At 36.4% G+C, this 69,793-nt stretch overlaps 7 protein-coding genes and 1 long non-coding RNA gene across 21 annotated transcripts; 5 read left to right on the top strand and 3 right to left on the bottom strand.

Annotated features, from left to right (window-relative positions):
* The first annotated feature begins 23,928 nt into the window (after nt 1–23,928).
* On the top strand, nt 23,929–28,421 carry LOC112292829 (BTB/POZ and TAZ domain-containing protein 4). Of its 7 annotated transcripts, XM_090256536.1 has the most exons (9): nt 23,960–24,545; nt 24,791–24,992; nt 25,117–25,192; nt 25,286–26,072; nt 26,175–26,305; nt 26,524–26,676; nt 26,870–27,023; nt 27,141–27,454; nt 27,605–28,421. In XM_090256536.1, the coding sequence occupies exons 4-9, from the start codon at nt 25,314–25,316 to the stop codon at nt 27,753–27,755; spliced, it is 1,662 nt and encodes a 553-aa protein (XP_090112662.1). In that variant the 5' UTR covers nt 23,960–24,545; nt 24,791–24,992; nt 25,117–25,192; nt 25,286–25,313; the 3' UTR covers nt 27,756–28,421. The 7 variants fall into 7 exon arrangements, with proteins under 7 accessions (XP_024397453.1, XP_090112662.1, XP_090112661.1 ...); XM_090256538.1 differs by lacking the exon at nt 25,117–25,192 and having other exon boundaries at nt 24,080–24,545; XM_073539397.2 differs by having other exon boundaries at nt 24,102–24,632; nt 24,791–25,192.
* A 2,053-nt stretch (nt 28,422–30,474) lies between these two features.
* On the bottom strand, nt 30,475–33,059 carry LOC112292024 (uncharacterized). 2 transcript variants are annotated; one of them, XM_024540103.3, is made up of 2 exons: nt 32,831–33,059; nt 30,475–32,576 (listed from the first exon to the last, which is right to left on the bottom strand). In XM_024540103.3, the coding sequence occupies exon 2, from the start codon at nt 32,464–32,466 to the stop codon at nt 30,694–30,696; it is 1,773 nt and encodes a 590-aa protein (XP_024395871.1). In that variant the 5' UTR covers nt 32,467–32,576; nt 32,831–33,059; the 3' UTR covers nt 30,475–30,693. The 2 variants fall into 2 exon arrangements, with proteins under 2 accessions (XP_024395871.1, XP_024395872.1); XM_024540104.3 differs by having other exon boundaries at nt 30,475–32,565; nt 32,831–33,049.
* Nucleotides 33,060–34,043: 984 nt separating this feature from the next.
* LOC112292193 (EKC/KEOPS complex subunit PCC1) lies at nt 34,044–35,679 on the top strand. Its single transcript, XM_024540446.3, has 5 exons — nt 34,044–34,258; nt 34,578–34,709; nt 34,947–35,019; nt 35,232–35,287; nt 35,474–35,679. The coding sequence occupies exons 2-5, from the start codon at nt 34,612–34,614 to the stop codon at nt 35,604–35,606; spliced, it is 360 nt and encodes a 119-aa protein (XP_024396214.1). The 5' UTR covers nt 34,044–34,258; nt 34,578–34,611; the 3' UTR covers nt 35,607–35,679.
* Nucleotides 35,680–37,741: 2,062 nt separating this feature from the next.
* On the top strand, nt 37,742–46,943 carry LOC112292453 (importin beta-like SAD2). Of its 3 annotated transcripts, none has more exons than XM_090256532.1 (22): nt 37,742–38,056; nt 38,902–39,070; nt 39,863–39,998; nt 40,112–40,199; nt 40,431–40,589; nt 40,871–41,033; nt 41,301–41,485; nt 41,587–41,760; nt 42,024–42,169; nt 42,307–42,430; nt 42,795–42,975; nt 43,240–43,399; nt 43,626–43,667; nt 43,829–43,947; nt 44,211–44,409; nt 44,656–44,787; nt 44,964–45,067; nt 45,187–45,506; nt 45,644–45,792; nt 45,944–46,095; nt 46,219–46,342; nt 46,461–46,943. In XM_090256532.1, the coding sequence occupies exons 2-22, from the start codon at nt 38,981–38,983 to the stop codon at nt 46,631–46,633; spliced, it is 3,120 nt and encodes a 1,039-aa protein (XP_090112658.1). In that variant the 5' UTR covers nt 37,742–38,056; nt 38,902–38,980; the 3' UTR covers nt 46,634–46,943. The 3 variants fall into 3 exon arrangements, with proteins under 3 accessions (XP_090112658.1, XP_090112657.1, XP_024396720.1); XM_090256531.1 differs by having other exon boundaries at nt 37,815–38,275; XM_024540952.3 differs by lacking the exon at nt 37,742–38,056 and adding an exon at nt 38,069–38,302.
* Nucleotides 46,944–47,268: 325 nt separating this feature from the next.
* On the top strand, nt 47,269–49,651 carry LOC112292454 (uncharacterized). Of its 2 annotated transcripts, none has more exons than XM_024540954.3 (6): nt 47,269–47,535; nt 47,995–48,117; nt 48,319–48,385; nt 48,595–48,649; nt 48,830–48,972; nt 49,106–49,651. In XM_024540954.3, exons 1-6 carry the CDS (start codon nt 47,375–47,377, stop codon nt 49,199–49,201), a joined length of 645 nt encoding a protein of 214 aa, XP_024396722.1. In that variant the 5' UTR covers nt 47,269–47,374; the 3' UTR covers nt 49,202–49,651. The 2 variants fall into 2 exon arrangements, with proteins under 2 accessions (XP_024396722.1, XP_073395452.1); XM_073539351.2 differs by lacking the exon at nt 47,269–47,535 and adding an exon at nt 47,721–47,829.
* Nucleotides 49,652–49,772: 121 nt separating this feature from the next.
* LOC141046303 (uncharacterized) lies at nt 49,773–50,811 on the bottom strand. Its single transcript, XR_012219139.1, has 4 exons — nt 50,677–50,811; nt 50,427–50,456; nt 50,117–50,182; nt 49,773–49,902 (listed from the first exon to the last, which is right to left on the bottom strand). It is a non-coding gene; the product is annotated as an uncharacterized LOC141046303 (long non-coding RNA).
* A 209-nt stretch (nt 50,812–51,020) lies between these two features.
* LOC112292091 (THO complex subunit 7A) lies at nt 51,021–52,779 on the top strand. Its single transcript, XM_024540245.3, has 3 exons — nt 51,021–51,531; nt 51,871–52,107; nt 52,228–52,779. Exons 1-3 carry the CDS (start codon nt 51,217–51,219, stop codon nt 52,348–52,350), a joined length of 675 nt encoding a protein of 224 aa, XP_024396013.1. The 5' UTR covers nt 51,021–51,216; the 3' UTR covers nt 52,351–52,779.
* A 4,271-nt stretch (nt 52,780–57,050) lies between these two features.
* On the bottom strand, nt 57,051–68,755 carry LOC112292330 (uncharacterized). 4 transcript variants are annotated; one of them, XM_024540670.3, is made up of 17 exons: nt 68,254–68,755; nt 67,298–67,560; nt 66,615–67,055; nt 65,098–65,395; nt 64,604–64,728; nt 64,068–64,247; nt 63,477–63,734; nt 62,702–62,954; nt 62,489–62,593; nt 62,186–62,258; nt 61,568–61,808; nt 61,109–61,384; nt 60,620–60,909; nt 60,093–60,204; nt 59,323–59,376; nt 58,397–58,591; nt 57,051–58,258 (listed from the first exon to the last, which is right to left on the bottom strand). In XM_024540670.3, exons 1-17 carry the CDS (start codon nt 68,300–68,302, stop codon nt 57,974–57,976), a joined length of 3,498 nt encoding a protein of 1,165 aa, XP_024396438.1. In that variant the 5' UTR covers nt 68,303–68,755; the 3' UTR covers nt 57,051–57,973. The 4 variants fall into 4 exon arrangements, with proteins under 4 accessions (XP_024396438.1, XP_024396439.1, XP_024396440.1 ...); XM_024540671.3 differs by having other exon boundaries at nt 65,098–65,392; XM_024540672.3 differs by lacking the exon at nt 59,323–59,376.
* Nucleotides 68,756–69,793: the final 1,038 nt, after the last annotated feature.

Raw genomic sequence — 69,793 nt, 5'->3', positions numbered from 1 at the left:
TCGTTTTCCTGAACAAATACTCCCCTAGTCTTGACTATGCCTCGATTTTGCTTTTTGGGGCAATTTTCGACTTTGTGGCCTTCTCCACCGCAATACAAGCATAAATTTTCCTCCATATGTCACTTTTTTTCTTCTATAGTAAGAAATTTGATACGTTCCCCATCAATTTGCATGTCTTCCACCTTTGAATGGGAATTCACACCGCTTGCCGACATAGTTGGAGCATGGCAAATTGTATGTTGTCTTAAGCATTGATCTTGGCGACGTTGGAATAGGTGATTATCGCACTTCACAGCTTGGCTAATGGCTTCATTGAGCGTTCGTGGATCAGGAAGAGTTAACAGCAAATCCTTTACAGCATCTCTTAAACCCCAATAGAATTGACTCATCAACGCTTCTTCATCCCAATTGATGTCGCATACTAATTGCCTGAAATCCGAAGCATAGACTGATGTAGAACGCATCCCTTGTCGTAGCGACCGGATCTTTGTTGTAGCCCATCGAACCTTATCGTGTTCACCAAATGCTTCCGCAAATGCTTCCAAAAAGGTTTCGAAGTTGTTTAATATGGATGATCGTTTCTCAAACAAAGGAGCAAACCATGATAGAGCTTGTCCCGTAAGTAAGGTTCCAACAAGCCCAACACGTGACTCCTCCGTTGAATATCGTTCGGGCTGTAAAACTGTTATCAACCTGATTTGATTGACTAATCATCGAAACTTGGAACGTGTTCCATCAAACTTATCTAGAAGGCTAACTCGACGCTCCTTATGTTGTAGAACTAGTGGTTCTTGTCGAACTTGAGATAAAGTTGTTTCTCCAAGGGTCGAAGTTTGAGGCTGGTGTAGTTTAGATTGTACTATCCCAGATACTCCATCATTATGAAGCCTTGCCACTACTCCTTTAATCTCTGCAGTTCTTTGTGATAACGTAGCGAGGGCATTCATAATAGCATCTAACTTAGACTCCGAACTTTCTGTCATACTAATGTCTTGACCTCCGACCATTCTAAAAGAAGGACAAAAATGACCCTATAAGAAGCAATATTGGTTTATAGGAGGATAATCCACAACCTATAAAATGCCTTAAGAATTTCAAGAAGAGGGGTAATCCACTCTCTCCAAGAAGAATAAGTCTCCAATATTATAACACAAGAAGTATCAGTTTAGAGGAGGATAATCCGCAACCTCTAAAAATGCTAGTATACCTTCAAGAAGAGGGGTAATCCACACTCTACTAAGAAAGAACTAGCTCTGATATCTCAAGTTAGTGCAATCTCGACAAACTGTCACGGACACAAAATACAGACTTGAAAACTAACAAGAAATTCAAGAAGAAGTGGCAGAACTAGATTAAACAGATGAGTACAAGAACAACACCAGAAAGGTGAGCTAGAACTCCAAGAGATGTGTTGTCGAGACTGAAGAACTCTTCAGCCTCGATCCCTATATATACTCCTACTTAGGAAGCTTCTCGAGCTACTTCTATTAACTAGGAAGCTTCTAGAAAGTTCCAGAGGCTTTCTTTCTAGAAGCTTTTAGAAACTTCTCTTGTAGAAGGTTCTAGAGACTTCCTTTCTAGAAGCTTCTAGAAACTTCTCTCTAAAAGGTTCCAGAGGCTTCTCTTCTAGAAGGTTCCAGAGGCTTGTTTTCTAGAAGGTTCTAGAAACTTCTCTCTAGAAAGTTCTAAGGAATATGTCCCTAACAGAAACTAGATTGGAAGCAAGAAAGAAGTTGACAAGAGTGAAAAAGGCTTCACTCTTGTTTATATATATACTATCTAACTAGGGGCTACGAGGCGACATTCTATAAGAGCTCCAATATGTGTTGACTTTGTAAGACACATGCCTTGACTTACAAGTCAAGTTTTTCTACGTGATGGCCATATAATTAGCTTGATCTTCAAGCTAACAACATGTGTGGCACATGGCTAACTTATTGACAATGTTTCTAATCCAAAAAGTCAATTAAAGACACCTATGAAGTCAAAGCAACATCTATGAAGCTTCTAGGAAGCTACTATATTAAATTCTATAGAATTAACTTACTTTTACTTACTTTTACTTACTTCCACCTATTTGTATATGTAATTATTAGCTTATATGAATATGTCCATGACATTATCTCCCCTTCTAGGGATGAGTTTTATGACGAGTGGTCATCATATGTTGAGAAAATCTATGATGTGACGAATTGTATTTGCCACATACTCTGATCTTTGTTCTCTTCGAAGATGATTGATAGGCCCTCTCAACTATCAGTAGTGTCCCATATCATGGCAGGAAGACCACCCAATTATTTGATCATTGTTGAAGCCTTCATAATTTCCTTCAAATAGAACATTTGGAACACCATCAAGAGTTGTTCCTACCTCTAGTAAAATCACCAAACATCGGGAGTCCCTTCCCAAATCATGATACCAAACGCGTTGTATCTCGCCATCTATTCGAAGAAGAACATGTCATTTTTAAAGATCTTCATCTCGATTGCATCATCTTGAAGGTTGTGACAATCGTAATGTCTGGTCTGGCAGGTCAACAAATAAAGGCTCTTGAGTCGAATCCGCTGGTTGTTGGTTCTCCATGTCTTGAACGTCACAACTACAAAGAAGCTATGAACAAGGATTGAAAGTAGAATGTTATCTTGCCTAGATGTTGTTTCTTTTATAAAGAAGGTTTTCATCTTGATTTTGATGGATGTTGTCGTTGAAAAGCCTCCATCATGTTTGCTGCATTTGCAAGATTCTTTATTGGCTCCTATGGGCATTCACTAATATCATATCCGCACCAATGGACAAATTATTCTAATTTATTTAGGCATCACCTTGAATCTAAGACTTCTTCTACTTCAAACTCTTCATTATTGTCCACTTCTATAGGATGAGGTGGAGCTTGTCTTTTTCTTGGTATGTCCACTATCTTGTATGGTTCAAGAAGAGACAAGTGGAATACTAGATGGATTTTCATTGACTCCAATAGATGTAAATCATATGTAACTGGATTGATTTGTGTAAAAATAGAAAATGGTCCAAGTCTTCGATAGTCCAACTTGTCACAAGGACGAGTGGTCTTGATATTGTGACAAAGTAGCCATACCTTATCACCCAAGAGGAATAGTGGTTTTTTCTTTCGATAGACATCCACATTGACCTTTTATTATTCTTGAGCCTCTTTTAACTGCACCTTCATCGTTGTATGAACCTTTAATAAATGAATCACCAAATCTTTCACAATAGGATTATCAACTTTTGAAAAGTCAAAAGTATCAAGTCGTGGATGATAACCATAATTAGTAAAAAAAGGTGTTTATTTTGTAGAAGAGTGTACTGTGTTATTGTAAGAAAACTCTGCCAATGGCAAAAGAGTTGTCCAATCATCTTATTGGTAGTTAATGGTACATCTTAAATATTGCTCCAAAACATGATTAACACGCTCTGTTTGTCCATCAATTTGAGGATGGAATGCCGAAGATAGTTTTATATCCACTTGACAAATCTTGTTGTTTTCTTGGCTGATAAGTGATGACGAACTCGAATTTTGATAAAGACATGCTCCAACAAGCTTGATGACGATTTAATATGCGTGTTGACATAAAATACTCGAGGTTCTTATGATCCATATACACAGTGACTGGACTGGAAGCGCCTTCTAGATAATGATGCCATTCTTGAAAAGAATCCACAATTGTAAAAAGTTCTTTGTTGTGGATCTCATAATTGATTTCTGCTGCTGAGAATTTTCTTGAATGAAAGGCTACTGGATGAATTTTATCATCTATTCCCATTTGTGATAAAATTGCACCTAGAGCAAAGTCTGATGCATCTGCTTCTATAAAGAATCCTTTGGAAAAATCAACACAATACAAGATTGGTGTAGAAACAAACGCTGTCTTTAAAGATTCAAAATCAACTTTTGCTTCTTGATTTCATTGGAGTTTGTCTTTACAAGTCAAACGTGTAAGTGGAGCTACAACTCGAGAGAAGTCTTTGATGAAGATCCGATAGTAGTTGGTAAATCTCAAAAAACATTGGACATCTCTTACTGTTTTTGGGATCTTCCAATCTATAATAGTTTGAACTTTCTTAGGATCCATCATAAGTCCATCATTTGAAATGATGTAACCTAAGAAATTGACTTGAGTAGTGTAGAATACACACTTTTCTATCTTGGCATGGAGTGCTCCATCTCTTAATTTTTGTAACACATGACGAACATGAAGTTCATCTTCTTTTGGATTCTTAGAATAGATCAAGATGTCGTCTATATAACAGACCACAAAATCGTCCAAAAACTCTCGAAAAATATCATTCATTAGATGTCGAAAAGCTGCTGGTGCATTTGTAAGTCCAAAAGGCATGATGTTGTATTCAAAATGTCCATACCTAGTTCGAAACGTAGTCTTCTATTCATCTCCTTTTTTCATGCATACTAGATTGAATGCTCTCCGAAGATCTATTTTTGTATAGATTTTAGCTTGATTCACCTGATCAAGAAATCTAGATATTAAAGATAGTGGATACCTGTTCTTGATGGTAATCTTGTTGAGTCCTTGATAATCAATACACATCTGCAATGATTCATCTTTTTTCTTCACAAATAGAATTGGAGCTCGTGCCGGAGATTTAGAATGGCATATAAAATTCTTGGCTAGATTTTCTTCAATATACTCCTTGAGTTCAATCAACTCATTTTGTAATAAACTATAGATTGATCTGAATGGCGGTTGTGCTCCTTCTTGAAGGTCAATTGCGCAATCGTAGGGACAATGTTTTGGGAGTGTATCCGCATTCTTTTTTTCGAATATATCTTGAAATTCTTCATATTCGCTTAGAATACCACTTGAAGTCTTTCCACCAGTAAAAAAAAGTATGGCATAAATAATATATGGTGATTATTTCCTAGAAGCATGCAAGAAAGCTTTTACACCTATAAATACGGGTTTAATTGAACTGCACTTATGACTCTCTACTTGATTAACTACACTGTTAGTTATACTTTTAGAGAAAGTAAGAGTTTAGAAAATCCAATCTATTTGAGGGTTATATTTTTGTAACCACGATAAAACTAAAATGACTAGATTAGAGGGAGATCTAATGATATTAAATACTACAAAGCTATTATGACTATTAATTATTACTTCTATAGGAAGGATTTTGTGAGTAATATCTCCAGAAGACAATGGACAACCATCTATGACTTCTATATGAACAGATTTAGTTTTCTTTACTAAAGATATGCTATGTCTTTTAGTAAATTCTTCATCTAAGAAACATGCCGAGGCTCTTGAATCTAACAAGATAGAAGCTTTGTAATATTTAGGTCCTAAAATAATATTTAATGTAAAACAAGTAGAGGGCTCTGAGGAGAGAATAGGACCTTTATTAGATGTTGTGCAAGGTTCCAGCCGCAAGGTCCCTATTGTAGCTAGACAAACTTATTTTCCGACATATTGTCTTCTTTCACAGCCATACTCCTCATTTTGTAATTACGTCGTTTCTTTGAATAATGTTGAGCAATGTGTTTTGGTTCTCCACAATATAAACATAATCCTTCTTGACGACGACGAGTCTTTTCTTGCTCAGTAAGAGGTTTGAAATGTACTACATCGATTTACATATCCTCTACTTCCGAATGTATGTGTTAAAGAGGTATTGGTGTTGCCATTGAATTATAGTAACGTTGAGGTCCACTTTTACGGTTCTCAGATCGAAATTCAAAAAGGTGATTGTTGCACTTCAAAGCAAAGTCAATTGCTTGATTCAATGTTTGAGGATCAAGTAAGTTGAGCATTAATTTTTTTACCTCATATTGTAATCCGTAGAAAAAATGGTTAATAAGTGCAGCATCATCCCACTTGATATCAGTTGCAAGTTGTCAAAATTGTGAAGCATACAATGTTACTGATTGATTGCCTTGTCGTAAAATACGGATTTTATTGGTTGCAACACAAATTACATCATGTTCTCCATACATGGATCAAAACTCCACCAGAAAAGCCTCTAGATTATCCAATATTAGATCTCATCGTTCAAGAAAAGATGAAAACCACGATAGTGCTAAACCTGAAAGAAGCGTACTAATGAATCTAACTTGCGATCGTGGAGTTGGATAGCTTTGGGGTTGAAGTTCAATCACAAGTTGTACTTGATTGATAAATCCTCGAAACTTGGATCTAGTGCCATCAAACTTCTCGGATAAGGCAATTCTTGGTTCTCTAATACTAAAAAGGCGTTCTACCATAGGAGAAAGGACATGGTTTGGTGTAGATGTTGAAGCAGCTCCAACCATTTCTATATCTTCTCTTTCCACCAATCTTGTTGCTCCTTGTGGTGGTAAATTAAGTTGATGCATCGCAAGCATTAACTCTCTCAATTGTTCTTCCATTTGTGCCATTGCACTCTTCATTTCAACAAGTTCTGCCATGATAATACTCAGAAAAGAGAAGATGTCTAATATCGCTCAAGACAAATAGAAGAGAGGACTTGAGAACAAAGAAAATACTAAAGACAATATCAGTTTAGAAGAGGGTAATCCGTAACTTCTAATATGCTTATATCTTATCAAGAAAAAAGGGTAATCCACTCTTAATCAAGATTAGACAAAGCTCTGATATTGTAGGTGTACTTTTGTCAATCTGTCAAGGACAAGAATTCGATGAAAAAGTAATTCACACAAGTAAGCCTTCACTCATAGAAAGGTAAGAAAATATAAATAAACAAGTATGTATATTGAAAGAGAAACTAGAATGGCTATTGCCAAAAGGCAAGAAAACTAGAGACCCTTGAAACTAGATTGGAAGCAAGAAAGGAGTTGACAAGAGTGAAAAAGGCTTCACTCTTGTCTCTATATATACTATCTTACTAGGGGCTACGTGGCGACATTCTATAAGACCTTCAATATGTGTTGTCTTTGTAGGACACATGCCTTAACTTATAAGGAAGTTTTTCTATATGTGGACCACATAATTAGTTTGATCTTCAAGCTAACAACCTGTGTGGCACATGGCTAACTTGTTGACCACGTTTCTAATCCAAAAAATCAATTAAAGACATCTATGAAGTCAAAGCAGCATCTATGAAGCTTCTAGGAAGTTTCTATATTAAATACTATAAAATTAACTTACTTTTACCTACTTTTACTTACTTCCACCTATTTATATATGTAATTACTAACTTACATGAGTATGTCCGTGATACTAATTGGAATGGAATATGAAAGATATGACTCAATAAAAGAAAATAGAATCAAACAAAATCAAATAGAATAGAAGAAAAAAACCAAACTTTATTGAGATAAAGAGTCTGAAGCCATGTCTGGCTAAATGCTTCAAATAGTCTTAATCAATCTTATTTATATTTTATTCAATTATCTTGAAACTTTCTAGAATGTCCCTAATGGTCAATCCTACGAAAATAATTATTTTTTTAAAAGATTTTAGAATTGGGTTCTATTATGATAATCACTTTAAGTCTTTTTAGAAGATTTTATGGTGGGTCTCATATGAACCACTATCTTAACATCAATTCTAAAAGCTTCTCAAAAATGACTCCAACTACATATCTTCATAAGCAAATAATACAACTATCTTATCCATTTAATGTTATAGAAGCTTTCTTCACTCTTATCAACTCCTTTCTTGCTTCTAGTCTAGTTTCAAGAATCTTTAGTTTCTTTGTCTTTTGACAATAGCCATTCCATTTTTTTTTTAATATACATACTTCTCTATGTTTATTTTTTCATATTTCTTTAAGAGAGTTTTATTTGTTTATTTACTTTCATCAAGTTCTTATCCTTGAAAAATTGATAAGAATATACCTATAATATAAGAGCTCTATCTTTTCTTAATTAAGAGTGGATTATCTCTTTTTTTTAATAAAACTTAAGCATATTAGGACTTTTGGATTATCCTCTTCTAAATTGATATTGTCTTTAGTATTTTTTCTTTATTTTTAAATCTTTTCTTCTATTTTTTTGAGCAATATTAAATATCCTCTTTTTTTAAGTATTATCATGGGAGAACTTTTTGAAATGAAGAGTGCAATGGCACAAATGCAAGAACAATTAAGGAAATAAATGCCTATGATGCATCAATTCAATTTACTGCCACAAAGAGTAATAAGAATAGCAAGAAGCAAAGACATAGAGATGATTGGAGTTGTTTTAACATCTGCACCAAATCATATTTTTTTTTCTATAATAGAATATTCTTTCAATATTAACAAACCAAAGAGTGCATTACTTGAAAAGTTTGATGGCACAAGATCTAAATTTTGAAGATTTATCAATCAATTATAACTTTTCATTGAAATTCAATCTCAAAAGCTATTCAACTCCAAGATTGCAAGTTGGATTCATTAGTGCATTCCTTTCGGATTTAATATTATCATGATTTTTAACTTTTTTAAAATGAAAAGATTCAATATTGAATAATTTAGAGGTTTTTTGAGAGAATTTTGATTTATGTATGGAGAATACAATGTAATTTGTATTGCAACTAGTAAGATCCATATTTTGGGACAAGGAAATTAATTGGTAATATTATATGTTTCATAATTTTGTCAACTTACAACTAATATTAAGTGGATTAATACTACACTTTTTAGCCAATTTTTCTATGGATTATAATATGAGGTAAAAAAATTGATGTTCAAGTTATCCAATCTTCAAATATTAAATCAAGTAATTAATTTCATTGTGAGGTGTGACAATCGACTTTTTGAATTTCGATCTGAGAGTTGTACAAGTGCACCTCAATATTATTATAATTCAATGACAATGCTAATGTCTTTTCAATATATACATCCAAAAGTAGAAGATATGCAAATTGATGTAATATATTTTAAACTTCTTATTGAGCAAGAAAAGTCTCATTGTTATTAGGAAGGATTGCACTTGTATTGTCAAAAATCTAAGCATACCACTCAATATTGTTCAAAGAAGTATTGCAACTACAAAATAATAAATATAGCCATTGTCGTATTATAATTGTTTATAATATGTAAAAATTAAATAAAATAGATAATATATTTATAAATATTGATGTATTTTAAAGTAATTAATAGGTTAATTTAAAGAAAGTTGATATAAAAAAATTTATTTTAAACTTTATTTATAATAATTATAGTATTTAAAATATATTGGATTTAAATATTTAATATAAAATTTTAAAAAATGATTAGAAGTCAAAGATGAAGATTCAAATCTCTAAGAAGTTTATTTGGAGGGATGAAAGAAATGTATGGATAGATGAAGGCTAAAAGTAAAGATCTTTATTCCTATTAATTAAAGGCCATAGCCAATATGCATTCAGCAAGTTGTTTGCAATTTAACAAGGGTTTTGGCGACTTTAGAAGAAGTATTTGAGAATAAAAAATAAAGATTGTAAGATTTAGGATTTGAACTAAAATTTGTGTACAAATTTTAGAAAAATTTGGAGTTAAGATGATGAAGTTATAGTCATTTGAATTTAAGGTGTCTTTTCAAGATATATATTTACTATTTTGAAGATACAAGGAGTTTTATGACAGATTTTGAAAATTACAAGGAACAAATGCAAGAATGATTTTAAGATCTATATTTTTTGTGAAAGAAATTTTACATTTGGAGTTTATATGAAGAAGTTATAGAGCATTGAAGACAATACATGTATTTCAAAGGCAATAAGTGAATCATTTTGTTGATAGTAATGGTTGGAGCCATATCTTAAGTTTTTGGGTGAGTTTTGGATCAAAACTTTTAGAAGTATGAGTTATTAGATTAAAAAGCTATATATCAAAAATTTATGGTATTTAAATATTTATTTTGTGAGATAAAAAGAAATTTGCACACATGTATATATAAGCAAGGGTTTGAAGCTACTATTAGAATTTTGGCAATATCTCAAGATTTGTAATGAATTTATAATTGAAATTTGTTGTGATAGTTGTTAAAAGTACATCAATAATTCATGTAAAATTTGAATTTGTTTGGATAGTCCAATCGTGAGATATGAGCTATTAAAGTTTGGAAAAAATACACCTTAAGGATATACAAGGTTTTATAATATTTTTATCACACTTTTGGTGATCTTTGGTACTTAGAACTTATGTATTGATGTAACTGTTCCTACAGGGACAATTTTATGTATAAACTTGGTATTTTTTATCTTAAGGCTTGATTGAGTAATTAGGGACAACCAAAATCCTAGCACTTTCTTAAAGCAAATTCTCTCTACCCTCATACAGTCAAAGAAAATAATATATTAAAGATGAGTTTGTCCAACTATAATAAGAATTGTAGGGCTAGAATCTTGCATAACAACTAGTGAAGGTCCTATTTGTTTTCAAAATCCTCTCTTTGTTTTACAATAAATGTTATTTTAGAATCTAATCATCACAAAGTCTTTACTTTGTTACATTTAGGAGCCTCAACGTGTTCTTTAGATGAAGAATTTGTTAACAGACATAACATATCTTTAATGAAAAAAACTAAACATGTTCACGTAGAAGTCATAGATGGTCATCCATTATTTTTAAGAAATGTTACATGTAAAATCTTTCCTATAAAAATAACAACTAATAATCATAGTAGATTTGTAATATTTAATATCATTAGATCTTTCTTTAATCTAATTATTTTAGATTTATCATACCTAAAAAAATATAATTCAAAAATAGATTGGCTATCTTGTAGTCTTGACATTTTTGAAAGTATAAATAAGAATATAGTTGATCAAATAGAAAGTCATGAGTCTAATATAATTAAACTTGTATTTATAATTGCAAGATCTTTATTGCATGCTACAAAAAATGATTACCTTGAGTAATTTATGTTGTACTTTTTTTAATAATAAAAAGACTTCAAATGGCATTTCAAGCCAACACTAAGATTTTTAAGATATATTTGAAAGAAAAATATGGATACTCTACTAAAATATCGTTCCTATGATTGTTCAATTAACCTTTAAGAAAGAGTTTAATTGAATTTGGACCAATTTGTAATTTATCACAAAATAAGTTAGTTGAACTGAAGGAATATATTGAAGAAAACTTAGCCAAGAATTTCTTATGCTATTCCAAATCTCCAATAAGAGCTTTAATTTTTATTTGTAAAGAAAAATAATGGATCATTGCAAATTTATATAAATAATTGAAGACTTAACAAAATTACCATCAAGAATAGGTATCCACTATCTTTGATATCTGGACTTTTTAATCACTTAAATTAAGCTAATATCTATACAAAAATAAATTTATAAAGAGCATACAATATGGTATACATCAAAAAAAAGAGGTGAATGGAAGATTGTGTTTTAAACAAGTTATGGACATTACGAATACAATGTCATGTCTTTTGAACTTGCAAATGCACCAGCAACTTTCTAACATCTAATAAATGATATTTTTTGAGATTTTTTAAATGACTTTGTTGTCTAAAATTTAGACAACATTTTAATCTATTCCAAGAATAGAAAAAAAAAAACATGAACTTTATATTTGTTATATATTACAAAAACTAAGAGATACAAGACTCTATGCTAAGATAGAAAAGTATGTATTCTATACTAATCAAATTGACTTCTTAGGATACATCATTTCAAATGATGAACTTATGATAGATCTTAAAAAAATTCAAATTATTATAGATTGCAAGATCTCAAAAACAATAAAAGATGCCTAATATTTTTTAAGATTTCTTAACTACTACTGGATCTTCATCATGAGCTTCTTTTAAATTGCAGCTTCACATGCAAATTTGACTTGTAAAGAAAAACTTTAATGGAATAAAGAAAAAAAAGAAAAAATTAAATCTTTGTGATAGTCTTTATTTCTGCATCAATTTTATAGTGACAAATACATCAAATTTTGCTTTAGATACTATTTTTTCACAAATAAGAATAGATGATAAACTTCATCCAATAGCTTTTTATTCAAGAAAATTTTCAATATCCAAGATTAATTATGAGATTCACGACAAAGAACTTCTTACAATTATAGATTTGTTTTAAGAATGGCACTATTATCTAAAAGGCACTTCTAATCATATTATTATTTATATTGGCTATACGAATCTTCAATACTTTATATCAATATTTGTTTTGAATTATTTCTAAGCTTGTTAGAATATGTCTTTATTTAGATTTGATTTTAAGATTACTTATCGCCCCAAAAAATAACAAGATGTATTAAACGCTATTGTAACACATGAAGTCTTGCTTGAGAATGCTCCGAGCACTTAGCTGTGGAAGGTAGAATAAAAATTACAACAAGAAAATTCAAACTCTAATAGAATACTAACTAAACTCTAATTAGACCATAACAATGCTAAGCAAGCTATAATAAAATTCTAAGAAAATTCAAAGTAATTACAAAGAAAATATTAAAAAATATTAAAGAAATAATAAAATGATCACAAATACATCTCAATTCAATATTAATTTAATCCTAGTTAAAATCTTATTGGACTTCATTCAAAATTTAGGCCAAAAATTAACTAAATCTTAAATCTTAAATAAATCCTAATAAAATCCTAAATCCTAAATCAAATCCTAACTTAACTTTGAATCAAATCCTAATCAAGCCTGAAATCCTAAATCAAACCCTAATTAAATCTTAAAATGTATATTCTAAATCAAACCCTAACCAAATCCTAACCCTAAATCAAATCCTTATCAAATCCTAATCCTAATCAAATCCTAACCAAATCCTAAATCCTAAATCAAATCCTAATCAAATCCTAATCCTAAATCAAACCCTAACCAAATCCTAACCCTAAATCAAATCCCAACCAAATCCTAAACCTTAAACCAAATCCTAACCAAACCTTAGTAATTTCTACAAAAGATTTAAACCCCAATAACTAGTGAATGAACTATTGATCTTAAGTCAAATTTTGCAGACTTCTTAAAAACTAAGTTAAAAACAAGCACAAAAAATTTAAAAATGATCAAAATTATCAAATAGATGATAACTTCAAAAATGTACACGAGTATTGGCTAGCCTCTTTCTCCAACCTTGATGCCAATCTCCCAGAGCCAATATCTCTCCTTTTCACCTTTTGATTGATTTCAAAATTCTCATATACATAGAAAAATAAGTCTCATATCTTTTCACACAAATTTCACTCCAATCCAACCAGTATATTGTAAAAAATCTTAAAAACACTCACTAGACCTAAAATTCCACTTTTCAGTTTGCTATCAAATTCCACTCTCCAATCTACAAAAGAATCCTAGAATCGTCATCGAGACTCGGTTTTGTGCCTCAAGGTCTAATTTTGACCTTGGTTTACAACCAACCATCTTTGGATATCAATATCTAGTTTTTTTAAGTAAATTTTGCTAGAATTTATTCTTAACTTCCTTCTAAAGATGCCTATATCATTTATTTTTCCAATCTACTTTATTTCGCCTTATTTATGGTCCTAAAAAGTAAGTAGAAGTCACCTTTCTAAAAAGGCAGCATCCGTACCTTTTAGTTTTACTACCCTTTTGACTATTAACTATATTTCTAAGATAATTTGCTCTAATACTTTGAACTAAGGTCTTCTACATTATAATAATTTCCACACTCTTTCACCTATTAGTCACGTTACATCACAACAATGCTCTTTTTAGATATTTTTATTTTGTACCAAAAGAAAGAGATATATCTTTTGATCAACAAAGAATGATTTTTTAAAGCTAGAGCATTTTTATCTTTGAGCAATAAAATCAACATGAATTGTTGATTCAATCCTTATCAAACAAATTTAATAAAATATATTCTTTGATCTTCTTCTTCATGATATCAAGAACCTTTCTTCTAAGTCTCATGATGCTTCATATTTAAGTTCAAAAACAACCTACTCTATTTAGAAGGATGCTTATATATTCTAAAAAAAGAAACATATTTACATATTCTTCAAGCATGTCATGATTTTTCAATGGTCAGACATTTTGGAGACAACAAGACTTTAAAATTTATATCTAAAACTTTTGGTGGCTACAAATATGGAAAACAATGAAAGACTTTGTTTAATTATATAACATTTATTTAAGGTCAAAAACTCCTTATCATTAGTTATATAGACTTCTCCAACCATTAGTTATTTTAAAACAATCATAGTCTTCTATTTCTATGGATTTTATTACAAATCATTTAATTTTAGGTTTTTATGACTCTATATTTGTAATAGTAGATTATTTTACCATGTGCAAAATCTATCACAAATAAAAACAAAATAGCCAAGTTTTTTTTGATAATATCTATTTTTATCATAGATTACTTTAAGATATTATATCAGATAAGAAAACTTAGTTTGCATCAAAATTTTAAAGAATACTTTTTAATATTCTAAAAGTAAATATAAAACTATTTTTGACTTTCCATCTTCAAACTAATTGACAAATAGAGTATATAAATCATGTTTTAAAGTAGTATTTGAGGTGTACCATCAACTACCAATAAGATAATTAGACAACTCTTATGCCATTGGCAGAGTTTGTCTTTAATAATACAATACATTCTTCTATGCAACAAATAATTTTTTTTACTAATTATGGTTATCATTCACAACTTGATGCTTTTGACTTTTGAAAAGTTCATAATCTTGCAGTAGAAAATTTGGCAAAATCATTTATTTGAGTTATGTACAATAATGAAGGTACAACTAAAAGAGGCTCAAGAATAACAAAAAAAAAAAAAGGCGGATACTTATTGCAAGGAACAACCTCATTTTTACATTAAGAATAAGATATGGTTACTTCATCATAATATTAAAACTATTCACCTCGTGATAAACGTGATAAATTGGATTATTGTAAACTTAGACCTTTTTCTATTTGTGAACAAATTAATTTAATTGCTTATCAATTACATCTACCAAAGTCTATGAAAATCCATCTTGTATTTCACATGTCTCTTTAAAAGCCATATAAGACAATGAATATATTGAAAAGAAGATAAATACCACCACCTTCTATAGAAGTGGATAATAATCAAAAATTCAAGGTAGAGGAAGTCTCAAATTTAAGGCAACATTGACATAGGTTGAAATGTCTTATTCATTAATATGGATATAATATTAGCAAATGCAAATGGGAGCCAGCAAAAAATCTTACAAATACAGTAAAGATGGTTAAAACTTTTTATTAATAACATGCATCAAAATCAAGATGACGAATAGCAAACCTTTGTTAAAAAAGAAATATAATTTATAAAAGATTGCATTCTACTTTCTATCCTTGTTTGTAGTTTTGACATAATTATAGCATTAAAGAGATGGAAAATCAACATCCAGTGGATTCAAATCAAAAGACTCATTTGTTGACTTATTAGACAAGTCAATACAATTATCACAACCATTAAGATGACGTAAGAGAAATGAAGACCTTCAAGAATAACATGTTCCTCAAATAAATGGCGAGATACAACACATTTGGTATCATGACTTAGGAAGAGACTCTTAATATTTGGTGATTTTATTAGAAGTAGAAACAATTCATGATAGTATTACAAATGTTTTGTTTGAAAGAAGTTACAAAGATTTCAACAATTAATCAAATAATAGGGTGATTTTTCTCCCATAGAGTAGGATATTATTGATGGATGAGAGGACTTATCAACTATCTTCAAAGAGACCAAAGATCAAAGTATGTGGCAAATATAATTTGTCGCATCTTAGATTTCTTCAACATGCAATCACCGCTTGTCATAGAACTCATTCAAAGAAGAAAAGATAATGTCATATATATATATATATATATATATATATTTATATATTTATTTATATTTATATTTATATTTATATATTTATATTTATATATCTATTTATATTTATATATCTATTATAATTATTACTTAAATAATATGAATAGGTAGAAATAAGTAAAAATAGATTAATTTCATAATATCTTCTAGAGAAGCTTTTTAGACGTTGTTTTGACTTTACTTATATTTGTAGTTGATTAGTAGGTTAGAAATTTGATCAAGAAGCTAACCACAAGTCATATGTATTGATAGCTTGTAGAATAAGCTACCTATGAGGCGCCTATGTAAAAAACTTGCCTTGTAAGTTAAAATACATATCATGCAAATTCAACATGTTTTTGGAGGTCTTATAGAATGTCGCTATATAGATCTTAAATAAATAGTATATATAGAAGTAGAATGCCTTTTTCACTTTTGTCAATTTCTTTCTTTCTTTTAGTCTAATTTTTTTGTCTTTTAGCAGTAGTCATTTAAATATATATATATATATATATATATATCTATTTTTTTGTATTTCTTTGAGAAAGTCTCACTTATTTATTTATTATTATTGAATTTTTGTCCTTAACACTAACTTATCTTAAGAACTAATCTCTTACCATATTGCAAGGATTATCTTCTATCTCTTAAAACATATCTACTCCTATGCTTTAAGAGCTTCTAGTAGTATGCAATGGTAAAACAAGCTGAAAAGCCTTGTTAATTCACCATTTGTTTGATGTTCTTAGTGTAGTCACTATCTAAGTAGTTTGATAAAAGATATCTATAATATTAACTCCTAATATATACCATAAAAGTGAATTACTTGAATACTTGTAACTATTTAATGGCTAAAAGGGCAACTTATACTTGCAAATACCACTAAGCTTTGCAGTTCATTGGTCATCACCTCCAGATCACTACAAGTCTAACATATCTACAAACTAAAGGATTTTACTGGCCAATAACTCAACTTCATCACTGCAATATATCTATCAATATAAATTATTATAAATACAAAATAGAATAACCATGAAAAAACTCTTGGAACAATATCTACATGTAGAAAAGATCCAAAAAAAATTATTCAAATCTACAATAGATCTTTGTTTCTAACAATAAAAAAAGTAGAATTCAAAAATAAATTAGAGCAATTAGAACCAATCTATGGTTAATGGTCACAAATTGTAGAACTTATTGGCAATAAAAAATAATTATAATAAAATAAAATTTAGAAAAGTGAAAAACATTAAAAACTCACTTAAAAACAATTGGCATTTAAAATATACAAATTCTGTACTCTAAAAGATCTATACTTCAAAATCAAGAATGTTAATGAATTCTTTAAGTCTCTTCTACATTAAATTGACTAAAAAATGATCAAATTTGGACTCAATATGCATTTAGAGTGAACTTCCAAATTTGATACTTAAGAATTTTATTTTTATTTTTATTTTTATTTTTTGTAATAACCTTATAATTATACAATAAGTCTATGACTACTTGGGTCTTATGACTATGTAGCCCTTTCATTGCAAGCCTCTAAACTATAGATATCTATGTTTGTGTAAGAGTATGTGATAATATATGTTTATCACAATAGGATTTTTTGACCATATAGCCTTGTCACCATGTCATACAAACTGCCTTTGCTTACTGGCAGAAGTTATAGATTACAGAGTTATATATATATATATATATATATATATATATATTTATGTTTATAACTTGTGTATGATACTAAATATAGCACAACATAAAAGATTATACTTCGTCAATCAAATCCTTGTGCTAAAATTAATGAACTCAATATACTACTATTATGTAGTAATACAACTATATAGTAAAAAATAAAAACATGGATGTTGTTTTAGAAGAGCCTAGTAGGAAGATGTAGTAAAAAAATAAAGACAAATAATGGAAAGATAATTAAAAGTTTAGTCTTAATGCTACCTTTTAAAGAAAGAACTTCTATTTGTTTTGTAGGGGCATAAATGCTTCAAATCAAAATAAATGAGATAAATAATTGATATAGATATATTTAGAAGAAAGTTATCAATAGATTTAAGCAAAAATTACCTCAAATTATGAAATATTGATACTTGGAGAAGACCAGTTGTCAACTTGAGTCGAAATCAAACCCCGAGGCACAAAACCACATATCTATGGCAAATTTGGGATTGTTTGATAGATCAATTAGAGGGATTTGAGAGCAAACTAGCAAAGAGATTTTTGAGCATTAGTTTTATGTCAATCAAATTAATATCTAATTTTATAAAGTTTTTCAAAATTAGTGATATTCTTTGTTGGATTAGATTTTAAAAAATAAAATGATATTTATAAAATTGAAGATTTCTTGAATCAAATGATGTATATACAAATACATTTCAGACAATGTGTTGGTATTTTAGTTGTTAATGTGTGTGCAAATTTTGAATTCAATTGAATGGTTAGATCAAAGTGCGTGAAAGTTTTTGTAGGTTGAGGTCTCAAAAATTAAAATTTGAGGGTTAGTGAGTATTTTTAAGATCTTTAGTAATTTATTGATTGGATTAAAATAAATCTTTTCTTTAAATAAAAAATAGTAATGATTTTCTACAATTTAAGTATATTTTGGAGGCAATTCAACAATTCAAGAAGGAGATATTGGTACTAGAAGTTTAACATTTAGATTGAAGTAGGAGGTTGGCCAACACTTGAGTAGAATTTAGGATTGATTTTCTATTTGATAAGTTCAATCTTCTTCAAATTTTGTGTACTTGTTGCCAACTTAGTTGTTGAAAGGTGTATAAAATCTTAAGCAAGATTGATAGTATAATTGATAGATATTGAGGTTCTAAACTATCCCAAGATTAGATTAATTTGATTAGAGTTTGCTTAAGGATTTAAAAATAATGTTTATTTAGGATTTAGTTATGATTCGACTTAAGATTTAAGTAAAAACTATTAGGATTTTAATCAAGATTAAAATAAGATTTGATTGAAATTCATTTAAGATATATTTTAGATTTTATTTTAATACTTCTTTTGAATTTCTTTAGGCTTTCTTCATGCTTCTTTCATAATTTCTTTGAGATTTCTTTGAATTGATTAAAGCTTGATTAGCATTTTTAAGATTTAATTAAAATTAATTAGGATTCTATTAAAATTAGAATCTTATTGTTGCAATACTTCTTCTACTTTTTATAACCAAGTGCTCGGTACATTCTTAAAGAAGCCTTTACATAATACAACACTACATCCAACGACCTTAATATGCTATAGTGGATTATTGCATTGCACCATCTAATGAACAATGCAACAAAAAATGATAACAACAAATAACAAATTGTAACTTCACATAGTGAAATTTCAAGCACTAAAACCTTAATATTACACCTAGACCATGCATTAGAACTTTGTAATACTTGATAGTATCACAACCTTATGCTCTCCTGCCTAATGCTACACTGCTATATGCTCACATATACTCCTTTGGTAATGCAGACTATTGTTTGCATTGCAACCAAGTCTTGCATAGTATTATTTAGTATCCTACTTCCATACCATAAAATATTTAGGCATAATAACTCTGGCAATATCCAATACTATAGTTGTATTCTAATACTTATTGCAAAATAGCAATATTTGGCCTAGCTGGGATTTGGTGCCCAACATAGTAGCAAAAATAAATCAAAATTATATAATTATTTTATATTACTTTATTATATATATATATATATATATATATTAATCTACTTCATTTTAACTTGCTATGCTATAAATTGAATAAAAAAAAAGATTTTTGTTGAGTGAAAGATTAAAAATCCATACCAAACTAAGTCAAGCTATTTTTCATACCATAGAAGGAGAATCCAACAATACAAGTGTGGAAATAGAAAAAATCCTAAGCTTTACTAAAATGGCTAAATCACCATATCTAAGCAAAACCTTACAACAAGTTCTTTTTTTTCAAAAATCACTCACAAGATTTAATTTGACAAGAATATAAAATCAATGATTTTTCTCCACCTAAGTATCCAAATCCTAGTTTTTAACAAAAAACTATTAATGGATGAAAAACTACTAACCAAACTAAACTACATATATTTGACAAGATTTGGCATCTGATATCATATTACATGACATATTTCTTTTTTTCCACATTCTCACATTCTTATGTTCCATTATTTTTATATTCTCTTGTTTCCGTATTCTATAAGTTTTACATGTTTCTTTTTTACAACCAATTAAAAGACTTCTTGGTTTCTTTGTATTATATCTAAGTTGTTTTATATAATTTCATGGTAAATATTTTATAATAATTATTAATTTTTAAATTAAATTATTTTAATAAAATAATCACTTATTGTTATTATTATTATTTATTTATGTTTTTCTATTTTTTCAAAATATTGATGAAAGATTGCCAATAATAAATAAGTTGAACTTGTGAAGGCAAATAGAACTATACAAAAATAACTAATATTTAAATAGAATCAAAGTTCATCACTGCAAGCAAACCAAGTTCTTTGTTGAGTTTTTGCTTATACATAGGAATATATAAACAAGTTATATAGTCATATCTTACATAATAGCATACAAATTCTATGTATTTCATTAATAAATGATATACTTATGTTTTTTTTAGATTGGTAATGGATTCTTTTCATATTTCTGAAAAAAAAAAAAAAAAAAAAAAAAAAGATTTAGTGATACCTTATTTATTTATTTAGTAAAAACTAACCTACAACAAATATTTGTTTCAGATCTTTATCAAAAATCTATTAAAAATATATGTGAATATTTTAAGACAAATTGATCATATAAAGTAAAAACAATACTTGTAGTATACATAAAATTTTTGAATAGACAAAATAATTTAAATGTATATATAAATATAACATAAAATAAGTTTAATAAACACACTCAAAAATATTCTTGTTGAAAATTTAAGACATTCTTTCACTGATAATTGATGTTCTGTATTCAATCTGCAAGAACACCAATGTACAATAAAGCAATGTTTATAAAAATTTATATAAAAGTTAATAATGTAAATGTTTTGTGCTGGATTGATAAAAACTAAGGTAATCATGAAGGGAAATACATCACTACTATTTTGTTTTTTAAAGACTTTTTTTCAAAACTAGTTAACATCACCATTGTTTTTCATTTCAGTAGTATTCATCATTGCCGTGATTTTTATAAAGAATAACTTATTTATGTTAAAAGAAAGTAATTATCATAAAATGAAATACAAACTGTGTGAATCTTTTCAATGGATCTCTGTACTAAACTATCGGTAATTTTGACCACTTTGAACGTATAAAATTATTAATGTTGTAAGATTTGGATTGCTTACTCTCTAAATGACCACATTATCTCTAATCTCTATTATACAGCCCACACTTCCAAATGCAGTAATTTTTGTCATTTTAGAAACAAGGAAGTGCAAAAAAAAAAAAAAAACAAAACAAAACAAAAAAAACTTTCCATTCATTATCACCCAAGTCCGCTAAATTTTCATCCTTGCTTCCAGAATCCATATCCTGCTTTTGAATTTGAGGCAATTTTTCTAGAGAGGGTGTGAAATAGAACAATCCTTGTCATTAGTGGGCATAAATAGGATGTACAAATCAAAGCAAAAAGGGTGAAGTATTTCAATTCTACTACAACTAATTTGAAATGTGATTTATCCAAATGTAGTTCAGGTTTTTGTGATTTATGCATCTAGTAATTAGATGCAGAAAATATTTTATTTTATTTTTTAAATACGAAGCAAGTTCAGAATACCAGTTGATAATTTACACTTAAAATTACACTTGATTTGTGTAGCCTTATATAAAAAGAATTAAGTTTGACATAAAAAAATTGATTTCATATGTATTTGTTTGAATATGATAATGAAATATTCGTCCAAGGATCCAAGACATTAGTCTTTACAAAAATATGATGTATTAAAATCTAAAGGAATTAAAACAGTAAATTTGTTAGAAAAATAAATCAATACTTTGATGAATAGTTTTGCCAAACATTTCTATTTAAGAGAATTTTTTGGACAAGTATTTGTAAAAGAGGAATACTTTAATACAAAAAATTTAATGTTTATTTATAGATATAAATTTCTAAAATATATATGAGGTCATTTATTATTTTTAGATAACACTACTATGTTCAACTTAAGTTTCATGTTTGTACATCAAAGAGCATTTATTGAATATGTTGTAATAAAAATATTTGCTTGAAGATGGTTGATTGTTTATTTATTTAATTTGGTTTGTTATTCAACATTTTCAACAATATTTTATGAAGTATGTATATATACAATGTATTGCTAATACCACCACAAGCTTCTACCTACTTGATATACTTCCTTACTTTTGTTTTTATATTTTTTATATTTTTTTAATATTCTAATAAAAAAAATTGTTCCATCAAATGGTTTAGAATAAAGATAGTATGAAGTGGACAGAGGGTTGTAATGGTAGTAGCAAAAAATTTAGTGACTATATATATATATATATATATATATATACACATATATATAAGCTGTTTGAAATATCATTATGAATTTGGAATTTTTTATAAACAATGAATTATTTGTTTATTTATTGATATATTTCAAGGAGTCACAACTACTATACATGGAATTAAAAATAAAAATTTGGAATTTTATCATTTTTCTAAAGCCAATTTATAACTATTTATTATATTATTTTAATTAAACTAACACTATTCTATTATGATAGATATTTTATCAATAATTTTTTTGGATATTTAATTATTAAGTTATAATAGTTGTGAAATGATATTATATATTAAAGATAAAAAGTTTAAAGTATGTTTCTATTCAAACCACTCTTGTATGTATATATATTTATTATATTTTTCTTTTAAATGACACAAAACCTCTATTTTAAATTTTGTAGCACTTTACAATTAAACTAAATTAGTTTAATATATTTAAAGGGAATATTAAATATATACATATTTTTACTAAATTGATCCACCTTTGATGAAGAATATGGTAATTATGATGAATGTGGTTGGTTTTCATTGGTTGTAGATCTAATAGTAAAGAAATTAATCTAATGTTTTTCTTTTTTTCTTTTTTTTCCATAATGGGTGGATTAATTTAATAAAACTTGTGTCTATTTAACATTTCCTTATATATATATATATATATATATAGAAAGAGAGGGAGAGAATGTTGCTAATGCCATTATAGTTTTTTATACTCTCACCACAACTTGCCATCCATCACATGCAACCATTGTTTTTGTTAATGCCACCTCAATTTGCTCTAAACTTAGATTTCTTACCACAATGTATTTTATGGAAAACTAACTATTTATTTATAAAAAATAAGCATTATACCCATTGTGGTGTAGATTAATAATGTTACGTAAAGTGACTCATGATGTGCAATGCAAGTTTAGGAGAGCTTGTGGAGGCATTAACAAAAACTATGATAACATATGATAGATGACATGAACAAAAATTGTGATGACATGTGGTGGCTATAGCAAAAGTTGTGGTGGCTATAGCAAAAGTTGTGGTGGCATTAGCAACACCTTGTAAATACTTGTATACTTATATAAATGTATATATATATATATATATATAGATAGATAGATATAAATACTCTCACTTAAAATTTGTTTTTTTTAATAGAAATGAATGAATGTTTCAAAGAAAAACCAAAGCATCGAATCCAGTACATGTATCGTGGACTTTGGATGTGATTCGAGCACACGATGAAGTGGCACACGAATGCTGCCGAGGTGGCGGGATGTTACACGTGGACAATGCGCCGTCCGGTTCGCGCGCTCGCAACGGTGAGGAACGCGAAGCAGGAGCCGCATCGCAAACCCGCTCGTGCTACCGCCGCCGCACAGTTTCGGTGACGAGATCGCTGCCCGCGCATGGTGACAATTCTCTCCCCGACTCCTTTTCCCCTCTCCATTGATTGCCATGGCTAGCGACCACCCAATGTAATTCGCCCACGCCTGGCATCGTCATGATTCCAGATATGGAGTTCAGTGTATTTTTCCCTCAATGCCATTCCCTGCAATTGAATCATGGCGTCTTTTCACAGTCGCCTTTCTATCCAGGAGGGTAAGAAAAGAGCGAAAATAGATTCCATCTGGCGGTTTGTGTCTAATTATAGATTCTCCCTTGGCAGCATCGGTGGGTTTAATACTTGCCGAAGGTGTGACGCTGCTGATTGATTTGTGCGATTCATGGGTGTGCCTTTTTTGATTCATGTGTCTGCTGCTACTGGGCGCTAAGTCGCAACCTCGCAATGTGCCACCGTGGTGAGGACTGTTCACGGTGCAGACTTGGAGCAGGAAGTCTAGAATCAGGGTTGGAGGAGGTCCAATTCGGATGCCTGTCATTCGCCATTCAGCAGCTCAAGGGTGCTTGTGCTTAGGGATCCTTGTTATGGACTGAGAGGGATGGTCGCTCGTCTCGACAGCTGCAGAAGAGGCCGGCGGCGTCGGGGTCTAGTGGAGTTTGATGAGGAGAGGCATGCCATTTTGTGGAGTTGCGGCAGCTGGGTTTGCATGAGTTGATCAGGAGGTGTAGAGCGGCTGAGGAGATTGTGGGATGAGAGGACGAAGAGAGGGAATCTTACGTTGCACAGGAAGGGGATTTTTCGTGTGTACGTTGTTACTTTCCATTTAACACGCCAAAGCGCTGCTTCTTGTTCTCGGGATTTTGTACTCAGTTTATCTGCGAGCTGCACTGTCGAAAATGGTTGGAGAACAAACGCAGGAGTGTTTTACTCACAATTAAACAGTCGATGTAGAGACAAGCTCACCATTGATAACTGAGCAGGGAGTTTTCGTTCAAAGGTTTGTCACTACATTTGTCCGTACCCGAGTTTAGCTTGCAGGATGTCCATCAATTCTACTGGTGACTTCGTTCCGGTTTCATGCAAGGTAATAGTCACTGAGATTGGCACCGAGCATGACTCAGCTTCTGAAGTAGCAGGCATTTGCTTCCTCATCACATACCCACCCCCATTGTGTTGATTTGTTTAGTACCTATAGCTCACGGCCTAATTTGTTGCTTTGGTGTTTCGAATACAATTGTTCAGTGTTTTAACTATGGACGCTTGTGATCGGAACCCAATAGTCCTCAATGGTTTTCTGAAGAGCACTGGACTGTTTGACACAAGCGTCGAAAGAGATTGAACTCGTCGTGGCCAATTTCGCAAACTCTGCGCATTAGCCACGGCAATGCCACTTATTCTCAGGAGGCACGCTATGAATGCCTTCTAAGGAGAGCTAAGTAACGCTGTGGGTGAAATCTTAGTATCTTATTTTCTTTCTTCCTTCGTGTTCTTCTTCCTTCTGCTTCAAGTTTAATTTGAGGCCTTTGTAGCGATGATAGTTGTTTACCATCACATGTCGTTTCAAACAGTATGGGAGGTAGCGTCTATGCGTTCTCAGTGGTCGTTGCTACGAGGCATGCAACAGCCAAGTTCTGTCATCCTGTGGTATTTATCCTTACACTTTTCAATTGCTCAATAATTTCTCTACTTGAGCTGAGTAGATATCCTATTTGGGTTTAATTGTTCTCTCGTTCTCAGGTCAAAGTGAGAATCGGTTGTGGCAACGATGATCCTCACCGCCAGAGAGAAGCAAGTGCGATTCTGGGTGCACCTTGATAACCCTTACCCCTCGGGGTCGGAGGCTATGGCTTCCCCTGGCCCGCCGGCGCTGAAGAATGTTTCCGTTTCTGAACGACCGCCTCTTCCACTACAACCCCATTCACAATCACAAGCTCACGCTGCTCTGCTCAGAGCTGCATCGTTGTTTCAGAGCAAACCTCCACCTGTGTCCCGTAGCTTGTCAGCTGATCGGACCCAAGTCTACCAATTGACTCAACCCCCATCCATATACCGTAGCTTGTCAGCTGATAGGACAAGAAACTACAATTCAATTCAATCTCCACCAAAGGAAATCACTCCTCAGGAGACTTCTGTAGGCAGAATTCAGTATCCTAGTTTAACTTCGTCGTCAAGTGAGAGAAGACTATTGAAGCAATCCAGTCTTTCATCCTTATCTTCGCAGCAGCGATCGTCTGTTTCGTCATCGAGCCGGTTGTCATCGTCTGCGGCTGCTAAGAGCACAAAACTTGGAAACATACCTGCTCCCCCGCCTTCACCTTCCTTGAAACCCAGGTTTCGTCGACAGCTCGTGAAACTGTCCTCTGTTTTGAAGAAGCTCCCACAAGAGTATAACAGAAGTGGTCCCATATCGATTCCCAAGTCAATTATTGACACTTGGGACAGAATGTTTTTTGAAGAAATCAATACTGATGTTTCTGTCTACACGAGTGGTGGACACCGACTTGGCGCTCATTCAATAGTCTTGGTAAGCTTTGTCTAACTGTGATCTAACGTGGTTGTGAATTCAGGCTCCTTCGTGCAACTGGAGACTTGACTATCTCTTCACTGTGGTTTTTTCTTTGCGTAGATGAGCAGGTCTCCTGTGCTTAAATTTCAACTGCAGGAGCAATTCAAAACGTCAAGGCTTGCCGAAATCAGTATCCTTGGTGTTCCCTTCCAAGCGGTTCGATGTTTCCTTCGCTTCTTGTACTCTTCTCGGTATGTAAGCCTCGCGATTTCTAGATATGCCTCGAGCTATTGATGCTTTTAAGCTGTCTGTGCTGCTTGGATTATCTTTGTTCCTCTCTAAAGATCACCGCATCCTCGAGAATGATGGTAAACATCCATTTATTTTGGCATCAACAATGAGGTGTGGACAAGAGTTTGTAATGTGTGTAAGGAGGGTCTTGACTGATTTTGTGATAAATGTGGAATAGGTGTGAGCAGGAGGACATGGAAGAGTTTTCCCTCCACTTGCTAGTACTTGCACACTCTTACAGGCTTCCAGCCCTTAAGCGCGTGTGCACTGACAGTTACGACCAGGGGCTGCTTAACACTGAGAATGTGGTAGATGTCTTGCAAGTGGCCAGGTATCATCTCACCTCACAATTTTTGAAGTTTTGAGAGATATCACATAGCTCTCTGCATATTTCTTATGCTCTGAAATCCTTGGTCTGCTGCAGGTAGTAGAAATTTTGCGAGATGTCTGAAAGAAATTTGTTTTAGATTTTTCGTAACCTCTGATAGGTGCTTTCATAGTGATTTGACATGCGGCGCTTTCAGGTTATGCGACGAGCCTCGGCTCTATCTGCTGTGTTTGCGACGAATATTATCCGACTTCAAGGATATTGCGCGATCAGATGGCTGGAGAACCATGAAAGAATCTGATCCAGCTCTGGAGCAAGAGATTGTGGAAGCAGTGATTGATTCCGACATTGTAAGTTCCAGGTCTAAAAATTGCATTATAAGTTGAAGCAAATTCGTTTCAGAAACATGGTCTCCACTGCAGGATTGAATGTAGCATGTACTCAAGAACCCCTGTCTGAGTGTGCAGAAAAAGCGAGAACGGTCGCGGTGCTTCGATGAAGACAGAGTGTATTCGCAACTGAACGATACAATGGATGCACTGATTCACATATGCCGCGACGGGTGCAAGTCCATTGGGCCCCACGACAAGGCCTGGGACGGGCGAAAGGGAGATTGCTCCTTCCCAGCTTGCAAAGGCCTGGAGTCCTTGGTGCGCCACTTCGCTGCTTGCAAGCTCAAGGTCTCCGGTGGATGCGTGCACTGCAAACGAATGTGGCAACTTCTAGAGCTCCACTCCCGAATGTGCACCCTGCAAGAGTCGTGCAAAGTGCCTCTATGCCGGTAATTGATGTCAATCCTCTTTCTCCTACCAGCTCCAGTGCACCCCACAAACTTATAATCCTCTGAGACTCGTACACTTGCACCCAGTTTCAGACGCAACCAATTTTTGCTGTCTTTTGTGGTTTGAGCTGTGGGTCCTTGTATGTGCAGGCATTTTAAGGTACGGGTGGGCCAGGAGCCGAACCGAAAGGAGGAGATGCGTTGGAAGATGCTTGTATGCAAAGTGCAGTCTGCGAAAGCCGCATCGAGAGCATTCTCTTTGGCTGCTGTGACTACCAAACTTGCCAAGCAAGTACGTTAGCCCTGACTAGAACGATTTTTGGAGCCATGGGCCAGCTCATTCATTTCAGAGAGTGCATTAGGTTGCCAGCCTCACCAATCACGGACGAATCCGTCACCTCATCAACTATACTCACCCTTCGGAGGGGTATGCTGAAACGGCGTCCAATGACAACAATGGGCATTGGAAGCTTCTTTCTACTCTTCTTCGTCATCGCTGAATTAGAGCATTCGAACACTATTAATTAAATCTAGAGAAGGATTAGGTCGAGCAGAGCCACTTCATGGTAGTGGTGCGTCGGAACGACTAACAGCGACGTCGAGTAATGTTACTGTGGTTTGTCTCACAGTCGACAACTAGAAGCATTACTACGTCCACCCTAGACACAATTTGTTGACAACAAATGCTTGCGAAGCTAAAAACAGAACTGAACCCAAATTGTAGTGCAAGTTCATCCCCAAGGTGGCGTTTTTCGATGGTATTCGACTGAAACCCACTCGACCTTCACGTTGAGAAGTCCCAGCCTCTTGACTACGATCAAGGCAACTACACTTCCGCCATTGCTTCCTGCTGGGTCACTTTTACTTCTAGAACCGAGCTTCACCTTTTTTGTTTTTAAACATTCTAGCATCCAACACTTGGATGTTGTATTTATTCACTTTTGAAACATTTTGAGTTTTATTTCTCCTCGTTTGTTGTGTTGCATTTTCGATTGTATCATTCCGCGTTGTCAAATTTTATTATCGTACAAGGTTCTGAAATGCGATTGTCAGATATGATATTGTACTGTTAATTGTTTCACATTCTCGAATAGTGCTAAAACAGGTTAAGAAGAATCAAAAATGTTTTTATCAGGCTAGAATAATGTTACTCAACAACTCAATCTAGTACTTGGGTTCTTATCGCTTTATTATGAGTCAATTAACTAATATTAAAGTTAAAGTATTAGCATTTAAAGCATTAAGATCAACAGTATTTTAGTAAACTTTTTTCACATACAAACAGATATGTAAAAAGAAATCTAGACTCTACACATGGCAAGTCTTGCAATTAAATGGATTTACTCTCCCACTGACATTGACAACCTACAATTTGACTATTATAATCTCTTATACCAAACTAAAAGAGTTTTTGTAGTATATAAGTGTACATACGGAGAGTCGAAATTTATCATCTCATGTACCTCAGTGAATTAGTATTTTAACGGTCACCAGTCGCAAGCCAACACCTACAAGCGTGAAAACTAGAAGACCGTGAAGACCTATGACCGTTTCAACGCCCCCAATCGTAAATTCTTCACATTTTGGGGATCCTAAACCTATTTAACATTAAAAAAAATTAGATCCAAACTGTTTGGTATATTCGGTTTTAAATCACCCTATTAGCTCAAATTTCTAACCTAAGATCTAGGCTACTTTGTATAGATTTCAAAGTGTTGAATCTCCGAATCCTGCCTTCTTAACAGTTCAAACCCTAAGCATTTAAATACGGCTGCTGAACACTTCCTTGAATCAGTCCGATCTGTGGCCCCATACCCTAACTTGGGTTTTCTCAGGCAGTGGAGTTAGTGAGCGCGGTGTTTTAAGGTTTTTTGATGTCAGGCGGCAATGTCGTTATATATTCTATCGCTGCGTTAGAGCAAATTTTGTGTCAGTATGTTGGTGTGCGACGTGACCAGAGAAAGCTCCTGCTCTTCCTCGGTCTTGAACTGTGTGTGGCGAGATTTGTAATTTTAGCATTTCTATTTTGTCCGTCGTAAGTGAAAGCTCTATCAGGTTCCTTGACCAGTGTTGTGTGTTTACTGAGCTTCTGGTACCGACGAAGGTGATGGCACTTATTCACACAAGTTGCAGTCACAGTTTATCGTAGTTAGACGTTGCCTCATTTGGAAGAGCGGAGGCTTCGAAGATTTGTGTGGATTTTGATCCAGCAGGATTGAGTCAGTCGTCTATCTTAAAGCACATTTCGAAGGCTTACTGGTACGTATTACCTTTTGAGTTCAAATTTTTGTGCAAAAGGAACTACTGTCAGAGTAGGCATCGCTGCCACTTTTTCGCTTGTGGCAGCTGAAATGCTTGTCTTCGACAACATTCTCTGTTTCCTGATTATGAGTCCTATGTCATACAGTCCAATACATGCACATTTCGAAGGCTTCTTGGTATATGTGACCACTGAGTTCAAATAGTTGTGCGATAGTTTCTGGTCAGTGATGGCCCTACTGTCATTCAGCAGTCATTGATCGCTTGAATGCTTGCTCTTGACTGATTATTTCTCGTTTCTGTTCACACTCCGACCTAGTATTAAAGCAATTGTGCTGTGTCTACTTATAAATGCCGCCCATAAAATACCCTGTACTTCGTTTGATGTAGCCGTATGTGCCGGCCACCGTTTGTCAACAATTGATGTACATGCATGCCGAATTTCGTGCAGTTCGTCCCATCAGCTCCATGAACTAACCACAGATTGCATTGGGTAAGTGTACCTCCCTGACAACCCTCAAAGTCACTGTTGGAATGAATGCTGGTACTCTTTCTCTAGATATATCCTTCTCCCTCCAGAATGAACATTGTGCCAATATTGATGATTATACTGTCAAACCCTTCACATTCAAGCTTGTGTAAACTTCCAGCACTATGCTACATATCCTGGCACGACAATTCTTTTAAATCATTAAACCAAAAAATGTGACCACTTCTAAACCTAAATAACTTAAGCATTCACAGCTCATTAACTCCTAACAAGAAGTGAAATACATAAATATCCCTTTTGTCACTGTGTCGTACATCATAAAGCATTGTCCGCTGTTGGATATGAACTTCCAAAATGAAGCACACTGAAAGCACCAACTAACTTTCGCGTAATCTCCACTTGAGAAAGTGAATAACCATGTTCTTAAATAATGTACAAATTCTCTTAATATCTCCCACATTTTTAAAATACCTTCTGTTACCTCCTACCTCTACAATAGTACCCTAACGGATTTGAAGTCGTCGTCGATTGCCCCACTAACTGCTCCCCCTGCAGCAATTACAGCCTGTATGTAATCCACTGCTTCTTTTGTAATTACTTCCCCTGGCGTCAAAACGGCAATTCCCGGGGGGTAAGGGCAAAGCAGATCCGCGCTCACTCGACCAAGAGCACATTCCACCATGATTTCCTCTGACTTGGAGTAAAATGCCTCCCTGGGGCTGAGATACATCAACTGATTCTCCCATACTATGGCTTGATCTTGTAAAAGAGGGTTGGAGATGGGGCCGACTATTTGATCAGTCCTGCAGGCATACCTCGATGAAAGAGCAGTAAAGGAATCAATTAAACGCGTCGCATCTCTATGAGAGCTCCCAACGCTGACAGCAAATGTGATAGAGCGCAGGGAAGGAAGCTCAGCGATAACGCCGAATTCGAAGCGAAGAATGTCGTCCGCCTCGAAACCCGTTAGTCCTAATCCCCACAGCCCGACAGTGATACGAAGGGGGTCAGTTCCAGCAATAGAGGATTCTGCCACTGCGTCGGAGGGCATGGACGCCAAATCTAAGATCATTAGGCCTGGTAATTGCTGCAATGCGTTCCGCACCATGAAGGCGAGAGATAAAGCGGCATCTAATTTCGAATCCTGGCGGTTCACTTCCATGTGAGCTCTCGATGCATCGAGTGATGCAAGCAGGAGATAGCTGGGACTTGAGCTTTGAAGCATCTGCAGACACTGGGCGAGCCTCGCCCGGTTGATTCTTGAACCCTGGGCGTGTAACATAGCGGATTGAGTGAGAGATCCGAGCACTTTGTGTGTGGACTGCACTGCAATGTCAGCCCCTTGCTCCAGCGCGGTCTGTGGCAGTTTGGAGTGGAATCTGAAATGCGCCCCGTGCGCCTCGTCGATTATAAGAGGAATGTCTTGTGCGTGGCACACTTGTGCAAGGTCCCGAATGAGGCTGCAAATTCCAAAATAGGTCGGAGACACCACTAGCAGAGCTCCTATTTTACCCCCGGTGCTTCGAATCTCCCGAATGGCGGCCTCGAATTGTGCAATTTGCACGCCATGTGCCACCCCCCATGTCGAATCTGAGATGGGCGAAACGTATTTCGGCAGCGCTCCTGATAGCACCATGGCCGAAACGGCGGACATATGAACATTTCGAGGGAGGATGAGGTATTCACCAGGCGCACATGTAGCCATCACGGCAGCCTGGATACCGCAAGTGGAGCCGTTCACTAGAAACCATGTCTGTTCCGCTCCAAATAGCCGGGCCGCTTTGCACTGCGCCTCAAGAATTACCCCCTCAGCTGCATGGAGGTTGTCAAGCTCGGGAAGCTCTGGCAAATCGGCTGCAAAAGCGCTTTTCCCGATGAGAGCCTCCATCACGGGTGGCGCTCCTGATCCACGTCTATGGCCGGGAAAATGGAATGATGCGGCGTCCATTTCTGCGCATTCTCTAAGAGCGCTCAATAAGGGCGCCTCGCTTGCCGTCTCCTCCTCTCCAATCACCTCACGACCACTAGAATCATCACAATCTGGCTTACCTACAATAGCCTCTTCTAGCGACGTTGAGAGAACGGAGCAATTCCATTTCGACAGAGCTGGTCTGCTTGCAGTGCTCAAATTCTTTATCTTCCATCCTCTTTCCAACGAAACAATTTGAGCTCCGAGTAACCAATTTTTCACGCAAAGGCTCCTGCTTCCGCAATGCACATTTAATCCGTCAATTGCACTATTCCATCTATTAAGCAGCGCCATTGTGCTCCCCCACGGAGTATGACACTACTGCAACATATATGCTGCGTTCGATACCATGGGATTCCAAAAGTACAATTTGTGACTACCAATCTGTCGCACCTGCACGCAAGCTACAACAACATCACACGCGACCCAATCGACTCAGTCACAGCAGAGGAAACCACCGCAACGTTTGCATATCCAAAAACCTCTACCCATTTTGCCCAATACCCTAGAGAATTCACCTGAAAAAATCTACTACACACACCGCTCCAAGAAATTCTGAAACACATGTAGACAATAGCTCTTCCAACGAATCGCCAAGTCCAGAAGTGCAGTGCATGATTCCACAATCGAAGGTAAATTCGCTGTTGAATACACTCACCTGCCTCCGCCTTGTCTCACATCGAAAAACGCATCAACAGCTGCAATATCGCACCTATACAACCTCGTAACAATCAAACTCGGTCACGAGAATCGGAAGAGTGAATTCCGCGGAGGATTCCGCGAACTATCCCACAATCCTTAAACCCTAAACCTTCGTGCATGCATTTTTTGGATAAGGAATGCTGTATATTGTATACTGTTCTAAGGAAACATCTGCTGTATATTGTATAGTGTATACTATGCAGAGGAAACATCTGCAACTGTTGCACTAATTTCCGAAGACTCGGTTTCTTAGATTTCAAAATGATAGATTTCATAAGTGTTGAATTTGCATCAATAAACTACATTCTTATGGGATTCTAATTGGTAGAACCTTAGTGAGCAAATTATATTTTGATTTTTTGTAGATTTCCTCGATAATGTCTCTTCTTGGTAGATTCTGTGTTCAGATACTTGAATTTGAAGAATTCTTATTTGTAGATTTTTATTTGGTAGATTTACCGGTTACGAGAATTGAAAAAGCAAAAGGTGCTTTCAAGCCAGGGAGACTGAATTAAATTTAACATTTAACATTTATTGCCTCCAATAATATCATAATTTATTATCTTATGTAATCATTTAAACACATCGATGTTCTCAATTAGTTCCATTACAAAATAAGGAATTAAGAACACAAAACTTTCATCAACCTTTGTTTAACTTGGCCATAATGTTTAGACTCATTATGGTGCGAACTTGTTGAGAATCACTTGGTCATACATGAACCAAAGTTGTATTGGATGAGTCAACAATGCAAAGACTAAATATTGTGTCTAAATTTTTATGTAAAATCCTTAAAGGATACTTAAAATGTACATCAAAGCGGTTCCAAAAATGTTCTTACATATATAATGGCATTCAAATTCTTTAAAAAAAAATACAATCTGAAGAAAAAATAGTACCTCATAATCAAATGAGACATACAGATGAGAAGTCCATAACTAACTCCACTAAGTTCAAAGAAATATTAATATTGACCAATAAAAACTAGGTTTTTGAAGTACATGGATCAAGGTGCAAATTTTTTATTTGAAAGACTGTAAAACTCACACCTTCTTCTTTCTTTGTATTTACTTTTTTATTACTTTTTTTCCAAAAATGTGAAGGCCTGTCGCAACACTCACAGTAGAAACGCCACAAATGGCATCGTTGGGGACTCCCAGATGCCGGAATCAGGTGTCTGCCTTCATCGCAACGTCGGGGTTGGTCTGGAATCGAGGCTTTCGGAGTTGGATCGTTGTGCTTTCGGAGCTTGCAATCGACTCGCAAATGGGTGTGAAGAGGTTTTTTTAGCCGAGGTTGTGTTCCGCCTTCCAGATGCTGTACATTACTAGCTTCTCTTGAGCCTATGTGCCCGTTTCCAATCTTCGCGCTTTCTCACCCGGATGTACGTTCTCGTCGCCCTCGCGTTTTTTCTATTGTCTTCATCGCAATCTTTCTTCGTTTGAGCTGCTGTTTGTGACCTCTTGGAACCTTGAGAAGCTTACCAGGGCTTGGAGAAGTAATTACTACGTCTTTTGGGTTTTAGGGTTTTCGCTTCTCATTGCTCTTAGTATTGTCCCACTAAGAATTATTTTGTAGGGTTATTTTTTTTCAAGGGAATTAGGTGTAATCTTCAATTTGAGTGAGAATTCACAAGCATCGCAATTATGGGTTATCACATTTCTCAAGTGCTGTGAGTGTGGGGTTTTGGGTTTTTGGTTTAGTACCAATCCCTTAGTTTTGGAGCACTGAGCGGAGATGGTTTCCGAGGCGGTGGTCGATGTGGCCTCTGTGGCACAGGTGGACCTTGATACCCTTCGCACCAATCTCACAAAATCCGTGGCCGGATTCACTCTGTATGTTCCTCTGCCTCCCTTTTAGTTTATCAGCTCTCAAGTCGTGTTCATTGCAGCACGTGAAGTATCACTGCTCAATGTTCATCTTCCCTTTTCATTTCATAGGCAAATCTGTGTTTCCGTTTCTGAAGAATCTAAGCAGGGTGTGAAGTGCTTGGCATATATTCACTATGACACTGTTGCATTATAACATTACATATTTTGCGTGACTGCCATGATTCATGCGTGTTTTTGTAGCTCCATGAACGTCGATTATCCATCTGAATCTCTGGCTAACATTGTGAAGACAGCATTAGCTGTTGACCCTGAGGTACACTACTCTTGATTGTGCTTACTGTTCATGAATGTAGTCTGTATGTGGCTTTTGAGATCTATGTAGAAGACATAGTTTGGAGAGTATTAGTGGATCTCGATGCGGAGAAGTACTTTTGGTTTTAGTAAGGTTTTAACTGCGAATTGTATATCCCTCATTATTGGTCTAAGCATTCCTTGTGCTTAACAATTGTTACATTTGGTTTACAGTTGCAACCAGACAAGGTTCAAAGGGAAATGTCAGTTCAAGGGGCTCGGCTCTCTGTGTGAGTGTGACATGTTCTCAAACTTCTACTATGTTGGTTTTATTGTAATGTACTTCAATCCGTCAATTGACTCGTCGCAATCAACTATTATTGCTAATTTAGAATATGTGGCATGCTACGTTAGGTTTATTCCATGACATTAGAAAGCAACATGCAGAATGATTGTTCTTTTTTGTTATGTGGCAGCACATTTACCGCTTTAGAAGCACGATTCCTGAGGGCATCGTTCAGTGCGTTCATGGACTTGCTTGTACTGGCCACAAAGACTATTGAGCAGTTTGGGCCGTCATCTTCTTTTGGACAATATTGTCACTTGTAAAACAAACTATAAATTTGCAAGTTTCAAGTTTGTGTGTTTCATCCATATGAATCAAACCACGTTGCTTATGAAATACTGTACTTCTTAGGTCGCAATCGTCATAAAAAAATATGAATGACTTGAAGGTACCAAGTCTTTCATGAACTGGCCAACTCGAGTTGAATGACAGTTCGATGATCATTTCTGTACTCCGCATAACGTTATTCCTAAGTGCTGTAGTTCTTGGGGTATCAACTAAAGGTCTTGACAAGATTATGCTGTGTTTCTTGCAATGTTCACGCCAGTAAAGTAATTATAAAAGCAACTCCGAAGTTCCTCGATGATCACAAGAGTCTGGCTTTATGACCTTCGAAAACACCGATCCTTTTATTGTAGCCTTGCAGTACCAAAACATTTAATTGGAACGGTCATGATTATGAAATTTTCAGTAGTCACGGTGCATTTGATAATCTCTAGGTGACTGTTATGAAAACTGACGTGACTCATTGGTGTGAGAAATACACTTGTTGCTTCTCTGTCACTACTATGACTTGCATATTACTCATCAATTATGTACTGCATTTAATGGTTTGTGTACATTGTGTTGTATGGGAAAATCACGTAAAACTTGTGTTTTCCCTCTTGTAGATGTTTTTAGAGAGTGACCGTAGTTTTTCCTTATCTTTTGTTCCCTCTTTAGTTCACATATTATAAAAAAATGAATAGAATAAAATAAAATAAAACAAAAGTTTGGTTTTTTATAGAATTATTTGATAACTGAACAAACGTAATATTTCAAAGCATGTCAACATTTATCTAATTGTCTAATTTTTTTCACTTTTAAATTCAATATACTTTTAAGTCAATGAGATAGTTGCATTTGCATGAGAAATTTTGTGAAATATCGTTTGCAACGGAGTGCTTGTGGTTAGCCACTTGCACACCACTTGCACTAACGACAACAATAGTAACATTGTGTTGCTGCGTGAAATATACTCTAATCCAAAACAATAAATAAATAAATCAAACAATCAGTATCATCAAGAAATGTATATTTATGGTTGCGTGTGTATACATACATACATACATTACTTGCTTTTAAAAGCTTTGTGATATATTTTTTATATGATTATTTCACAATCCTGTCATTAATATTTTTAATATGAAAATGTTAAAATATTAAAAACACACACGCAGAAAATATATGTGGTGATAGATTGATTAAAATGGCTATCATTTTTAATTCAAAATTAACATCTTTATTCTACTCATACTAAAATGATTGTTTAGTTCTATAAAGTAATAATACATAAACTATAATGACTTGTGTGCTATCTATTCTTCTAAGTAACAGAAGTTCATGTTTTATATCAAAATTTAAACTATTTTTAATCTGATTCAACACACTGTAAAAGTTACAGCAGCTACATTACATTCTTATATGTGAAATAAATATACACAAGAGACTAGTATCATTCTCATACTATACCAAAGTATACATACATACATACATACATACATAAAACACCATAGGAGGATTTTACCTCCAAAATCAAACAATTATTTTTTAATTGAAAGTGGCAAGAATTGGTATGATTAATTTATAACTACAAAACTAAAAGACATACACTAATGCTAGTAAACATTATTCAAAAGCTCAAAAATCAAAACAACACCAAACTCAAAAATCTCCAAGGATCTCATCCACGCCAAATGTCGAGAGCCACACACCCAATCAAAACTAAGACCATTTTATTTGTTATTTCTCTTTGTCCATATCTTTCAATGGGTTGGGGCCATCAACCCAATCATCCACCCACCCACCCATGAAGGCCATGGATGAATGTCTACATCCATCACCGTCATCCACTTCGTGGATTCGAAGATACATCCACGATGAACCAAATATCTAGAAAATGGAAGCGAGACCCAGAATGTACGAGTTAGGGAGAGGAGAAGAATGTACGAAAAGGGGAGAGGAGCGGCGGGAGCGGCGGCAGGCAGCGGGGGTTCGTTCATTGGACGGGGTTGCGTCCCGCGGCGTGGTCGGGTCGCCACCGGAGGCAGCGCCGGGCGCGAGGAGGATGTGGGGCGAGGATGGAGCGAGGATGAGGAGCGACGAGGTGGGTTTGCGAATGAATCCATCCCTCCGTTGAGGACGGAAGAAGAGCGAGCGAGAGTAACAGTAAACCTGCGGGACGTGAGGAAGTGGTGGCAAATTCCGAATTCTGCTGCCAACCCTGTCTTGCGCATACTGCCACAGAATAAGACGCGACGGTCATGGGGCTCGCAGGGTAGAGCGGAGCAACACGCGCATGAGCAAGCCAGCGTCGGAGGAGTGAGCCAAGCAAGCCCCGCAACCTCACCCAGCCACCCCAGGCCAAGCCAAGCGGCGTCAGTTCGTCAGGGAGGGAGTGGAGTCAGTCGGTCAGGTGGGGAAGCCAAGGCCCACGAGAAAGACGAATATTAGGGTAACGTCGTCATAAAAACTTTGCAGCTACCCAGATCGCCACCTCCTTCATTTTTCCTCCTCTCGCGTTTCTTGCTCCTCTTGGTTGAGGAGCCAACAACACCAAGATCACAAGGGACCCAATACCCTGCTCCCCTCCCCCTTATCTCTCTCTCTTCTCCTAATCTCCTCTTCCTCTCCTGCCCTTCTTCTCCTTCTCCCTCTTCTTAACTTTTTCAAGGTGGGTTTGCCCTTGGCTGCACCATTTGTAAGTTCTCCCCAAGTCACGTCATTGGGATGATTCTGCTTCTCGGTTTGTGATTATAATGTCCTTGCTGTTTTTTTGGGCTGTTGAGTGTTTTGATGGCGAGGTTTAGCTGGGGTTGTGAATGTGCGAGGGGGTGTGTGGGTTTTAGAGCGTTGAGAGTGCTGTGAGGAGTCTGCGAGCTAGTAGTTGGGTGGTCGTAAGTTGGGGTTGAGTCTCTGGTTTTCTCTGGGTTCGGATGGTGAGGTTGTGGTGAGTTGATTGAGAGTAGGTGTTGGTGGCTAGGGTTTATTGAAATCTTAGCGGAGGCTTTAAAAGAGTGGGGTTTGATCCGAGTAAAGCTTGAGCCTTAGTTGTTGTTGTTTTTTTTTTTTTTTTTTTTTTTTTTTTTTTTTTTTTTTTTTTTTTTTTTTTTTTTGTTTGGGAGGAGAGTAGCGTGGAATCTAGCAGTGTTTGTAAACGTCCATTTGGTGTTGAATGTGTTCCTGACATCTGTACTCTGTTAATCTTGTTGAGTGAGGCTAGACGCATTTGTTTGAGCATGAATCCTTGATTTTTGAGTTCGGTGGCTGACGGATGAATTTGTTGCTATTTCAAAGCAGAGGGTTGAAGGGGCAACGGCTTGCTCAATGCGTAGCTGTTGGGTGGATTGAGAGAGCGTGGATAAAGGCTTTGGTCACCATGGATTTACAGACTTTGGCCACCGTGCTGCAATCTGCTCTCAGTACCAATCCAGAGGAGCGAAAAGCCGGAGAGGAGCGGCTCAATCAGGTTACTGTACTTTTTCACAATCCTGATCTGATGTTTCTAGATTCTTTAGATCGCACTATTGTCACCCTACGATATATACTGCAGTTCTAAACCATGTCAAGATTCCGAATGGATCTGGTGTTTCAGTGGATCTACTACTATCACTGTAGTTTTTTGGGCAGTCCCTGGCCCACACGAGCATCACTTGAAATGGGGAATTGAAGTGAGGCTTTACAGGTCTACTCGAATCAGTCTTTGTCGTAACTGAGACCGATTAGGGTCATTCGAAAATCAGACGAAGTCTTGCGGCCGTTTTTTTTTTTTTTTTTTTTTTTTTTTTTGTTCTCTTTCTTTCTTTTCGCTATGATTGAGTCGTGTTTTTCCCCTGCGTTGACATTAACCCACGGACAGTTTTATCTCTGCTAGTACACTCTTAGTATCACTCTTGGTGCAATCCTTCGGGAGGTGGATCACTGCGAGTAACAAATTATCAATACTAACGTAGGTCTTGGTTAAACGTTCGCGAACGCTTGACCGAAGTGCATCTACAGTTATTGATTCGCTAATTCTGTGCTGATTTCTGCATTCAGTAATTATGTAATCCTACTTCTCCATTGGAACGACATTCTGCGCATTTCTCTAGTGTCCACGTATTCTCAGTGTTCTCGAATTTTGTTTGGACCTGCTTACACTCCAATAATAAGCATTTACATACTGTGCCTGGTGATTTTCGGCTTGTTCAACTTTTTCTAAAGCAGCACGTAGCAATCACTTTGTTTTTGGTGCTGACATGGATGTTGGATACTGGTGCAGTATCAACATGTTCAGGGACATCTCGCAGGTCTGCTTCAAATTATTGTGGCGGCACATGTTGATCTATCAATTCGTCAATGTGCCAGTATTTACTTCAAGAATGTGATCGCAAGGGATTGGGTGCCTCGAGAACCTGGTAAGCAGTGTGTCTCTCCTTAACTTTCTAATTCACTCTTTTCTGCAAAGTGCTTACGGCAGTAGAGGAATAAGATTGTTGGGTCTGATCGTAGCTTTTTTTTTCATTTGCAGTTGCGGTACCAAAAATATCTGATACTGATAAGGCACTAGTGAGAGAAAATATTTTGGAGGCAATTGTGCAGGCTCCTTACATTATAAGGTAAACATTTTGCATTGAAAGTACTTGTTTTTTATTTTGATTACGTGTGGGCGTTTTAAAATGTCCCTACTTCAGTCTATCCTAATCATTGAGGTGAGAGAGTTTGAGTTAGATGAGGTGTATGTTTCGGATCGATGAATAATGAAGTGTACTTCGGCGTAAACAATAAGCTTAGATGTTTCTGATATTTCCGTCGCGAGATTCTGTCCATAACGTATAGAGCTTTTTCAGGGTCCAACTTGGTGAGTGCCTTAAGACTTGTATCCATGCTGATTATCCCGAGCAGTGGCCGGATCTCTTACCCGCCATTTTTAACAACTTGAAGTCTCAAGATCAGCAACGAGTTTACGGTGCTCTTTATGCTTTGCGCATTCTGACTCGCAAATATGAGTACGTTATGTCCTATCATCAGTATCTTCTCTTGAATTATGTGCATTTTCATGAACCCGTTTTTGTCATTCACAATTCTGCATACTGTCTGCGACCCTGGTAATCGTAAAGAAGTATAGGAATTGTATAAGAATGTCACCTAGTACGATGAAGAATTATCATGCAAGCTCGTAATAATGTGAGGAAACAAATGCACCGTGCCCCGGCGTGGGGTTCTGAATGGTTATAAATTTCTTCGTAACATATGGGCTGTAACCATATTCTGGGGTGGTTGGCTACAGGTTTAAGGATGAAGAGGAGCGAGCACCAGTTTATCACATTATTAATTCGACCTTTCCGGTTTTGTTGGAAATTTTGAACCATCTTTTAGCACTTCCGAACCCTACAATCGAAGTCGCGGATCTTATTAAGCTGATATTGAAGATCTTCTGGTCATCAGCTTATGTAAGTGATAATACAGATTGTTCTCTGTGCGAATAAATCCCAACATATCGTAATCATTGCACAACTTCATTTTCTGAGTTTCATCAGTATCTGAGTCTTTCATCATGTTCTGAACGAAATGATGAGCTGCTGTAGAACGTGAGGTGTTAGCTTAACGATAATAGACTTGCACTTGGATGTGCAAAGTTCTGTGTATTGCTTGTTACCATTCCGATTTGGTGTCGATGAAATATTGCTGAACGGAACATTCGTTTGTTTTGATTGTAGCTGGAGATTCCTAAGCTGTTGCATGATGTCAACACATTTACTGGATGGATGTCGAGCTTTCACAATCTCTTGGAGAGGCCTGTCCCTGTTGAAGGCCAGCCCACTGATCCTGAACAACGGAAAGTATGGGGTTGGTGGAAAGTTAAAAAGTGGACTTTGCATATCATGAACCGGCTGTACAACAGGTGAGAACTCTTCGAGTAGAATATGTGTCTTAACAGTTTTCGGAACACATACCATGCATTCGTCTGAGACTTTGGTTTCTAACCGTCGTTTTCGAGTGTAGGTTTGGTGATCCGAAGATGTCGAAGCCGGAGAACAAAGCTTTCGCTCAAATGTTCCAGAAGAGCTTTTCGGGGAAATTTTTGGAGCTTTACATGAAGCTTCTGAGTGTTGTGCGGGAGAATGGGTATCTGCCTGATAGAGTTATCAACTTGGCTCTACAATATCTCAGCACCAGGTATGCCCTTGATCCTATTTGCGTCAGCCTTAAGCTTTTGAGCACTCATGTGAATTGGTCTTAATGTTAACCTGCTTTTTAGGATATCTGCTTTTTTGTGGAGCTCCGGAAATTTTGATTTCTTATCTTAGATGTTTGAGCGTGATCCTCTGAGGTTAGGCTTATCTTGTCTTAGTTAAACCATGACACTTTCCGTTGAAATGCGCCTTTGACACGACATGCACGATAACAATACTGAACGGGCAAGATTTGCTGGCTTACAGTGTATCCAAGGCTATCACTTATCAGTTATTGAGACCTCAACTGGATGTCGTTCTATTCGAAATCATATTCCCCCTTATGTGTTTCAATGATGCTGACGATCAATTATGGCGAGAAGATCCACATGAATACGTTCGGAAAGGTTACGGTAAGTAACATTCACTTTCTACTGCCCTGCTGGTTCACAGACCAGGTCATCGATAGCACGATCCAGCTTATTTATTGTCTAAGCAAAGATGTTATGAACCTTTATTTTACCAGTGTGATATAACTGCCTTTCTGCAGATATTATTGAGGACATGTACAGCCCCCGTACAGCGGCCATAAACTTCATATCTGAACTGGTCAGAAAGCGAGGGAAAGAAAACTGGCAGAAATTTTTAGCATTCATTGTGGAGGTTTTCAGAAGGTATAGCTTTACTCTGCATTAAAAGGGATCAGCAGAATCTATCTGATTGTTCTGTTGGTATCAATGGATTAGTATATCCAAACTCTGTTGGTGTTAAATTAGAACACGTTCTCTAAATATGTGTCTGGATTTGTGATTTGGATACCCTTCACTTGTAGGAAATACCCGTGTTCTATATGAGAGGTGCTTGTAGGCGGAATGCACGTGTTGGTTGATTGTTGCTCTGTTTTTACCGCTATCGAACGTGTTGAACGCCTTGGAGTATCCTGTAATGGTATTCGTATACAAAATAAGAATCTACCTCAACGTAGGGTTCTCATTATTCAGGAAGTGTTTACACAATGTCATGTGTGTTTACACTCAGGTATGATGAAGCTCCGCAAGATCAGAAACCTTACAGGCAAAAGGATGGAGCGCTGCTGGCTGTTGGCGCTTTGAATGACAAGCTGAAACACACAGAGCCTTACAAGTCCCAACTTGAAACTATGTTGGTCAACCATGTCTATCCTGAATTCAGAAGTCCTGCGGGTCATCTTAGAGCTAAGGTAATAGAATTAAGACCTTCGGAACGTTTTGTCATGCCGCTATTATTGTGGAGTGAATTTTACATCTGAAACATGCATCTGTAGTGTATGAATGCATCTGACTCGACTATCTGTAGCAGGCATCCTCTGTAGCAATAATGTATTTCCCTATCTTCCTTTAATTATGGTCTCCGTGTATGTGAGTAATAGTAGTATCATTCTGCAGAGCGCAGAAGAAAATGTAAGATCCATACTCATCTTGCTGGTGAATTGCAAACACTGTAGGCTGCATGGGTAGCAGGACAATACGCGGATATTACATTCTCAGATCAACGCCATTTCACAGCTGCTTTGCATAGTGTGGTGGCAGCTCTTACTGACCCTGAGCTCCCAGTTCGCGTTGATTCTGTTGTTTCGCTTCGAACGTTCGTCGAAGCGTGTAAAGGTACGCATACGCTTGATTCATTAATTTTCGCAATATTCTTGTCCTATTACTCGTTTCCAACAAGCTATTGTTCCTCACATGAATTTTGTGAATGCCTCTCAACACCTCACAACTGGTTTACGTGTTTTGAAGGTAGGTTGTGCCTTTTAAGTTATCTCTAGATGTTTTTCTGATGTGTGCTGCTTGCCTTGGTAACGTCGTTTTTTTTGTTTCTATCCTTACGCAGATCTGAGTGAGATTCGACCGATCCTACCTCAACTGCTTGATGGTAATCTCTTCATACAATTTATTTTCATTATGAGATTTACAGCACATTCTTGTACTGGATGACGATAATGTTTTTTAACCCTTTCTTGCACGAAAAGCTTCTCCACTGGACTGGTGGCTTTTTGTTCTGAATTTCGTGATTGATGGGCAATATTTGTTCAGAATTCTTCAAGCTGATGAACGAGGTTGAGAATGAGGACCTTGTATTCACACTGGAGACGATTGTGGATAAATTTGGGGAAGAAATGGCACCCTATGCACTCGGCCTTTGCCAAAATTTGGTATGAGATGTCTTATTTTGAATGTCCAGAGCCACTCGGTGCATATGTTGACAAATGTTGATACTGTTGCATTAGTATTTTGTTGTTAGTACAGTACTATTTGCATTGAATCTCGTTGTGTTGCTATGTCAAAGATTTCTAATACTAAGAATTAATTTCATTGTACAGTCGCGCTGATGTTTCTGTGTTGATCGTATTTCATTCCTCTATTGAAGATAGGACATTTCTTACTCTTTACTGATCTCCTAAGAGCTGTTAAACAGGCTGCCGCATTTTGGAAGTGCTTGGAGGCTTCAGAGAATGATGGGGACGAGGATGATTCCGGAGCTCTGGCCGCTGTGGGTTGCTTGAGAGCCATAGGCACTATTTTGGAGTCAATCAGTCGGCTACCTGAACTCTACCCTGCGATTGAGCCCACACTTCTTCCTATCATGCAACGGATGCTGACAATTGATGGTCAAGGTGAAGTTCTTTTACTTCTCATTTCTTTTGTGCCTACTCCCTTTGTGGAATCGAAGTATCAATGCATGCGATGCTCCTCATGATCCATTTAGACTCAGCTATGAAGAGAAAAGATAAGTACATGTAAATGGTGATGTCGTTGTGAACACTTTCACAGGTGGAGTTGTAAGTCTGCATGATGTTTGTTGAGAATACTGTTGTCCACCTTGATTTAAGTTCTTGGTAAATGCCATTTTGCATCTGCAGACATTTTCGAGGAGGTGCTGGAGATAGTTTCATATATGACTTATTTTTCGCCTGTGATTTCACCGAACATGTGGAGTTTGTGGCCACTTATGGTCGACTCGGTTCAAGAATGGGCTATTGATTATTTTGGGAGTAAGTATTTTGAAGTGGTGCAGATTGGAATTCCTTGGGTAGTTATATTTACTGTTCTTGTTTTGTTCCTCTTGGTTTGTTACTCTACGACTACATTAATGTAGGGAAGTTCATGGGGTTGAAATCGTGGGGATAGAAGAGGACTCATCATTCCTACTGTTTTGTACTTTGTGAAGATATTTTGGTGCCACTGGATAATTATGTTTCAAGGAGCACGGAGCACTTCCTGACATCCACTCAACCGGATTACCAATCAAGTCTCTTCAAAGTGCTATCGACAGTGAGTATATGACCACAGATCTTGCATTCTTTTTGATTCATACTCTTTTTGCGCAAATCTTGGAATCGTTTAGTTTTGGTGGTTTTGGTGGCTGGCACTCACCAGTGATCTTATTGCAGTTAATGGTGGATGAGAAATTCGAAGACGCAGACATCGAACCGGCTCCTAAGCTAATTGAGGCAGTGCTGCAAAACTGCCGTGGACGGGTGGACCAGTGGTTGGAGCCTTACTTGCGTATTAGCATAGAAAGGCTTCGTAAAACGCGGAAAAATTACTTGAAGGACTTGCTTGTTAATGTGGTTGCCAATGGGCTTTATTACAATGCATCCATGACCCTTACCATCCTGCAACATTTGGGAGTGACTAGTGAGTTTTTCCAAACGTGGTTCCGAATGCTTTATGAGGTGAAGAAGTCGGGCAAACCTCTGCACTTTGTCAGGTACTGGTTCATCCTCACCAATGTGATGTTTTGTTCGGAAACAGGCGTACAGTTTTAATCATTTAATCTCAACTGTTTGGCCCAATTTTTTTGTTTCACGCTGAAAGATTTTTCACGAATATTTTCGTTTGTTGCAGGGAACATGACAAGAAGGTCTGTATCTTAGGATTGGCTTCGTTGCTGGCTGTTCCTACTGCGGCCATGCCACCTGAACTGCAAGCTGGACTGGATCAAGTTTTCAAGGCTCTGTTGAAATTGCTAGTTGCTTACAAAGAGCAGCGTGCAGGTGAGTAATTAGATGAAAGGTATCTCGTTTAATCAGGAGAATATGGAAAGGCTTCATGAAGTGCTTTTATATTAGTGTTTTCAGTTGATCGAAAATATAAGCTAATCTCTTCCATCTTACCATCAACGCATTTATGCAAATCAATTTGCAGAGGCAGCGAAGCTTGAGGAAGCAGAAGAGGATGAGGAAGAGGAATGGGATGGAACGGCTGACGATGGAGTATGGGACAAAGAAATTGATGATGATGAGGAGGATGACGGTGATGGTGAGAGCACAGAGAAATTGCAAAAGCTAGCAGCGCAGGTGTGTATGCGGAAGACTCTTGGTGTCTGATTCATTCTCGCTCTCGCTATACACTCTGTTTATGGCGCGCACTTTTTGGAATGAAAATCCTTTTAACTTCAATGCATTTTTATGCTTTTGCAGGCCAAGGCTTTCTCACATGCTGATGACTCTGATTCTGACTTTGAGGACTTCGCCGATGACGAAGAGTTCCAGGCTCCTATTGACAACATCGACGCATTTGTCTTCTTCTCTGATGTTATGAAAGGTTCGTCATATTGCTTACTTGTTCCCCTTTGCTAGTAGGTTAAGCCACTATTTTTTTTTATCGTTCTACATTTTGCCCATTGTAAAGCCTCTCACAAAACTCTACCTTTTGCAAACAGCGATATCGGTGTCAGATCCAGCAAGGTTCCAAGCCTTGTCGAGCTCTTTGGACTTCCAACACCAGGCCTGGGCTCATGGTTTAGCTCAGCACGCTGAGGAGAGGCGGAAGGAAATTGAAAAAGAGGCTATGGAGAAGGCAGCTGCTGGGAGTGGAGGAATCACTCTTCAATAGAGTCAATTTAGACAAATCTGCTCATTCGATACATAATTTTGTTGGGGGGCGTTGTATTGCGGTCATTTAGCTAGTTATAATGTGAGAAAGTTCCCTTCAGATATGAAATTGTTTTCACCATGTTGGCCAATAATGTGATAGGCATTTAAGAGCAATTGTTCATCCGAAAGCATAGGTCGAAGTTTACAAAGAGGACCACACTATAGAAGTCCACAATCTGTGGTTCCTCTTTACATTTCTGTACACCACAAAAGTGGTAATGGACTTTAATTCCATTAAGATTATTGAGTCATTTTTATCCTTTCCGTAATTTCATACTCATCTGGTTTCGCTCTCGCAGCCCCCACAGTTTTTCCCGCTCCTTCTGTCCTTTTGCCTGTGCTTCAGATCCCTTCGTGAATTAGTTTCACTCGAAAGTCATTCTTATAAGTTCAATTAAGTCCAGTACGTTTTCTCTTGTAAATGTCAAACTAGGAATGTTCCAAAACTGAATGAGAATCAATATTGGATTTAGTGCATTAAACTCTTATACTACACTGTTCCACGACAGTGCAGTTGGGTATCGTTATTTTTAGGGCAAGCAGTGTCGGACATAAGTTCTGTCTTGGAATCGCTGTCGGGTATACCTTTAGAGGGAGATATCGTGGAGCATATTGTTGAGTGGCGTCTTCTACTCTAGCTCTGCGTCGCGAATTGCATCTTCCAGTGTCCGCGAATCAATTCTTAGTGAGCACAAGGGACATGGTGGTTTTGCAAACGATGGGCGCAGCAGTTGCCAGGGCAACGACCACGCTGCCGCTCTACGCCGCGATGCAATTTCGTAGTAATGAGCGGTGGCATCATGCTACGAGAAGAGTTCAAATTGGGCGCGTCGTCTCAGCCTCTTCCTCCGCCCACTCTCGGTGAGGATCGCGCTCATGGTGACAATTCCCTGAGGTTTACGGCCCTTTCGAGTTTCTTTGTTGATATCTATTTAGTGTACTATGGACGTTGTTTGAAAAGGCCATTTACTCGTACACTGATGTATGGTGGAAAAGATTATATCCTTGAAAGAATTTGCCTCGCAGGGCGCTGTGCGTAAAAACAAAGGCACATCATGCACAAATAAATTGCAGTAGGTCTTTCAGCAGGAGAGCTGATGGTGTGAGCCAGGGTTTTCACTTTGGTTCTAAACTTAGCTGGATGTGTCAGAAGAGGTCCTCTAATATTTCTCTGTCCAGTGGTCGTTTGTGGTGTTCGTTTGGGTTCGTCTACTGCTCATTTTCTAATAGAGTATGGATTGCAAGTTAATTTGGATATATGGTGCACTTTCGTGTTGAGCTTCTGTTGCGCTTTCTTATTTGTGGACTCGGTGTCTTTAGTGGAAGTACTTCGACAAACGATGGACAGACAGCAAAGGAAACAGTGCCTTCGGGAGCAACAACCCCTTTCCATCTCGCTATTCCAGTTCATGATGTCCAAGCAGCCCGGGAGTTCTTTGGAGGGTATCATTTTGACGCAGAATTTGAAGTTTTCCTACTCATTTTGCAATGTTTGAGTCCGATGAATACTACGAAATTTTACGTCTTTCAAACATTTCTCAAAATTAGTATGCCATTGCTGATTTATGGGCAGTCTGTTACATAGTAATCTAGATTTTTTTAAAGTAATTAGTCCACTGAGCTCGGTTCCGTCCCTCTGTGCAGAGTTTTAGGATGCCCAGAAGGTCGCTCTGCGAAAACTTGGGTCGATTTCAATCTCTTCGGCCACCAGGTGCTATCCCCTGTTACCGCATTACAACAGTATTCTTTAGTGCCTTTCAACGCCTGTGCCTCAATTCTTAACAAATGAATTCCTCGTTTTGTTCTTATTTGAAGACGCTACTGTCTAATCTGGAGTAGCTACAGGACAAGGTTGAAGTTTAAAGAGGCTCAATCTAGATCATGTATGAAGTTATGACCGAATGATTTACCCAATCGCAGGTGGTGTGCCATGAAGTGCGGAACTATAATGCTGCTACAAGCGCAAATGCTGTTGGTAATCAATTTTCTTGTGCAAAACTTATGAATATCTTTTTCCCGATTTTCTGTTTCAACGCACTCACCATCCATCTAATGTGTGGGTTGTCATTTATCAGTTAGTGTTCGATTCATCACGCATCGCACAACTCTAATTACTCCTTAAGAAATCAGTGAACATCGTAATTGTGTTTGGCAGATGGAGATCCAGTGCCTGTCCCACACTTCGGCCTTGCAATGAGCGTCCCTGAATTTCATGCCATGGCGGAGCGCGTCAGAGCGGCAGGAGTGAGATTCATCATCGAGCCACATATTCGGTTCGTGGGGCAGCCTGGTGAGCAGGTAAAGTTGTTAACTCTTCACAACTCTGCACGGCCAACACTGCAGATCTTCTTATTGCAAACACTAGTCCTACACTTGAGAACCCTGATTCTCACCTCTGGACTCTGACCATCTTCGTGAGCGCCGTGTGCAGTGGACCATGTTCTTCAAAGACAGCAGTGGCAATGCGTTGGAATTCAAGGCCATGACCACCCCTAGCAATCTCTTTGCCAAGTACGTTGTGGAGTGACTCTCGATCGCTGAAGTTCTATTCTTTTCACGTGGGTTGCAAGCCAGTTCTACTGATGGCATCAGACACTTAAACTGCTGCAATGGAGATCGTCGTTCTGCAGGCAGACAGGCATGTCTGGACTTCAGACATCAACCTCCGTCTTTGAAGCTAATTGTTTATACAATGGATTGTATCAGTGTTCCCGGGCATCTAATGATACTCTTGAATCGGTTCAGAGTTTTTAGTAGCGAGGTTTCGGTTGCACCTGTGATCTTTGATCTGTATGAATTTCGATCTCTGCTTTACAGCAACGTGGGCTGTTAGAGCGGTGAAGTGTCCGTCTATTGTTTAGGATCTCGAACTCTCACAAATCTTTCATAGTGGATTAAATGCTCCATGCACCACTAAAAGAACTTTATCCTGAGCTTTACATTTGAAGCTGTGTGTGAATACAAAACTTTTTTTTAATCTGTAAGTTCATTTGTTGATGAGTGAGATGTAGTTCCATTTTCTATAAGCATGAGACATGTTAAAAGATGCTAGGAAATTCCACAGTTCACATGAAATCTTTTTTGGTATGTACCTTCGATTTTCCTTCTGTTTCAAATTTGTTTATACAAAACTCAATTTCAATCCTGTCTCAAATTATAAAAAACCATTTATCTTTGTACCTTAAGAATCACCTTATTTTAGCCTTTTCAAAATTACACTTATATTGTCTGCAACCCTTGAATCTACTTGTTTAGAAGTTGTTGGGGTTATCACAGAAGCAAGGGATCCAGATGCCAAATTTTATGGTTATTAGTGCTACTTATAATCTAAAATGAGTAATCCTACGGAATTCATTAGTTATTGTTGAACTGTATGTCAAATTACTTCTTACATCTGTATGAATAAATTCCAAGTCATATGTTCAATTGATAAAATACTTACAATTTTGCTCTGCTTTGTTTCTCTGCACAACGGTTGCCATCAAAACGCAAGCTTTTAAAATATTCCCTGTTAATTTGTAGAATTGTTGAAATTGATTTACAAAATAAGCACACATGTAGCTTATTTTGTTTAAAAATCACCCTCAAAGAATTATGTCAATCCAAAAATTTATAGAAACACAAGTGTTCATTGAATACTTGATTCAAAATTTTATACTTCAATCAATTCACATTCAAATCTTGTTAAACATGTCTTAATTTTACAAACATTAAGAAGTCACCCTCTACACCTAAAATCATCATAAACTTACCTTGAATTTCCTCCCTTTGTTTGCTTGTTTCTGTTTGTACAAATAAATTAAAACAATATATACATATATATAAAATTTTGGTTTATGTAGTATTGACCAGCAAATTTTTACACAAGTTTAAGTTATTTCAAACAATGATCATCTCATATCGTTGTCCCCTGCATTCTCATATCTACATTCATTTTCTCTAACAATCTTACTACTATTAATACATAAGGTTCTTATCCAAAACTTTTACACAACTAAATACCTGTTTCGAACTTTGCTTTTGGTTGGTTTAATGTAAAATCTTCCAACATAAATAAACATTATAATACAAATTATAATATGCTCACATCATGACAACTGATTTGACCCCACTATAACCAAACAATCTGAATGTATCAATGTGAGTAAAAAAGAAGCTGGAAAAGACATTCCCCCCCATAATAGCATTATATACTACAGGCCATACATACATTCAAAATTACATAATATATTATTATTACAGATAAAGTAAACTGCAGAAAAAGTAAAAGTTGAGAGCTCAATGGAGGGGGCTCTGTGCTGAGCAAAGCTGGGCGAAACCCTAATTCTGTGGCTATGGCGGAGAGTGGCAGACTCGCACCAGGCAGGTCCGGATTCTTCACCTCGACGAGGCCTTGGCGCGTTAGCTGTGAACCGGGGATGATGTCTGAGGCACGTAGAAGAGTCTGCGAGACTTTGAGGGGGACTTGACAGGGAGGTTGTTGTTGCATTCGGAGCTTCAAATTTGGGTCTCCGTGCGAGGTTGGGAGAAAACGGTGTCGCCATGGCAGCGCATTACGCTATCAGCCCGGCGGAGGACGATGCGGTGATCAGACAGCGTCTACTGACGCGAACGACGACCACGCGCGGAGAGCCTCCCTTGAAGAAGCTGATTAAAAAGTTCACGGCGTTGGCAGGGGAAATTGACAAGGAGGACAGCAAGTACAGCGAGTGTGAAAAGCTGTACAAGTCGTTTCTTCAGGAGTTGGCTACTTTTGAGCTTCCCTTGTTGAAGACCAAGGCTGTGGTTGATGCTAATCGACGTGAGCAGGAGAGTTTCAAGGAGTTGCATGTCGAGCTCAATCAGCAGATTTCTCAGGTGTCATTGTTTTCTATGTTTTCTGAGGAATTAAGGAGATGTCGAAGCAACCGAGGGAGATTTGCATGTTTTGTATTATATTGGTTATCATGTGGGTCTTATTTTCTAGATGATTGGTTTCATGGATTGTGGGCTGCGATCCTTCGTTTGTTCTGTCCAGTGCATGTTTTTAGGTTTTCAGAGGCGTTCCTTTTAGCCCATGATTTTACCATTGACCGATGAAGCCATCGTACTGAAGATTAGAAAAGCTTTGGCGAGGTGATCATTGTATTGAATGGAAGCATAGTTTGAGGAGAGGTTCTTTTTAACACTAGATGGGCCTAATTACTGTCGAGACAGGCACAACGGGATATCGAAGACTTGAAAATACAACTTGAAGAGGCGAAGATTGAGAGGCAGCACAAGGAGGAATGTGAGAAAATTAGAAGACAAATAGCTGCTCAGTCACCACGCTTAATCACGCAAAAGCAACTTAACGATCTTGAGAAAGATCTTGTCCAGCTGGAAGCAGAGAGTTATGCAGCTGCTAGAACAATTGATCTTCGCAAGAAGCAGTTTGGTGTACTTTTGCACGTTGTGAGTATGATTTTGAGAACTTTTACTGAAAGTTTATTAAAAAGTGGTTACTCGGTCCAAACGGTTGCTTTCCTAGGATGTGGGGACCTTCTCTGAATTGACGTTGCTTTTGGGGTGCAGGTGGATGACTTGCAAACTACTTTAGATGAGGAGCAAAAAAATCCAGTTGATTTTGAAGCAGCTGACCTAGTTTCACCTGCAGACGAGAGCTCAAATGCAGCTGAGCCAATGTCTATCAATTAATTTCCCAACAGGAAAGAACATGCTTTGTCTGACAAGCCAATCTTGAACATTTTCAGTCTGAATGTTAAGACTGATTGAGGGGCAATCTAAGAATAAGGGAGCTTCGGTGGGTGTCTCTACGGCATGATATTCTTTAGTAATAGGCCAAAGAATTGTTATCTCTGGGTTGGACATTGTGTAACCTGTGCTTTTTTGGGGTAGGTTGGCCTATGTCTAGGCGTTGAATTGTAACTGTTCTGATTGTTTTGTACTTTTTATCGAATCATTAATTATTTGTTGGTCTCTTTATTCTCGAAATAGGGACTCAGTACATGTCACCATTTTTCGTAGATTTGCTAGGTGTGAAGGAACAATATGCAACTAATTGCATGCAGCGAGGTTGTTTTGAGATGTTTGCAAATTTATGGAATATTTAATCTACATTTTGTACGTTGAGTATATATATATATATATATATTTTGCAATATGAAGCACTGTTTGTGAGAAGTGCATAGCCTTGGACATTTTTATACATTTATTTTATTTTGCACTTGCTTATTTGTTACATTTATATTCATCACATTGTTACAGATTATGTTTAGATTGCTGATAAAAAAAAAATGAAAACAAAAACTGGCAGTCATTCATGAGGCATAGCTGTCTCACATGAGCTTCAGTTGATACATGTTTTTGCACATAATTTTTTCTTTTGTATTATCACTTATGAGCAAGCCTCCTATTTACGGTATTTGTCAAAAATATGGTAAGCTTTTTGCAGGGTTATTGGCAGTTATGTTTGTATTATTTATGGTATCACTGTCAAATGTGTCGAAAAGACGGTAGAGCGCCTCCAAATGTTAAAATTGCTAGTATACAGTCGAGGGGAAATCCAATAAAATAGTGACAATTATTGCCTTGTTGTCATCCAACTATTGAAAAGTCAGACTCTACAGACAATACTGAAATAAACCAAAGCATTAAGAATTATTCTTGAATTGCCATCTAGATTTTTGTAACACCAAGCTTCTTTGCATTTGATGCCAGCAATACTTCTTAGAAGTAAATTTCTTGTGTAACAATCTTCATCAAAGTAACAAGCTTGTGATCAATCTTGCCTAACTTTTCAATGTTGAACAACAAAGACAATCTATGACAATATTTTAACAAAACTACTGTAAATTGCCACATATCAATTTTGGAGAGCTCATGAGAAAGTATTAATGGCAATTGATTAGTTTTGCTAACACTTTTGTTTTCATCTCATTTAGAAATAATATTAGATACTCAGTTTGTTTTTTTTGTTTTTGTTTTGTTTTGTTTTTTTTTTACCACTCCTGACAATATCAATATCTAGTAGAGAATTGAAGATGTCAATTACACAAACTCTCAAACCATCAAGAGCATGTCTATGTATTATAACAAATTTGATGTATGATTCTACTAAGTGCACAATATCTAATATATATTTGATATGGTTTATCCTTTTAAGTTGTGTGTATTCTGAAAACACACAAAACCCTAAAGAGCCTTCCAAACTCCAAAATTGCAAAAAAAAAAAAAAAAAAAAAAAAAACACCCCTTTTAAAAAAATGACTTATAAATCTTTTTTTTAAAAGCATTTTTAACATTTTCAACTATAAGATCTTGTTTCTAACTTATATTAGGATCAAACAACCAAATCTCAGGTATTGAGTTCATTTCATGTAAGAGATCATAACATTCAAAGTTGAGGGATTTTTCTTTTTTTTTTTTTTTTTTTTTTAGTGTTGTCCATAAGGCATAGTGAGACTTGTGCTTGGCACAACTCCTACTTGTGACTCCAAATTTTTTAGGGGATTTTTTCCAAAAATGTCTTCAAGTTAGGCACATGCATGAAAAATCATAGATTAAAGAGATGTATATAGCACCTTCAACAAAATTATTTTTAAGAAGTAAGTAAATGAATAACTAATAACAATAAAATAGTTTAAAAAAATATTATTTTCAAAAATTACTATGTTCAAAAAAGGATGGTGGATAGAAACACTTTTATAAGATTTAGAAGGTAAAAATATGTATCTACATATATATGTTGAAGACTAAATTGATATGGATTTTAGAAGGTCATACATTACTATTAGCTCTAAAATGCATTAGGCAACTTTATAATGAACCAATATTAGATTTGTTGCCTTCTAATATTGTTGTCATGCAACCTCCAAAATTGCACAGAATTATATTTGTCATGTAATTGGCACAAGCCCATAACCAAACTACTTTAGTTAAAATCTAAATCTAAAAAATATCAGAACCTATTCTATAAAATAAAATCTAAAAAATATTTAGAAAGTATAATCTTTATAAGATTTTCTATTTTTATTTTCAAAATTTAATAAAAATTCTAAATTTTGAAACTTCATGTAGAATGCCTAAAACAACTAAAATTTAATTGGCTTTTAAAGAGCTTTAGAAATTAAATGGACCTTACATCTTGAAATTTTGATATTAAATATAAATTAAATCAGTTAAGTAGAAATATTGATTTAATTTGAGAGTTAAAAAATATTAGTAGGATCTTATATAAAAACGTTTTTATATAAGATCCTACTAATATTAATGTTAACTATAAACTTCAAATAATAAAAGATTCTTAGCATTTCAAGTTAAAAATCTCTTAGCATCCATTTTCTTCTCACAATCAAATATTAAGCAAAATTAACAAACTTCACTTATTGCTATATCACTATATGGATGACATCTTATGACATTTAGACTAAGCACGACATGTTGGTTTTTTTGGAAAGTTGAGTTTGGCTCCTTGTTTCTTCATATTGTATAATTATTTATTATGCATGCACTAATATTGGTCTAACATTAAGCAAAATAATCAAATATTCTAATATAATAACAATATAATTCCTTGCAAATGTATATTGTTTATATGTGGTATATGATAATTCCTTATTTGCTTTACTTAAAGTATCTAGTAAAGAGATGTACTCATGAATATTTTGTTATTGAATCAAAGTATATATATATATATATATATATATTTTAAATAATTAATCTTTGAAATATTAATATCATTATATGATGTATCATCCATGTTAACATAAGTATATCTTATATAAAACATGGGACATATATTTAAGAAATAGATTTTTATGTCTTTAAAACATGGAACATTGCAAGTTATACATAAGATATACTCATGATAACTTATTTTTAAGATTTTAAAAATAAAATTTTATTATGATAAAAAATATTTTAAAAATTTCTTCTTATTATTTAAACAAAAGGCTTAATAAAGTTGGATGAGGCAAATGTCCACTTCTATAGTACAATAGAGGGAGAGGAAAAAGACTATGTGATGGACACTTTTTCTATGAGTAACAAGTTCAAATACAAGCCTAGTAATTAAGAATCCTACTTTAAATTAGTTAATAAGTCTTATTATTTTATACCTCCAAATACTATTGGTTAAGATGGTATACAAAAGTGGGGAGAATAAACCCTTTATTGATATATATATATATATATATATAAGAGAATGATAAAGTGACTCAAATTTTACTAAAATAACCCACTCTATCTTAACCATCATTGTATCCTTGTAGCCCCTATCCATGTTCCCAGCTATTCCATGTTCCTAATTGTTGCTAAGGATTGGGACATGAAATTGGGAACATCGGGAACAAGAGCGACAATTGGGAATAGAGATGGGGTTGAAAGGATGCAATGATGGTTAAGATAGACTGAATCACTTTAGTAAAAATTTGGATTGCTTTATCATTTCTTTATATATATTAATAATGGAATGTTAAATAGATCCAAGTTTTTACTAAATCAACCCATCCATCCTAACCATCATAAAAGAAAATAATAACCTCAAGATTTATTTCCCACTATTAGATCTGCAACCAATAAAAACCAACCACATTCATCATGATTACCATATTCTTCATATTCTTTATATTCTTCATGAAAGATGGATCTATTTAATAATAGCACGGATCTATTTGACATTCTCGTATATATATATATATATATATAAACACAAAGACTACATGCACCCTAAAATAAATAAATAAATTAACAAACTTGTGTAACCACTATGTAGATCAAAAAATAAAAGTTAACAAATAAAAACAAAGTAGTCACAAGTGTTTCAAAATCAAAATGGACAAAATCTAAGAAGTGTTATGTGACAAGTATTACAGCCTTAAATTAAAATACTTGCATCATGCACATAACTAAAATAAACAGCGTGTTAAATTTCTCTAATTAAATGAAATAAAGAGCTACAGCTTATTAAATTGATGTAAAAAAGAATAACCTTAAAGTGAATTGAAAGAGAAATAGACTAACAAGTAAAAGAATTTTGAGTGATAATAGTAATTAACTGTATAAACATATATATATATATATATATATATGCATATATATCTTAGTTTAAAATGAAACGAATTATTGAATAATAATAAACACGCAGAATGGAGTGGTTACAAGCTAGTGGTCACACAACCAAAAGTGTTCAAAATAATTATTTTGTCCAAGTCGTTATAAATACTTCAGCTATGCTTGAATGGTTAATAATCTCAGCTGTGGCATCATAACAGTATAATAAATTTTACGGATTTTGGATTTTCAAACTTACTTCTGTACTGCTCAGGAGTTTTGACAACGAAATTCAGTCTACCTTCATCAACTTCTCCCTAAATGAAAAATACTCATACTTTGGATTAACACAATGGAAAATAATCAATTCCAGAAAAAAGTAAAGTAGTCCACATCACAAGGGCCTTAACATGTCTAGCATGCAATACGGCCCCTGAATTGCCAAGATACCTCTGCCTATTTTTAATTGTGTATCCTTTTCTAAGGACCAATTGATTCTGAAACAAACAAGACCTACGCTAAATCCGTGGTGAGGATTAAGTAATGAATGCTGATGCACTATTAACATAGTCCCGGAATGAACAAAAGAAAAGCATGCCAGACTTAAGGCTTTGGTATGAATTCTGACCATGGCAGGTGGAACCTCTTTGGGACCGAAATACTTAATTCATGTACATTCAGTGTGGAAAGCCAACTGACCGACTCAATTCAACCTCATTACCCCTTTGCAATGACATTGACAGTCACGAACCAAGCGCCTGCTGAGTTCTTCGCTCTATTCATCTATTCAGTGAATTCCAATTGGGCATCAATTGGACGCCTCGCTTGTACTCCATCCGCCAAAAATAGATTGTGTATGGTTTCATCAGAGTTTCCAGTTGGATCAATTCTATACATCATTGAGCTGGCGAATTTTTCTGATAGTGTGGACGCTGACGTGAAGCACTCCCATCCCCTGGATAGTAACTGGCAGCCACCTTGAGCTCATGAGGAATCACATCCCCATACCGAAAGTTATCATTGGATCCTTCCAATGCCTCGTGAAAATAAATTGCAAAATTTAAGCTGCATCTACAACTTGCATCTGCTTCCAAGCTGTTGAAAGTGAATAACATACAAAACCCTGCTTCTATAATCGATATTTTCAGTGAGCGGTTCAGAGATACTCAATTCATCACATCCAAGTGCGATCCTGCGAAACCTGATGTGTATCCTGGTATTCATGACGGACAGTGGCTCGATAGAGTGATAATTCTAGGCTTCAGTGTCATGTAACTTTGTCGATTATGGGCATTAAAGAATGTGACTTCAAAAGCTGTCCTGATGCAACTGCTTGAAGAAGCTCCTGAAGTTTCTTCGCGTTCAAAGGTTTACTGATATATCCATCCATACCTGCAGAGATAATGCGCTCAGCGTCTCCGGACATTGCATGAGCAGTCATAGCTACAACGGGCATAAATCGAGCTCTCTTGCCACGACTTGGATCCCTATTTGACTCCATCTCCCTTATTTTTGTCGTTGCCTGAAACCCATCCAAAACTGGCATTTGTACCTGAACACATCACAGAACAAGCTTTCAATTTGAATCTACACTGAATCGTGGGAAAGAATTTGAGCTCAAAAAAAAACTACGAGAAAAATATCATTATTTCAATACAGATCATTAAAGACGGGTAACAAGTGCACTTACATCCATAAGTATCAAATCAAAATCCTCCTCTGCTGACTTCTCAACAGCCTCCTGGCCATTGCAAGCTAAAACAGTAGTGTGGCCCCACTTTTGTAGGAGAGTAACAGCAACGCGTTGATTCACAATGTTATCCTCAGCAACAAGAATGTGTAGACCTCGGCTAGGTTCAGCAATTTCAGTCACTGATTTACCCTCCTGTCACAAAAACAAAAAATAGATCTACAAGTTGAGGCATACAGTTTCTGAAGAACTAATCGACACATAGATAGACAGTGTTGAAAGTTCAGTTTCGATTAGCACGTATCATATTCAAAGACCCATTAAAACTCACAAATAGAACTGTAATGCATCCTGAATGCGACTGTGCGTACAGAATGCGACCATGGATGCGGCGGAAAAGGAAAAATAGAAAAAATGAAGAGAAGAAGCAATATTCCTGTCCAGAACCATCAATATGGATCGTGAAGATTGAAGTTCTTCAATCAATGAGAAAAAAATCGGTATGTTTTGCACACTATACGCGCCATAAGTGCTAATGAATACAACAATGTTGGTAAACAATAGTAAGTCATAGAGAAAGACCTAACGAGGATTCGCTTGAGGTGAGATGGCCACAAGGCGACCAAGCATGTGATTGACCCAAACAACGATCAAACAACAAATGTACATGAAGAACTAAATCTTCAAATTATCACTCACACTTGTACGCCCAAGTATTTGATGAAAAGAAGAAACAACGAGCAATACAATTATTTCCAGGCACGAAGCTGGTAAATATACAAACGTTGATTTAAGAAATATCTAAGTTAGTATTCTATTGATACCACCAATACCATTAACAGTGGGGAGATGTCAGTAACTTCACAGCGAACCATACAAGAACTTGTATTTCGAAAACCTGGGGTACGATAGCAAATTGGACATACCTCCCCATTCTCTTGTGCCAAGTCTGTAACACATAGACTCCCATTCGGTTGTCCCTGATAAGTCGGTTTTAGTCAAATCTGAATTAGCATAAATGCTTCTAAAACTGGCCGATATTCTCTCGATCGAGTCATCAAAAAATTATGAGATTTGAACTAATTAACATATACGTGTTCATGCGCAGCTGTAAGTCCTCTTGTTTGTGGGAGAAAAAATCAATTCTTGATTAGAGGTTGCAAAACTCAACACGGATACAAGTATAATTAATTGTTATTCACAAATATGTAGGATTTATTCATGATCAAGTTCTACAGGCACTGGAGTAAGCCTGAAAAAAATAGAACACGTTATCCCAATTATGCCAGTTCCTCTTGAATGTTACGGGTATTTTAGAGGAACGATCCTTGTTCCAAATTAGAAAAAATCTTTTGATTACGTACACTGCTTTTAATTATGACCCTTTCGTATTCACAGTCCACAATCATTTTCAGATGATAAACAAAAATCAAGCCATCCAAAGAAAAGCTTCAGGTAATCTTCCGCCTCCCCATTTAAAAAGATCGTAAGATGGTCACTTGTCACACATTTCTTGAAAATTAAAATTGCACTAAACATCTCCAGAAACACTTGACCCAAAAACAAACGATTAGTGAAAATAACATATCAAAAGACGCTAAAAAATGGGAAGAAGTATAAAAAAGAACTAAATTAAATGCACCCATACGCTCGAGCACGCACACATACACACGAACAAACACTACGAAGAACGTACCTGTGCCATGGGTTTGCTATCAGATATTCCTAGAGCAAGATGTAAAGCACGAACTAAGACAACTCGCTTCACCGGCTTTGAGATGTGCACTTGTACTCCAAGTTGCCGACATCTGAAAAAGAACGAGACATTGTTCAGAAATTACACACCTATCATCAGAAAACGGTTAAACACCTAACTGTTCACTTCAACTCAATATAAGTTCGAAATCACTTCACCTTCGGAAACACTTGACCCAAAAGACAATTACCACACCACTGCCTCTAATTGAACTGAAAAGTATCATTTTATCTGCTGGTAGTGGTTCTGACATATGAAAAGAGAGCTTTAATAAACCACAAACATGACATGATTCATGAAAGTAACGCTTAGTTTATCCTAACATTGTTAAATGCAACGCTAACGTCTGCTCAACTCCACTATCAGTTGTTCTAGCGTATCAAGAAAAAATGCAGCTAAATCCAATAAACCCGCCTCCAAACCAGAAAGTCAGAGACAAAAAGCAAGAGTGAGGATTTAGACTATACTTTGTTGCATCTGAATGATCAACTGAGGTGAGCATTATAATGGAAGGAACATGCCCATTAGCTGAACCAGGCCTCGAAATAGGGCGATTCAGACTTGCTCTTCCGAGCCTGATTTGTGATTCCTGACTCCGGAGGGATGACCCCTTCAAAATCCGTGATATCGACTTGTCACTGTTTCCAGACCCATCTGAATCCCTAGATAAACTGTTATCGTTTTTATCCTTTTGATTCTTGTTTAAACTAGCATCTTCGAGGGACATCCTTACAGAATCAGGAACTTCTGGGTCGACCTGAAATCGGCAGTACAATCACCTCGTTATTAAGACACAAAGACATTAAATACAAATAGATCATTTAAAATAATTGCCACGTTATCTGCAATATATATGTGTGTTAAAATTTTAAAAATAATAAATAGTAAATAAAAAAACGCACAGCACTTATGGGAAAATCCTCAAACAAGAATTTGCGTTAGTGTCAATCCAATACCTCATCCCCTTCACTTTCAGATTCCGACTCTTCTAAATCGCCGACAGCTCGAACCATCAAATTGCTATCTCCTTTGTGCAAAGGGGTAATGCGGGGAGATGTTCCGAGCAAATTAGGTCTTTCATGAAGAAAGTTAACAAGTTCAGATGCATCCTTCCCATGAAGCCACATATCTAGCAACAATACTCGAAACTGCTGGTCCGCATCTGCAGCTTTTTGCAAAGCAACTTTCGCCGGTTCAATTCCATCAACGCCCTCGGATATCATGCCCCAAACCTGTGATAAAACATATAACTTGTAAAGTCCAAGAAATAGAAAAATCCCATTAAGTAAAATAGGTCCCATATATTTGTGACAATACGACCAGTCCGAAGATAGGCTTTAAAAGTGACACGAAATGGCGCAGGCTATTCCACAAGTGAACAGATTCATATCCTGTAAAGGTGAAAGATGACAAACCTTAAGCATATCTACCAAAATGTTCCGGTTGACATTGTTATCATCCACAACAAGGACATGCATGTTCTTCAAGCTCTCCACATTTAAGGAAGATGGGAGATCACAGGCAGGCGGTATATGGAAATTCGCAGTGAAGGAAAATGTACTTCCTTTTCCTTCGCTCTCAACCCACATTGTTCCCCCCATAGCTGCGGCTAGCTTCGAAGATATCACAAGGCCCAAACCTGTTCCTCCATATAACCTGCATAAATACAATTCTTGGTTAACAAAAATCTATGCTGGTCAAAAAATGTTTAATACTGATAATAACTGGCTCCCTACCAAAAATAAACGAAGGTAAAAGTCAACGACCTTTGTTTACAATCTAGATAATACCATTACCGCAATAATAATGACAATAATAATAATAATAATAATGATAATAATAATAATGATAATGATAATAATAATAATAATAATAATAATAATAATAATAAGAAGAAGAAGAAGAAGAAGAAGAAGAAGAAGAAGAACAACAACAACAACAACAACAACAACAACAACAACAACAACAACTTAACACAAATTGCCCTCTAAACACCTCTCTATTTTTCCAAAAATGCAGACATGTTTCTATACCTCGTGGTTGATGAATCCACTTGGGAGAAAGCCTGAAACAACAAGGACTGCTTTTGCTTTGGTATCCCAATTCCTGAAATGGAAAGACAAATTGCTCAATCGAATACATACAGATTCCATGCATCAACCCCAAACGGATAACGAATTGAAAGAGGTCCAAGGGTATTGGATATTTCACCAGATCCAAGATATCTAAACAACTGCAACACAAGGCTTCAAACAAGTAATGAAATTTCCAGAAAGAGAATCGATACCACTACACCAGCTGATTGTGTAGAAAAGTGATGATGAAAGAAAACTTACCAGTGTCTCTAACAGAAAACAAAAGCTCAATATTATCTTCATTCCGACTCTTGACCTTAGCCGAAACAATAACCTCTCCTTCTGCAGTGAATTTGATACTATTTCCTGCAAGTCAACTCAAGCAAAAATAACGCAAAACTTTTAGAATTAAGAATGATAGAGCTTAAAAATTAGAACTTATCAACTATGCAAATATTGCAAAAAACTTCTTACCTATAAGGTTGACAAAAACTTGGAAAAGTCGCCCTGGATCACCAATAATCTGATCAGGAACAGTGTGATCCACCTGACAGGCTAACTCGAGACCTTTTTTGTTGGCACGGACAGCCAAGACGGAGACTGCATGCTCCAGCTGATCATACAATGAGAACTGAATGTCTTCCATTTCCAGCTTTCCAGCCTCAATTTTACTAAAATCTAAGATATCTGTAATGATTCTTAACAAGTGTTTCGCTGAAAAACGAACCTGCACCAGGAAAACCAGTTCAAATGATTTTTGCAATAAATTATAAAGCCTCACAGGCCAGAGTGACAAAGATATGCTTGTATGACACGACACGACATAACACACAAACGTGTTATTTTCAAACACAACTTAATACAGCGAGTAGAAACTCTGATTCTTTGTCACAACCAGAAAGAAACTTCTATAACTAACCCACACACTTACTCTCGTGAGGAATGCTTCTAGAAACTAAGAATCCGTTCCTAGTAAAATCAAGAAATGTAAAATTATGTCTTCACGTCTGGAATATAACAAATATATGACAATTGAGCACCCTCAAAAAAAGCATGGATTGTGCACCAAATGATTAACAATAATCTACAACATTACTATCTTCTGCAAATTATAAATGGAGTATTGGTCATGGGTTCAACAAGTAGACAAAGAAACATTCTGCTCATTCAAACATCTCTGCATCCACGCATTGCACAAAGTTGCTACGATGTCTATACGAATAGAAGTGTATATGTGACACGGTGGTACCAGATCAAGATACTCTTGTTGCTCAGGAGAAGTTCGAGTATCCAGACAAAGTTCTGTGCAGTTGATGATTCCATTCAATGGAGTCCTGATCTCATGTGACATGTTAGCCAAAAATTGCGACTTCATCTTGTCAGCCTGCAGAGCAGCATCTTTGGCTTTTTTAACTTCCTCTTCCACTCTCTTTCTCTCTTCTATTTCAGCTTTCAAAGCATCATTAACTCGAGCCAATTCCCGAATCCTCTCGCTGACTTGCATAGACTACACAAGGTAAACCAGTTGAAGGGTTATCAAACTGAAGACCAAATCCCTTCCAACATCACTAACGATCTAGCAGACGACTTTTGAAACATTTAATCCAGTGAGAATAAAACTCCCATTGAAGTGAATATACGCAGGAAAATAGTATTTATGAGGTTCCTAAATAAGAATTCACTTATTTTACATGTGATTGTATTCTATCATTCGGTTTAATCTGTTTTTTTAAATCTATTGAAATATTTGAATTCTGTAACAAATTCATCCACTAAAATAGCCAGTGCAATAACGAAAATAGCAGAATAAACAAAAGATCAAGTCAGGTGCAGGCCCCACCTTTTGTTTCAATTCAGCATGACTAGTTGCGATTTCTTCAGCCATGTTATTAAAAATTCGTCTCAAATCATCAATTTCATCCCGAAAAATTACAGACCCAATCTTCACTCGCGCCCCCATATCTCCACCTTTAATAGCTGTAGCCACCTTTCCCAATTCAATAATTGGGGCTGTAAAAAGCTAAAACATAATCAACACACGAAAACAGATATCGATGAGAATCAAATTAAAGATACAGATACTGTTGGTGCTGGAACATCTCTAAATGTCAGACCTAATCTTCACTCAATGTCTGCAGATAAATTTTCTTAAAATAAACACCAATACAAAAATTAATTGTCAACATGTGCGGACTAAAAATTAATTGGCAAGTAAATGAGTAAACACTACATAAAAATCCGCTGAGAGTATGTTATAAGTGAACTTTAAAAAGTTTTGCTCGTGGGAGTTGTAAAATGTTAGATGGAAGTGAAACTGGAGAAAAAATCATTGATAGTAAGCAGGTTCAGTAGTAAAAATCATTGATAGTAACCTACCTTAGCAAGCCCAAGAGATGCCAGAACTCCCACGAGCAAAATAATTATCATAGCTACGATAATCACAATGCGAACTTTCTGTACTGGTTTGAATGCTTCCTCCTCGCTCATTTTTGCAAGCAATCCTGGCAGCCATACAGAACAAGTCAACCAAAAGCTTCACACGTCCAAGACCTCGGCAATATGACCACAATTGTACGGAACACATTCGCCATGAATACAATCATGAAAAGCTGGTTTCCTAAATAGATATGTTGACATGTATGTGAAAGCACCAACAATCTCAAGTAAATGACTACGTAACAAGCTGCAGTCAACTCAAAAAATTGACTCATATACGGTTCAGCTACTAACTTAAACCAAATGTACTGTGATCTGGAAAAATCATTCAACAAATAATAATTGTTTGAGCAGAAAAGTGAAGTTCATGATAGACCTGGAAAGTGGCTTCAACAAAAACAAGTTGCATAGAAACAAATAGTTGAGCGCCATACCCCAGTTTTGATACCCAACAGGTGTGTAAGCCACAATGACCTTTTGTCTTCGATAGTCCTTTTCAATCAATGTTCCATTCAGCCCGAATACACAGGCAAGTTTTATAGCACCATTGAGAGGAATGTTCTTTACAGAACTAGCAAGTGATGGTGGAAGTACCAGATGCACTCCGTCGCCTTCTGGAACTCCAACTACAAGCTCTCCAGTATTTTGGAGACCCGTTCTATCGGTCACCAATTTCTCTAGTCTAGAGGCATTGACCCATGCAACCAATACTCCAACTATACTTGAATTCTTCTGAACAGAAACACAACAAAAGGGGACTTAATGCGCTAGCCGAAAACTGAAAAGGAACTGAAAACATCGTATGCGCAGTGAACGTTGAAATGTTTTCGAAATAAAAAACCTTACTTGAACTACGTACTCAATATGCCAATGACGTGGCTACGCAAAAACTTAATCTATGTAATTGCATGACATTGCAGAGATTTATCAACCAATCAGTACTATCAATGGTCAAATTATGTGCTAAATATGCTTATTGATGAGTGAGATTACGTGCGGTACGTCTATTTCTCAATCAGCTTAATTTTATTTCCGGTTCGACATGGTTTAAAAACCACACTTAGCTAGGTAAAAAAACTCAAACGCAGCAAGAACACTAATCATCTAAGATATGTAAAAAAAACTTCCGGAGGAAAATTAACATTGATGGTTAGTAGCATTAAACAGGTGTATAAATTACCAAAAAGTAATTGCAGCATTCAGATGTACAACCCTACTCAGTAATGAGGTTGGTGTTAAAGCAAACATGGAGTACTAAAGGCCTGCAGAGCGGGTGATGCAAACTACAAAATATATCACTAGGGAACCACATGAAGAACCGAGGAAAAAATACGCTGCAGAGGCTGGTACGTAGAGGAGGAAAAAAAGAGAAGAGAAGTGGGGGTGTTCGGAGTGTGCATTTGAAATCGCGAAATTACAACTTGAAAATATCTAAAAAGCCAGTAATCTGTAGCAAAATCGTTTGTGATTACCCTTGAACTCTATTTTTATAAGGTTTCACTTCGATATTTCTACTCTCTTGATATCTATGCCAAGGCCCTCTAGAACAAATAGTATGTTTGTTAAGCTTAAGGGAGGAAAATAGATCACAAGACATGGGCTACTAAGCCGATGTACTTATAAAATCTTGTTCTATTCAATTACATGCATAGAAAACGTAGAATAGTACCTATAGATAGATCCTATATAAGTCACCACACTAATTCCTCAAATCTATACATTACGCTCATTCATCTAGAAATATATCTCTAAAATACTACGTGAATGCTTTAGAAAAGGTAAGAAGTAAAAAAGGCTTTACAATTTGAGAGAAACACGATAAAACTGGTAAGCAACAAAATTACTTTGTCGATGCATGATTCTAAGGAGGCATGTCCGAAAAGACCAAGGATACAAGGATTATCATACAACACAGGAACAAATTGCAAGATGGAGACTCTAGTGAACCTACCATGGTGATATTTCTTGCCACCAAGTATTTCCAACCATCTGGTGTAGATACTGGCATATCGAAATGTACATCCGTCTGCACCAATTTGAGTGTCGATGCGCTTAACATTGGATCATACTCCGCAATATTGGTTGACAGCATCAAAGATCCTGTGCTGTTGTAGATAGCTGCACTCATGAACTCCGATACTACTGCAACAGCTGAACTTAAATCCCTTATTGCAGTGGATTCATTTACATTCGCTCGACTTGCTAAATAGTTGATTATCTGCACCCTTGTAGCAATCAGCTGCATTTTGTCAATCTCACCATTGAGGTAATCTTGCAGCTGTTCTGTCCTAAGAACAGCTACTGTGGTAAGCCGTCTTTCTATTTCGTGCACAAGCTGGGCTCGGGAATTAAACCACATTACCAGAGACAATACACCCCCTGTCACCACCACCTGCAGCACACATATTCAAACATGGAACGTCAATGCATAACAAAAGCCGAATTGAAAATACAGAAAATAGCATCAAGTGGTCGCTACAAATTCAAAGAAAATTCTACTGTTTTCGTCAAAAATGTGCAGGTCAAAGCCCGATACACGACAACTGACTTGATGTGCCAAAAACTAGAGTTGTTATACATTAAACTGAAATTTAAAAAATCATAAAATAAAACAATCATCGATAGGTTTCACACCAGTGTGCCAATGAACAGAGTCAACTTCAACCATATAGACGCTTTCAGGCTCCTCTTTGGCCGTCTCGACAAAGATCGCCCAACAAGTACAACATCCGAAGGGCTGACCATCTCATTCGCTGAAGACGATGATCTCTCGAGCTCAGTGAGACTTATCCCACTTCCCTCTCCAACTAGCCCAGTGGGTGAAGATACACGGTTGAGCTGTGTCTTGATGTCGCCTCCAGAATTCCAGCAATCGACCATTTTGTAACTCCCCCCACCTAACATGTAACCGACACTAACATTACTGGCTAAAATGCATAAACTAACCAACCTAAATCAGTCTAGTCTACACATCTGCATTAGAACTGTTGAAAATAAGCTTTCTCAGTATTGGGCATGTGAAAGGTGTCCCACTAGAAGAAAAGAAAATGCTGCAGTGTCGAACCTGCAACACTGTAAGGACATTGCGTTACAAAGCTGTAACTGAGTAGTTTTGGGTTAACATGAAAATGTCCAATACTAGTAACGACGCCCGATCAAACTCGAGCTGAGGACACCCAATTCCTACAGTCAAGGCCAGGTTGGCTAATCCCAGCATTCAAACTGACTGCGGTAATGATGTAACCTTACATTCTTAAATGCGGAAGTTCCAGACCGAGAGATAGAGAGAGAGTGCGAGCGCGAGAGATCAAACTAATCACTTGCGCGGATCAACTTTTTGCAAGTTAATAAAAAGTACGCAATTAGTGAAAGTAATAAATTTTTCAACTCAAAGGAGCGGGCTATCTAAGAATACTCCTTCAAATTACGCTTTCATAGACGAATTTGACCCCAACTCCACAAAAAAGCTGGCCTTAATTTCCCGAGTTCCCTTCGCATCAGCTCTGCCCCTGTCCCGTCTCAAGCAGCTTAAAAAAATTCCTTCCACATGCCCAGTCAAACAGTGCTCCCGAGTCCCAACCCTAGCCTACCTCTGTGTAGCCGGGAGCGCGCTTCGGATCGACGTCCACCCGACTCCATCCAAGCAACATCCACGAGAACGCCACGCCCTCGCTCTCAATCCCAAGCGCTACTGCCTGCCCTACACCATGACCAAACCCTAGCTACTCCTCATTACACCATAGAGCCCCTCCCCTTCAATCACCTGGTCAATACCTCCAACCATCCTCAAAACCACGAGAGTACACTCTTTCTCAAACTAAACCTCCTCTACTGCTCTCTCGCCTTTCCTTGCCCCTCTCGCACCGCTGCTCCTCACCTGCTTTACCTCCCCCACGCTCCTTCCCACACCGCATGTCTCCCATCGCCTCTCATTTCCCGTCCTCCGTCCACAATCCACCGATTCCGACGCCAAAAAATACACTCCGCCTCCAAAAAAACCGCTCACACTGCCTCCAAGCTTCAAATCCCGGTCCAAATCCCCATAGCTCACACATCAGACGCCGTAAAACATCGCCAGATAGTGCGCCATCCCCGAAGTGCTGTGTGAGAGAGAGCTCAAGCTGCCTCGCCACACACCCTCTTCTCCCACCGTCCTCAAAGCTCTCTCTCTCATCCATCCAATCACACTTCATCCATAAGTTCATTCATTCGTCGAAATTTAACTCCACATCCTCAAGGCACCGCACCTTCCTCTCTGTCTACCCATGTCATCACATTCATCCATACCCCTATTCATCTATCATATTATTCATCCATCCGTAACCAGTCCTCCAACCAGCAAGCCCACTTCGGAGTGCAGGTTATCTGGCACACACAGGTTAAAGGCGGATGCGAACGCGGGGATGGGAACGGGACGTTCCCCTCGAGATCCCGGAAGTCTCTCCCACTCTAATGCTTTCAGGATTCGTTGGACAAAAAAACGAGGGGACCTGAAGAATTGAACTGCATAAGATCCTCGTAAGTTGGGGTCCCTTTATGGATCGGTATCTTTTGCGTTCACACTGTCCCTCCTGTCTCTCTCCCTCCACGCGGGCTGACTCCCCGATCTCGATGCCAGCTAAGCTCCCCACTTGGTCCAGCTCATCATTCTGACGTGTCGTCGGTGACGTCCGCACTCGGATGTAGGAGCCTCTCCGGGTTAGGGCGGGCCGTCCGCACGGGGGCCTATCTCCGACCCCAGCATGAGTGATTCTTCTTGAGATTGTACTGATGAAAATATAAACACTGCCCCTTTTATTATAATAATAATTATAATAATTAAATGGGTTTGTAGAAAACATGACAAATATACACACGTGTGTGAGTGCATGTGAAATTTATGATTCTATCCAAATTAGTGAAATAGGAAAATAAATTTAGGGGAATAATAAAGAAACCCAAATTTTTACTGAAGTGATCCACTCTATCTTAACCATCATTGCATCCTTGCAGCTTCATCCCTATTCCCAGCCATTCCCCGTTCTCAACCATTGCTAAAAAAAGGGGGTGGGGAATTGGGAACAAGAGCACCAATTGGGAATAGGGGAATGGCTAGGAATGAAAACAAGCTTGAAAGGATATAATGATAGT

Source organism: Physcomitrium patens, chromosome 15 (assembly GCF_059467195.1).
Source record: "Physcomitrium patens ecotype Gransden chromosome 15, ASM5946719v1, whole genome shotgun sequence".
NCBI lineage: Eukaryota > Viridiplantae > Streptophyta > Bryopsida > Funariales > Funariaceae > Physcomitrium > Physcomitrium patens.
This window is presented reverse-complemented; position numbering and strand designations above follow the sequence as displayed.

Bases quoted from the DNA above. Each gene is read 5' to 3' on its own strand.
- LOC112292453 (XM_090256532.1), top strand. From the start codon at position 38,981: ATGGATTTACAGACTTTGGCCACCGTGCTGCAATCTGCTCTCAGTACC. The intron at 43,400-43,625 runs GTACGCATACGC...ATCCTTACGCAG, and splicing joins GTTCGTCGAAGCGTGTAAAG to ATCTGAGTGAGATTCGACCG. The intron at 44,410-44,655 runs GTGAAGTTCTTT...TTGCATCTGCAG, and splicing joins GCTGACAATTGATGGTCAAG to ACATTTTCGAGGAGGTGCTG.
- LOC112292330 (XM_024540670.3), bottom strand. From the start codon at position 68,302: ATGGAGTCGGGTGGACGTCGATCCGAAGCGCGCTCCCGGCTACACAGA. The intron at 62,955-63,476 runs GTACCACCGTGT...TTCCTGGTGCAG, and splicing joins AACAAGAGTATCTTGATCTG to GTTCGTTTTTCAGCGAAACA. The intron at 58,592-59,322 runs GTATGTCCAATT...TTTTTGTGACAG, and splicing joins TGGCACAAGAGAATGGGGAG to GAGGGTAAATCAGTGACTGA.
- LOC112292454 (XM_024540954.3), top strand. From the start codon at position 47,375: ATGGTGGTTTTGCAAACGATGGGCGCAGCAGTTGCCAGGGCAACGACC. The intron at 48,650-48,829 runs GTAATCAATTTT...TGTGTTTGGCAG, and splicing joins TACAAGCGCAAATGCTGTTG to ATGGAGATCCAGTGCCTGTC. The intron at 48,973-49,105 runs GTAAAGTTGTTA...CGCCGTGTGCAG, and splicing joins TGGGGCAGCCTGGTGAGCAG to TGGACCATGTTCTTCAAAGA.
- LOC112292193 (XM_024540446.3), top strand. From the start codon at position 34,612: ATGGTTTCCGAGGCGGTGGTCGATGTGGCCTCTGTGGCACAGGTGGAC. The intron at 34,710-34,946 runs GTATGTTCCTCT...GTGTTTTTGTAG, and splicing joins TCCGTGGCCGGATTCACTCT to CTCCATGAACGTCGATTATC. The intron at 35,020-35,231 runs GTACACTACTCT...TTTGGTTTACAG, and splicing joins CATTAGCTGTTGACCCTGAG to TTGCAACCAGACAAGGTTCA.
- LOC112292829 (XM_024541685.3), top strand. From the start codon at position 25,314: ATGATCCTCACCGCCAGAGAGAAGCAAGTGCGATTCTGGGTGCACCTT. The intron at 26,306-26,523 runs GTATGTAAGCCT...AATGTGGAATAG, and splicing joins CGCTTCTTGTACTCTTCTCG to GTGTGAGCAGGAGGACATGG. The intron at 26,677-26,869 runs GTATCATCTCAC...CGGCGCTTTCAG, and splicing joins GATGTCTTGCAAGTGGCCAG to GTTATGCGACGAGCCTCGGC.
- LOC112292091 (XM_024540245.3), top strand. From the start codon at position 51,217: ATGGCAGCGCATTACGCTATCAGCCCGGCGGAGGACGATGCGGTGATC. The intron at 51,532-51,870 runs GTGTCATTGTTT...CTGTCGAGACAG, and splicing joins TCAATCAGCAGATTTCTCAG to GCACAACGGGATATCGAAGA. The intron at 52,108-52,227 runs GTGAGTATGATT...TTTGGGGTGCAG, and splicing joins TTGGTGTACTTTTGCACGTT to GTGGATGACTTGCAAACTAC.
- LOC112292024 (XM_024540103.3), bottom strand. From the start codon at position 32,466: ATGGCGCTGCTTAATAGATGGAATAGTGCAATTGACGGATTAAATGTG.